The 72,089-nt window shown below is 47.5% G+C and overlaps 1 protein-coding gene across 1 annotated transcript; it reads right to left on the minus strand.

Annotated features, from left to right (window-relative positions):
* Positions 1-46,501: 46,501 nt before the first annotated feature.
* LOC141041197 (uncharacterized) lies at positions 46,502-53,118 on the minus strand. The gene is made up of 5 exons (XM_073507315.1): positions 51,703-53,118; positions 50,465-51,384; positions 50,175-50,371; positions 46,881-46,941; positions 46,502-46,790 (listed from the first exon to the last, which is right to left on the minus strand). Exons 1-5 carry the CDS (start codon positions 53,116-53,118, stop codon positions 46,502-46,504), a joined length of 2,883 nt encoding a protein of 960 aa, XP_073363416.1.
* Positions 53,119-72,089: the final 18,971 nt, after the last annotated feature.

The raw sequence follows: 72,089 nt of genomic DNA on the forward strand, positions 1-72,089 counted from the left end.
CGCTCTGTGTGGGGAGCTAGTGTACGATTTTTGACACACGCGCCACATCAATGTTGTGTATTCAAACATGCATGCACGCATCACCTCCATACATATGCATGTAGTGGTTGCCTTCGAACGATACACTCCCCCGCGTGGTTATCGGCGACAAGCCTATATATTCGTGGGCCCGCGTGGACATCCATGATCACCTTGACCAACAACAAGATAGGTTACCATGGCGGATTCTTCATTTGGTTCGTGTTATCGTAGTATAGGTCATGGTGAGATTCAGACCTAATTAAGTTTGAGCGCATATACTATGCACGCATGCATGCATGAATCCCCGTCGTTGGCTTGAAGTGTGGTGTAACATACATATGCATCATCAACCTAACCCTCACTCAGTGTGGGGATTTCTAGTTCAAAATCACGGTGCCACATCAAAGTTGTTCCATTGTTACTCAAAAACACACCTCTCCATACATATGTTTGGGCCACACGCATGCAGTGGTTGTCTTCGGGGACTAGCTACTTGCGTGATTATTGGCAAGCTAGCCCATCTCCGGGGTCGCATGGACGGCCATCACTTTGACCAACAACAAGAGAGAGGTTGTACGACCAAGGTGGATTATTCTAGCTTGGTCCGTTTTACGATCCATCTTGGTGAGATATATGCCTCTTTGGCCCGCCGACTGAAAGTGTGTGTTCGTGTGTGTGTGTGTGGGGGGGGGGGTGATACGTCTCCAACGTATCTGTAATTTTTTATTGTTCCATGCTATTATATTATCCTTCTAGGATGTTTATGCATTTATATGCTATTTTATATGATTTTTGGGACTAACCTATTAACCTAGAGCCCAGTGCCAGTTTCTGTTTTTTCCTTGTTTTCTAGTATCGCAGAAAAGGAAAACCAAACGGAGTCCAATTGACCTGAAAATTGACGAAAATTATTTTTGGACCAGAAGATGCCCACGGAGTATCGGAGATGGGCCAGAAGAGTCCCGAGGCACCCACGAGGGTGGGAGGCGTGCCCTACCCCCCTGGGCGCGCCCCCTACCTCGTGGCCGCCTCGAAGACCCCCCTGACTTGTTCCTGACACCAACACCTCTTATATATACCCAAACTTCCAGAAAGAAACCCAGATCGGGAGTTCCGACGCCGCAAGCCTCTGTAGCCACCAAAAACCAATCGGGGCCCTGTTCCGGCACCCTGCCAGAGGGGGGATCCCTCACCGGTGGCCATCTTCATCATCTCGGCGCTCTCCATGACGAGGAGGGAGTAGTTTACCCTCGGGGCTGAGGGTATGTACCAGTAGCTATGTGTTTGATCTCTCTCTCATGTTCTTGATTCGGCATGATCTTGATGTCTCGCGAGCTTTGCTATTATAGTTGGATCTTATGATATTTCTCCCCCTCTACTCTCTTGTAATGGACTGAGTTTTCCCTTTGAAGTTATCTTATCGGATTGAGTCTTTAAGGATTTGAGAACACTTGATGTATGTCTTGCATGGGATACCCGTGGTGACAATGGGGTATTCTATTGATTCACTTGATGTATGTTTTGGTGATCAACTTGTGGGTTCCCTGACCATGGCAATCTATGCACAGGTGTTGAGGATATAAACCTTAGAGTCACCCGCCCGGTGGGGCCGGGTTACACATAAGGGTCATCACCTGAAGCCCGGCACCAAGCTTGAAGACGGTGGGCCAAAGATGGGCTTAAGACCCGGAGATGGCTTGAGGACCGTAGTTACAACCGTCATTATGAGCCGGCCGGGACTCTCAGAGCTGCTGGGCGTCAACCTCTCTATATAAAGGGACGACCTGGCAGTGGTTTAGGGGTAAGAAAGATCTCGTCGAGAGCCAGGCACAGCAGTTAAGCTCCCTGGTCATCGAAACCCTAATCAATACCACCTCAACTGGACTTAGGCTTTTACCTTCACCGTAAGGGGCCGAACCAGTATAAACCCTCGTGTTCCTTGTCCCGTTGGCGCCCACCGTGGGGCAAGCGCACGGTGGATTTGAGTTCTTGAAGGGCAGCTTCGAAGGGCTCAAGGGATACGCTGTGGGCCGGATGACCAAGAGTCGTCGCGGCAAGCTCTACATCGACGATGCAAACTGGGGCCCCGACGCCGGCTCAATTGAGTACAGATACCGGGTCCCCTTCGGCAGAATTCATGTTTTCATTGGCAAGATTGGTGAGCCGGGCCCGGAGCCGGATCTCTGCGCCGATCTCATCGAGACGGCTCAGCGCGCACGACCCGCCCGGGCCCTGCCTGCTTTGAAGCATGCTTTTGTGGGATGTATCCATGGAGGGCTCTCGGATGGATCTGGATCTGGTGATGAGACAGCCGCCGGCTCTGACGGCGAGTCGTCCACAGATGAGTCAAACTCGTTATATCAACTTCAAGATGGCAGGCTCATGGGTTGTTCCGATGGTGACAGTATTCCGGACCCGTTTGAGCCGCCGAGCCGGGTTGGAATCTTCATGGCCGGTGCGCAGCCTGTTCAGAACCCTGCTGCTGGGGCGGGAAACCCGGTGCCCTCGCCGGCTCAGGTGCTGATGGATCTCACGGACAAGATGACGGCCCTGTTAACCGCCGCGGTTGACCCGGCGGATCAAGCTCAGCATGACGCGGAGGTGGCACAGTTAAAATTAGATCTAGTGAAAGCCAAGGAGGATCTGGCAGCGGAAGGGATCAGGATGGCTGCGGAGAGGGCGGCTCTCGACGCCCAAACTCAGTTGATTCAGGCGCAGTCCTTCCGGCTCACGATGGATCAGAACGCGTCCAATGAGGTCATGAGAAGGAGGCATCAAAAAGCCCAATCTCGACTCCCTCCGGTCTACGATCCTCGAAACCTCTTCAATACGCCAGGTGCAGGGTCTAGTAACCCGCCAGGGATCATAGTGCCCGGGTCTGGGACCCCTGTTCAGCCACAAGTGATGGAGCCTCCCCGAGTGAACCCTGCCCCGCCTCAGTATGTGCCAATACCACCGGGTCATTATGCTAACCCGCTGGAGAACATGGTCGCCGCAGCAGCACGGCTGGCGGCCCTCCCAATTGACGGCGACTCTCCAACGGCTATTGAAACCCGCCGGGTCAGAGAACTCCTTCAGACAGCGCTAGCGCAGCAAGAGGCATACTCTTACAGCCGGGACAGGATCCACTCGACCCCTCGTCCAGGCCGGAGCCCGAGTTATAGCAGACACATGGTCTCAGCGACCGGCTCAAGTAATGCCCGACGCCATGACCCGCCCCCTGGCCATGGCCCGGCTCATAACGGAGCCTTTCACGCAGCAGACCAAGACAGAGCACGGCAAGAGGCGGAGCAGGTGCCTCAGTTGACGGCTTACCAGACTCCCCCGGCTAATCCGACGACTTCCGTCGACGTGGGTATCCCTACGAGGACTGGAGGTGTCCCTTGTCTAGTGTCAGCCCTCCGCAATGAACGACTACCCAAGGACTTCAAAGGCCCTAGGAAGGTGCCTAATTACACGGCTGACTTACAACCCGGAGCCTGGATCGAAAGTTACGAGATGGCCATGGAACTGCTGGAGGTCAGTGAAGCGGTGATGGCCAAGTACTTCACCATGATGCTAGATGGGACTGCCCGCACTTGGTTGAAAGGGCTACCGCCGAATTCCATCGGATCTTGGGCTGAGCTGAAGGCCCGGTTCATACAAAACTTCAGAGACACCTGTAGGCAGTCTATGTCAATAGTGGATTTGACTAACTGTAAACAACAGGAGGGTGAGTCTATGACACATTGGGTTCGCCGGGTCAAAGAGATCATACATTCATCAGATAAGATGGATGCCGGCTCTGCAGTCTTAATGTTGGAGCAAAATTGTCGTTTTCTGCCCCTGAAGATGAAACTCGGGCGGCTTAAGCGCGACTGCAATGATATGGGTACGCTGATGGCAGCTCTCATCAAGTATGCCGATTTTCTGATAGTACCAAGGACCCCGCTTCAGATGATGAAAGGACAGGGAAGGGAAAGAAGAACGGCAATGGCAAGTGTCCTCAGCATAACCCGGGGAACCAAGGAGGTGGCAAGCGTAAGGCCGGCGGTAGCCTAGAGTTCGTGGCCAATGCCAGTTCACAGGGTAATAGCCAGAGACGCAAGGCGAGGCCCCCTCCCCGAGCCGGCGGGTCAGGCCCGACGCTGGAGCAGCTGTTGAATGAGCCCTGTCCAAGGCATGGCTCTAGAGAGAAGCCAGCTACTCATCTATGGAAGGATTGTGCAATCATGAAGGCCTTTAAGAATTCCAACGCCTTTAACGGCAACAATGGCCCGGGCGGTGGCTCAGGCGCCGGCGGCTTTCATGGCCCGGGCGGCGGCTCAAATTCTAATCCTCAGAACGGTCAAGGGGGCTTTAATCAGCAGTCTGGCCAGGGTCATCAACAGCAGCAGGGGGGTTATCAGACCAATCCAAAGCAGCTTAGCGCTGGACAGTATCATGTATTTACCACCAGTCTGTGTAAGTGAGATCAGAAGCTTCATAAGAGGGCTGTGAATGCTGTTGAGCCGGTGGTTCCACGCTATTTACGATGGTCTGAGCAGCCTATAGTGTGGAGTAGGGAGTATCACCCTCCCCGGGTGGATAATCCGGGTCACTTGGCCTTAGTGGTGGCTCCTCAGGTGGGAGGATATAAGTTCACTAAGGTGCTCATGGATGGAGGCAGCAGCATCAACATCCTCTATTATGAGACTTCCCGTCGTATGGGGTTGATTGATAAGAACCTCAGCCTGTCAAACACTATTTTCCATGGTGTAGTACCTGGTAAGTCGGCTTATCCAGTCGGCAAGATCGAGTTGGAAGTAGCCTTTGGAGACGAGCACAACTACAGGGTGGAAAAATTGACCTTTGAGGTGGTCAAGATAAGAAGCCCGTATCATGCCATATTTGGGCGGCCGGCTTACGCCAAGTTCATGGCACGGCCGTGTTACGTGTATTTACAGCTCAAGATGCCGGGTCTCAATGGGACCATTACGGTTCATGGCAGCCGAAAGGTGGCCTTTGAGTGTGAGGAAGGCGATGCAGCTTATGCAGAATCTGTTTGTGCAACAGAGGAGTTAAAATTTTACAAGGACAATGTTGACCCAACAGATATGACCTCTCTGAAAGAGCCGACTACGGAGCATGAGCCGGCAATGAAATTTAAGTCGGCTGATGAGACTAAACTTGTTGATTTCGTTCCAGGTGATTCATCTCAGCAGTTCAGCATCGATGACAATCTAGATCTAAAATAGGAAAGCGCGCTCATCGAGTTCATCCGTGAGAATAGGGACATTTTTGCATGGAAACCTTCTGACATGCCAGGTGTACCTAGAGAACTCGCTGAGCACACTCTCAATGTTGATCCAAAATTTAAGCCGGTCAGGCAATTCCTTCGGCGGTTTAATGAAGAGAGGCGGAAAGCTATTGGTGAAGAGGTGGCCCGGCTCTTGGCGGCCGGGTTTATTGTTGAAGTCTTTCACCCAGAGTGGTTAGCTAACCCGGTGCTCGTGCTCAAGAAGAACGGCACCTAGCGGATGTGTGTGGACTACACGGACTTAAACAAGGCGTGTCCGGCTGATCCTTTTGCCCTTCCCCGTATTGATCAAATCATTGATGCTACGGCGGGTTGTGGGCGCTTAAGTTTCTTGGATGCTTATTCTGGATATCATCAGATTAAAAGGGCAGTTAAGGACCAGGAGAAGACGGCGTTCATCACTCCCTTTGGAGCCTTCTGCTATGTGTCTATGCCCTTTGGACTCAAGAGTGCACGGGCGACTTATCAGCGTTGCGTGCAGAACTGTCTTCATAACCAGCTTGGGCGCAATGTTCATGCTTATGTGGATGATATTGTGGTTAAATCCAGGAAGGAGGAAACCTTGATAGATGATCTGAGGGAAACCTTTGATAATCTTCGGGTCTACAAGATGATGCTTAACCCGGCCAAGTGTGTTTTTGGTGTTCCTGCAGGCAAGCTCTTGGGTTTCTTGGTTTCTAACAGAGGCATTCAAGCTAACCCGGAGAAGATCAAGGCCATCACCTCCCTGGCTAAGCCGGCGTGTATAAACGACGTCCAGCGCTTGGCGGGTCGTATCGCTGCTTTAAGCCGGTTTATAACCCGTTTGGGGGAGAAGGCCATGCCATTATATCAGTTGATGAAGAAAACTGATGACTTTGTCTGGAATGATGCAGCTAATACTGCTTTTGAGGATTTGAAGAGGCAGCTGGCAGAGCCCCCAGTCCTTGCCGCTCCGGTTGACAAGGAGCCTTTATTGATGTATGTGGCTGCTAACACACGAGCCGTCAATGTGGCTGTGGTCGTGGAGCGCAAGAAAGAGGGTAAGGAGCATCCGGTTCAGCGGCCGGTTTATTATGTCAGCGAAGTACTCATTGAGTCCAAACAGCGGTATCCACATTGGCAGAAGCTTGTTTATGGTGTGTTGATGGCAAGCCGGAAGCTTAAGCATTATTTCCAGGGTCACCCCATCACTGTGGTCAGTTCTGCCCCCCTTGGAGATAACATTCAAAACAGAGAGGCCACAGGGAGAGTGGCTAAGTGGGCTATAGAGCTCGGACCTCATGGTCTGAAATACGTACCACGCACTGCTGTTAAATCTCAGGCCTTGGTGGATTTCATCAATGATTGGATAGAGCTACAAGTGCCCGAACAAAAGCCGGATAACACATATTGGACTATTCACTTCGATGGGTCCAGGCAATTGGAGGGCTCAGGGGCTGGAGTCGTATTGGCTTCCCCTAAGGGTGACAAGTTCCATTATGTGCTACAATTGATGTTTCCTTGCACTAACAATGCAGCTGAGTATGAGGCCTTGCTCCACGGTCTTCGGATGGCTAAGGAGATGAGCTTGAGCCGGGTAAGGTGCTTCAGCGACTCAGACTTGGTGGCTCAACAAGTATCAGGAAAGTGGGACTCCAAGGACCCTCTCATGGCGGCATATCGCCGTGAAGTTGATGCCATTGCTGGGCATTTCCAAGGTTATCAAGTAGAGCACATCGATCGCGGGAAAAACGAGGCGGCGGATGTTTTAAGCCGGCTGGGCTCTCAGCGAAAACCGGTGCCGCCTAATATTTTCCTGGACGTCCTGCATAACCCTTCAGTTAAGTTGCCTACAGAGGAAGACTTGGCTATCCCTGACCCGGAGGCACGACTGGTGGCGGCTCTCCACATCATCCCGGACTGGACAGTGCCCTATCTGGCTTACATGACCCGGGGAGATTTGCCTGAGGATGAAACTTTGGCCAGACAAATAACCCGGCGGTCTAAGTCAATGGTTGTTATCAATGGTGAGTTGCATCGCCGCAGTGTTACGGGAGTGTTCCAACGTTGTGTCTCCCCTGAGGAAGGTCAAGAGATCTTGCGTGAGATTCATGAAGGGGATTGTGGCCATCATGCCGGCTCAAAGTCCCTTGTGGCCAAGGCTTTTCGTCATGGTTTTTATTGGCTGACGGCTCATGCTGATGCGGAGGACTTGGTCAGTAAATGTGATGGTTGCCAAAGGTTCTCGCGACGGGCTCATGTGCCGGCTTAGGAGCTGAGGATGATCCCAATTACTTGGCCCTTTGCGGTCTGGGGGCTTGATATGGTTGGGCCTTTTAAAAGGTCCAAGGATAAGAAGACCACCTCTTGGTGGCAGTTGACAAATTCACCAAGTGGGTTGAAGCGGAGCCAGTTAGCAGGTGTGACGCAGCCATGGCGGTTCAGTTCATGAAAAGGGTGATCTTTCGTTTTGGCTTTCCACATAGCATTATAACTGACAATGGTACCAATCTATCCAAAGGCGCCATGGAGGAGTTTTGTCAACGAGAGCATATTCGACTTGATGTTTCATCAGTGGCTCACCCTCAATCCAATGGTCAAGCTGAGAGGGCTAATCAGGAGATTCTGAAAGGCATCAAGCCCCGGCTTTTGGTCCCTTTACAACGGACGCCGGGTTGTTGGGTGGAGGAGTTACCCTCCGTGTTGTGGAGCATCAACACTACTCCTAACAGGTCTACAGGTTTCACGCCTTTCTTCATGGTTTATGGAGCGGAAGCAGTCCTCCCCAGTGACATCCGTCATGACTCGCCTCGAGTGGCGGCTTATGTTGAGGCGGATAATGAACAGGCGCGCCAAGAGGCTCTTGACTTGTTGGACGAACAACGTGATGTGGCAGCAGCTCGCTCAGCGATTTACCAACAAGACCTGCGCCGTTATCACAGTCGCCGGGTTAAATCCTGGGTCTTCCAGGAAGGCGATCTGGTGCTCCGGCACATCCAAGATCAAGCAGATGCGCACAAGCTATCCCCGCCTTGGGAAGGGCCCTTTGTCTTCAGCAAGAATTTGCACAACGGGTAATATTACCTCATTGGCATTCGGGAACACAAAGATTCACGTAAGTCGGAGGAAGAGACCCGTCGGCCGTGGAACATAGCTCAGCTTTGGCCTTATTAGACTTAATCCACCGGCTCTCATAATGTACATATTTCTCTAAAGCCATGTACATATTATGATAAGCAATAAAGCAGGACCTCTGTCCTTTTTTCTCCTCCAAAGGTGAACGTGTTGTTTTCATTGCAAGACCACATGATAACTTGAAGGAGGATGCGGCTTATGATCGTATTCAAATTTAGCCATACGCAATATAATCACTTGGGGGCTTGCTGTTCAAACATAGGTCGTATTCGAACCAAAGAGAACATAGCTGTCGATACCCATTTGATTGGCAAAGTGCCGAGCTCATTGGGGAGTTTTCTTTGATCATATTTGAATCATAGTTTAACCCCTTTGGGAACCGACGTGGATCGTATTCGAATCAGCGTCGTTAAACAACTCCTAAGGTCATTTGGGGGCTTCCTGTTCAAACATGGGTCGTATTCGAACCAAAGAGAACATAGCTGTCGGTACCCTCTTGATTGGCATCGCCACACCCACTGGGGGCTATATGATCGCATTCGAATCTTAGCATCACCCCTTTGGGACGGGTCTCTGGTCGTATTCGAACCGGAAGCCCCTAAGTTGTTCTGATTTGCAATGAATTCTTCTGATTGTTTCAAGTGTGCATGGCGGGTCTCACTTTGCCGGCTTGACTTTGATTCATAGTACTAGTCGAACACAATCGGCGTTATTAAGACTGGTAAACCGGAATTGAGGTACCAACCTTATTACCCGGGTTATATAAACCGGAAGTGTGTTTGAAGGCCGGTAAGTGTGTTATTACGGTTATATCAAGGACATAACTGAGGACCAGTCTTTTGTGACTTAGATTCATATTCCGGGTTATATGTATGAGACTACGATTCTCAGTGCGGTAAGCCTCCTAGAGACTTGTGATTTGTTTTCTATGCAGGATAGTTAAAAACAACTATTTGAGCTTAAAGAAAATGAATGATCAATTATGACCCGGAGGAATATAAGGAAGTAACTTCAATGGAATTCAGCATTCAACGCGTGCGCGATGGCACGACAAAGTTAAAATGTTGGTCCTATTCTATTACAAGGCTCCCCGAGTCCAAAAAGGGTGAAGCATTGTTTAATAAGCCGCCTGAAGAGTCAAGATGCTGGCCGGGTCAAAGCTTCCGGCTCATCCCTCTCCGCTCCTCCGGCTGTTCCTATGACCTGGAAGGTTGACGATTTCCAATCAATGCCGCTCAGAGCTTCAAATTGCGCCTCCTCGTCAATTAACCCGGCCGGGTCAATGTCTGGGGCAAAGGTGTGCTTACGAGTCGGCGGGACTAAGTTGATGGCTTCATAACGCGGAGTGGGGATCCTCTGATTCTCTGCGTCGTAGCCCGGCTGGTACTTGGTCAGATCGGTGTCGTTCCCAATCAGGGTGGCCACCGGGCGAACGATCTTCACACAGGCAGCAAAGTCCTTTTGGTCGAAGGGGGTGCCGTCTTCCTTCAAGCTGGGATAACCAAGTGCAATGTACGCCGGGTCTAGCTCTGGAAGGAAAGCCTTGGCCCGGCTCAGAACAGCTATGGCTCCGGCTCTTGCAGAGGCCCGTCGCAGCTCTTGGACACGCTGAGGAAGAACGGCAAGCCGGCGAAGAACTTCCGCCAGGTGAGTCGGCACCTCATTGGATAGGGCCACCACGGCCAAGGCACGCTGTGACCCGGTGTAGAGTTGCTCCACCAGAGTGTACACGACCTTCAACTTGGTCAGCACACTTTGGTTGAGGTTGGCGCTTCTTGGACCTGTTTGACAGAGTAAGATAAGCCGCTGGCAATGATGGGAGTTACGAGACATAAAGATTATAAACTTGATGAAAGCCGGTGGAATAACTTACCGAAGATGGCGGCGACCATCTGTGACACGTGGTGCTTTAAGCCGGAGAGTTCGGCGGTTCTCTCCGTCAGAGCCTTCTCCGCCTGTTCGGCCCGGCTCACCAGAGTAGCCTTCTCTTCGGCCCAAGTTTTCCGTTCAGCTTCAAAGTCCTTTTTCAGCTTCTCTTGAGCAGCAATACTGGACACAAATTTGGCGTTGGCCTTCCGGGTCTCAGTTTCTTGCGTCCTCAAGCGGGTCTTCAGATCGGAGATGTCAGCCTCAAACTTCTTGCAAGCAGCCTGCACAATTTCCGGGTTATAGTATGAACAGTTATTATGCAATTTTAAAGTCCCAAGCACTTTCCAAGCAAAGACACTTGGCACTTGGGGGCTAATGCATGTCGAACATTTCTATTTACAAATTACCGGTTCATGGAAGTAAGCCAGAACTTAAGTCTACAACATATTCAATCATAAGTCATCGACTTGGGGGCTAGTATGGTAAAGATAACTATGCAGTAAGCAGTAGAGTGGTACCTCAGACTTCTGCTGTATCTGATTCACCATATTGATCTCCAAATCCCGGCTGTTGTGCACCTGACTCACATAGCCGGAGACGATCTCTCCGACGCTCAAGTTCGTATAGTTGGTGAGGTCCAGATTGGCCCGGCTGCGCTCTAGCAACTCTTCCTTGGCGGAGCGCTTGGCCAGCACAGTGGGTCTCCCCGGCTCAAGAAACTCCGTCCGGGTGATTACCACGTCCGGGTCATCGGTCGGCTGAGCCGGGCCGGAGATATCCGGGTTGGTGGAAGTCTCCATGGCTGGCTCGTCGGTGGGAGCGGTGGCTTCAGGAGCAGAGGCGGCTGGTGGCTCTTGAGCGGAAACTTCCGGTTCCGTCACAGCCGACTCCTCCGCCGGCTTATTCTTCTTTGCTCTTTTACTGAGCTTTGCTTGAGCACTGAAAGGACAAGAGGTTAGTACAAAAGTATGAGTAAAGGTAAAGTACAACAAGAGTATGAGTAAAGGTAAAGTACGGCAGATTCGACTGCATCGAGTCACCAGAGGAAGGAGACATTTCCTGACATTTTGAATCAGAAGAATTGAGAGGTTGACGTATAACACCCGCCAGAGGATGAAAAGGATATAGGTTGGAAATAACCTCGGTCCGGCGCTTCCTTGATGCCTCAGGTAAGCCGGAGGAGAGGTCAGCATCCTTGTTGGTCCGGGTGTGCCACCGGCTCTCATGAATCTGTTGCTTCAAAAGAAATTGAGGATCTTGATAAGCTAAAGGATGTGAAAATCTTACCTTCCGGGTTACCCTTCGGACTTTCAGCCTTGGCAAGGGCTCCGAGTCGGAGGAAAGTGTCATTACCTCTTCAACCACCGGGTTACTTGCTCCGGTGTCATCCTGTTGATGAACAATATTGATAAGGTGGACAGAAATAAACAAGAAATACAACAAGATCTTACAGGTTCAGGAGTTACCTTTGACTCGGAGCTGTCACTCAGTTGAAGCAGCTCTGAGGCAGTGGGCCTGCTTCCCTTCTTGCGGGGAGCGGCTCTCTTGGCGGCTTTCTTAGCCTTTCTGGCCTTCTTGGCCGCCTCATGGTTATATCTGACCTTCCAGAATTTGTCATCAGCCTGAAAAATACAATGACGATTTGTTAAGGTTCAGATGAAAGCTATCTACAGAAGAAAATAAGATGTTCAGATCAGCGGCTTAACACTGGGGCCAGGTTGGTCTTGCAGAAGGGGCTTAAGCCGGTCCTCCCGCAGTCTGCCAAGGTCTCGTTCAAGAGAGCCTTGGTCATGTCTCAGCAACGTCTTCGGGAAGATCATTGCAGCTGTGTCTCAGGGGGTCATCTTTCCGGCCCGTGTACTCACACATTAAGCCGGGGCGGCGGCTTAAGGGGATCACCCGCCATGAGATCCAGACTCGGACCAGATCAATGCCATTAAGGCCATTTCCTAGGAGAGTCTTGATTTTGTTGATGGTAGGGATCAGAGGTTGGCGCTCCGCCTGAGATAACTTGTCTGACAGAGGGTGAGTTGGTTCCAGACGCGAAGGACGAAAGCCGGGCAGCGGGCTCTCATCAGCCGGCGAAGTGTCTTGGCAGTAGAACCACGTCTGGTTCCAGTCCTTTGGGTGGCTTGGCGGCTCGACGTAAGCAAAAAGGCAGTCTCTCCGTCGCTGAATGGAGATTCCACCAAGTTCTAAGCTCGGCCCGTTGGCACACTCGTTCTGGCGGTTCAAATAGAACAGCTCTCTAAAGAGCAAAAGGCTGGGCTCCTCTCCAAGGTAGACCTTGCAGAATACTTGGAAGTTGCATATGTTTGACACCGAATTGGGGCCTACGTCTTGTGGCCGCAGGTCAAAGAAATTCAGTACATCTCTAAAGAACTTTGAGCCGAGCGGTGCGAAGCCCCGACTCATGTGATCCGCAAATATTACCACCTCCTCGTCCTTTGGCTGTGGTTTCTCCTCTGACGGATCAGGGGCGCGATAAGACATGACGTCCTTCTTGGGTAGGTAACCCGTCTTCACAAAATCAGCTAAGGTTTCGTCGGTGACGTTGGACCTCGTCCTGTTGCAAGTGATGGGTGCTTTGGGAGCTTTGGGAGGCATGGTGAAAGTCGGAAGCCTATGATAAAAGGAAATGTTCGGTTTAATTATAAGCCGAAGGGAATTTACAGTTCAATGTTTAAAGTGGCGGCTTATGAAGGGGCCTAATGACATATGGCTAAATGCATGGGGTTATCTAAGCCGCTGAAGGTAGTGAGAGTAATTCAAGTTGTCTACAGCTTTATCATAAATGAGCCGGCAAAATTTTTACGGCGTGTGGCTTCTTTTGAGCCGGAAAGTTTTACGGCGCGTGGCTTCTTTGAGCCGGAAATGTAAGCCGCCATAGCTCAGCAGATGCAGTTTTTTACTAAGTGTGCTGAAAACAAGTTTCACAGATAGTGGTGAAAATTTTGGATCAAAATGGTTGAATAAGAGGAAGTTCATAAGCTTGGACGGAGCCTGTATGCAGTAAGAAAGAATCTATGAACATTGGAATGGGCATGAAACAGCTACCGCAGCAGTCCTATGCAGTCAGAGATCAAGAAAGGTGGTAAAAATAAAATCTACCGAGAACTCGCGAGGAACGGCGAAGAACACGGGAAGAACAGCAGGAGCCTAATGTGGATCTACTCTACGGAGTGGCGAAAGCTTACAGGTGCTGGTGAGTCGCGGGGGTCGCCGCCGTTTTCTCTGGACGCAACAGGTTGATGCAGCGACCGGAGTCGGTGAGGACGAGAAGACCCGCGGTGGCAACGGCAACGGAGCTCGAGTGGAAGAACAGTGGCGCGAGGAGGAAGACGGGTGGCTGGAGGCTCATCGGGCCGGACTACTTATAAGGGCAAGCTCATAAGTGGGCGCGAGAAACGAGGAGGCCACGGCGCGGTTATCTCACCATAAAAATGCCTCGATTTTCGGGATGGCAGTAAAGATAAGATCCCTTGCGGATATGGTGGAGTAAAAAATGGACTTAATGGAAGATGACGTCACGGCGGATTACCCGGAATCCAGAGGATGACGTCACGCCCGGTTATGGCCTTCACACAATTGTAAGCTGGAGATTTTCTGTCGAAAGAATTGAAGATTGACATGAGCCGGCTCAAATCAATCTGGGGCCTAATGTTGAGGATATAAACCTTAGAGTCACCCGCCCGGTGGGGCCGGGTTACACATAAGGGTCATCACCTGAAGCCCGGCGCCAAGCTTGAAGACGGTGGGCCAAAGATGGGCTTAAGACCCAGAGGTGGCTTGAGGCCCGTAGTTACAACCGTCATTATGGTAGAACTTGTAGTGTAAGGCAAGAATAGTTGAGAGTCCAAGCCGGGCACTCTTATGAGCCGGCCGGGACTCTCAGAGCTGCTGGGCGTCAACCTCTCTATATAAAGGGATGACCCGGCAGAGGTTTAGGGGTAAGAAAGATCTCGTCGAGAGCCAGGCACAGCAGTTAAGCTCCCTGGTCATCGAAACCCTAATCAATACCACCTCAACTGGATGTAGGCTTTTACCTTCACCGTAAGGGGCCGAACCAGTATAAACCCTCGTGTTCCTTGTCCCGTTTAACCCCTTCAAGCTTCCTAGCGGCGATGGCTCCACGACTAAGTCCTAGCTTGAGGACATCTGCCGTGACAATTCCACGACAACAGGGGTTGGCACACGTTTTCGTCTTGACTCTTCGGTAGAAACTTTGGGGCACTCTTTGAAGTTCTTTGTGTTGGTTGCATAGATGAATCTGAGATTGTGTGATGCATATCGTATAATCATACCCGTGGATACTTGAGGTGACGTTGGAGTATCTAGGTGACATTAGGGTTTTGGTTGATTTGTGTCTTAAGGTGTTATTCTAGTACGAACTCTATGATTGATCGAACGGAAAGAATAGCTTCGTGTTATTTTACTACAGACTCTTGAATAGATCGATCAGAAAGGATAACTTTGAGGTGGTTTCATACCCTACAATAATCTCTTCGTTTGTTCTCCGCTATTAGTAACTTTGCAGTGATTCTTTGTTGCATGTTGAGGGATAGTTATATGATCCAATTATGGTATTATTGTTGAGACAACTTGCACTAGTGAAAGTATGAACCCTAGGCCTTGTTCCCTAGCATTGCAATACCGTTTATGCTCACTTTTATCGCTTGCTACCTTGCTGTTTTTATATTTTCATATTACAAAAACCTATATCTACCATCCATATTGCACTTGTATCACCATCTCTTCGCTGAACTAGTGCACCTATACAATTTACCATTGTATTGGGTGTGTTGGGGACACAAGAGACTCCTTGTTATTTGGTTGCGGGGTTGCTTGAGAGAGACCATCTTCATCCTACGCCTTCCACGGATTGATAAACCTTAGAGCACCCACTTGAGGGAAATTTGCTACTCTCCTAAAAACCTCTGCACTTGGTGGCCCAACAACGTCTACAGGAAGAAGGTTGCGTAGTAGACACGAAACAATTTCTGGCACCGTTGCCGGGGAGGTGAGTGCTTAAAGGTATATCTTTAGATCTTGCAATTGAATCTTTTAGTTTCTTGTTTTATCACTATTAGTTTATAAAAGAAAACTACAAAAAATGGAATTGAGGGTGCCTCATATGCTTCATCTTTTTAATATCTTTCATGAAAATAAGGATTCCGATAATTGTGCCAAAATGTTAGAAGAAGAATGCATTAAAAAATTTGGCACTAAATCTTTGAATGACAAGCATGATTGCAATGTTTTTAGTATGAACCCTTTGAATATCCATAGTACTAGTCATGATGAAAATGTCTCTTATAAGCATGTCAATTTTTGTGGAGTGCATAGAGTTTACAAGACACACCAAATAGGGAAGATAGATTTTGCAAGAGGCATAAGTATTTAGAAACCAAATGGTTGCAAGAAAGGCTAGATGTTTGTGCTGAAATTTAAAGTTTCTTAGTCATCCTTGTGAACTTCGCAATGAATGTGTTCATTTAAATATCCAATGCAAATTGTTTCATGATTGTATCGTGTCCAAAAATTGTGATGACTTGATTTCCCTTGCGCATCATAATGAACTTAGTTTTCTTGTGGGTTATGAAGAAATGAAACGTATAACTAAGGATATGCTAGAATTTGTCCTTGATAAAGTTCTTGATTTTGATCTAGAGGAAATTTATATGTATTGTGTGGTGAATTGCATTGAAAATCCTTATATTGCCAATTACATAAAGGCAAGAAAACAAATAGAAGATTAAGATAATACTAATGAAAGGGAAGAGATTTCCCAATATCGTCCTATTATTTCTTATGATGAATTAGGTAACGAGGAGGAGCCTTCTATTCAAGCAATCTCATTAATAAGGAGCTCCAAAGAGAGGATTAAACCCACACATGATCCGAAGAAGAAAAAGAAACGACGGAGAAGCAAAGGTAAAAAGGTATCCCTCCCAAATGATGTTGCTCCTATTACTCATTGTGATGATGATAATTGCTATACTATTGGTGCTATCCATACTATTAAGGATGAGAGTGATTATGCTTATGATATGAAAAGGCCCAAGCTTGGGGATGCTATGTTTGATGAGAATGACATGTTTGAGAATTTATTTTCTGCAATTAACGTTTGTCCCAAGCTTGGGGATGCTATGTGTAATGAAGATGATATTTTTAGCCTCCCAAGTTTTGATGAGCCAATTTATTATGATGATAGCATGCCTCCTATTTATGATGATTATTGTGATGACACTTATGCTATAAAAGGTAGTGATGATTATATTTATAAAACTTGTCATGATTATGATTACCCTTTTTCTGAACATTACTCTTTTAATGTGGAAATTTATTTATAGTATTCGGGTCTCTTATGATACTCCCACTATTTCGAATGAGAAGAAATTTTCTTATGTGGAGAGTAATAAAAATTATATGCTTGTAGATCATGAAAAGAATGCTTTATGTGATGGTTATATTTTTGGATTCATTCATGATGCTACTGAAAATTATTATGAGGGAGGAATATGTGCTAGTAGGAATTGCAATAATATCAAGTTTCCTCTCTATGTGTTAAAAGTTTTGAAGTTATGCCTGTTTTGCCTTCCTATGCTAGTTGATTATTGTTCCCATAAGTTGTTTTATCACAAAATCCCTATGAATAGGAAGTGGGTTAGACTTAAATGTGCTAGTCATATTCTTCATGATGCTCCCGTTATATTTCAATTCTTATCTTTTATACGAGCATCATTGAAACCATCATGCCTAGCTAAAAAGGCATTAAAGAAAAGCGCTTGTTGGGAGACAACCCAATATTTACCCTTACTGTTTTTGTGTCTTCACATGATTAAGACACTGTAGTAATCATGTTTTATAGCTTTTGTTTCAATAAAGTGCCAAGTAAGACCTTTAGGATAGCTTATGGTGATAGTTGTGTTGATCCTGCTGAAAATCAGAAACTTTTGCGCCCAGTAAATTAGTTTTGATAATTCACAGAAACGTGCTTTTGATCTGATTCTTTTTTCTCTGGATTGGTACACAAATTTCTCAGACTTTCCTAATTTGGTAGGATATTTGGAGTTCATAAGTATTCGAACAAATTAGATTACTACAGACTGTACTGTTTTTGACAGATTGTGTTTTCTATGTGTTGTTTGCTTATTTTGATGAATTTATGAGTAGTATCGGAGGGTATGAACCATAGATAAGTTGGAATACAGTATATATTACACCAATATGAATTTAGAATGAGTTCACAACAGTACCTAAGTGGTGGTTTTATTTTATTATACTAACGGAGTTTTCTGTTGAGTTTTGTGTTGTGAAGTTTTCATGTTTTGGGTAAAGATTCGATGGACTATGGAATAAGGAGTGGCAAGAGCCTAAGCTTGGGGATACCCAAGGCACCCCAAGGTAATATTCAACGACAACCAAGAGCCTAAGCTTGGGGATGCCCCGGAAGGCATCCCCTCTTTCATCTTCGTTCATCGGTAACTTTACTTGGAGCTATATTTTTATTCACCACATGATATGTGTTTTGCTTGGAGCGTCATTTTATTTTATTTTGCCTTGCTTGCTGTTTGAATAATATCTCAAGATCTGAAATTCTTAAATGTTAGAGAGTCTTCACATATTTACATAATCATTCGACTACTCATTGATCTTCACTCATATCTTTTGGAGTAGTTTGTCATTTGCTCTAGTGCTTCACTTATACCTTTTTAGAGCACGACGGTGGTTTTACTTTGAAGAAATAGAAGAACTCTCATGCTTCACTTATATTATTTTGAGAGTCTTAAACAGCATGGTAATTGCTTTGGTTATGAATTTAGTCCTAATATGATGGGCATCCAAGAAGGATATAACAAAAACTTTCATATAAAGTGCATTGAATACTATGAGAAGTTTGATTCCTTATGATTGTTTTGAGATATGAAGATGGTGATATTAGAGTCATGCTAGTTCAGTAGTTGTGAATTTTGAGAGATACTTGTGTTAAAGTTTGTGATTCCCGTAGCATGCACGTATGGTGAACCGTTATGTGATGAAGTCGGAGCATGATTTATTTATTGATTGTCTTCCTTATGAGTGGCGGTCGGGGACGAGCGATGGTCTTTTCCTACCAATCTATCCCCCTAGGAGCATGCGCGTAGTACTTTGTTTTGATAACTAATCGACTTTTGCAATAAGTATGTGAGTTCATTATGACTAATGTTGAGTCCATGGGTTATACGCACTCTCACCCTTCCACCATTGCTAGCCTCTCTAGTACCGCACAACTTTCGCCGGTACCATAAACCCACCATTTACCTTCCTCAAAACAGCCACCATACCTACCTATTATGGCATTTCCATAGCCGTTTATTATGACACGCTCCATTATTGTCATATTGCTTTGCATGATCATGTAGTTGACATCGTATTTGTGGCAAAGCCACCATTCATAATTATTTCATACATGTCACTTTTGATTCATTGCACATCCCGGTACACCGCCGGAGGCATTCATATAGAGTCATATTTTGTTCTAAGTCTCGAGTTGTAATTCTTGAGTTGTAAGTAAATAAAAGTGTGATGATCTTCATTATTAGAGCATTGTCCCATTGAGGAAAGGATGATGGAGACTATGATTCCCCCACAATCGGGATGAGACTCTGGACGAAAAATAAAAAAAAGGAGAGAAAAAAGAGGCCATAAAAAAAGGCCCAACAAACAAAAAAAATGAGAGAAAAAGAGAGAAGGGACAATGCTACTATCCTTTTACCACACTTGTGCTTCAAAGTAGCACCATGATCTTCATGATAGAGAGTCTCCTATGTTGTCACTTTCATATACTAGTGGGAATTTTTCATTATAGAACTTGGCTTGTATATTCCAACAATGGGCTTCCTCAAATGCCCTAGGTCTTCACGAGCAAGCAAGTTGGATGCACACCCACTTAGTTTCTTTTGTTGAGCTTTCATACATTTATAGCTCTAGTGCATCCGTTGCATGGCAATCCCTACTCCTCGCATTGACATCAATTGATGGGCATCTCCATATCCCATTGATTAGCCGCGTTGATGTGAGACTTTCTCCTTTTTTGTCTTCTCCACACAACCTCCATCATCATATTCTATTCCACCCATAGTGATATGTCCATGGCTCACGCTCATGTATTGTGTGAAGACTGAAAAGGTTTGAGAACATCAAAAGTATGAAACAATTGCTTGGCTTGTCATCGGGGTTGTGCATGATTTAAATATTTTGTGTGATGAAGATAGAGCATAGCCAGACTATATGATTTTGTAGGGATAACTTGCTTTGGCCATGTTATTTTGACAAGACATGATTGCTTTGTTAGTATGCTTGAAGTATTATTGTTTTCATGTCAATATTAAACTTTTGTTTTGAATCTTATGGATCTGAATATTCTTGCCACAATAAAGAGAATTACATGGATAAATATGTTAGGTAGCATTCCACATCAAAAATTCTGTTTTTATCATTTACCTACTCGAGGACGAGCAGGAATTAAGCTTGGGGATGCTTGATACGTCTCCAACGTATCTATAATTTTTGACTGTTCCATGCTATTATATTATCCTTCTAGGATGTTTTATATGCTATTTTATATGATTTTTGGGACTAACCTGTTAACCTAGAGCGCAGTGCCAGTTTTTTTCCCTTGTTTTTGAGTATCACAGAAAAGGAAAACCAAACGGAGTCCAATTGACCTGAAAATTGACGGAGATTATTTTTGGACCAGAAGAAGCCCACGGAGTATCGGAGATGGGCCAGAAGAGTCCCGAGGCACCCACGAGGGTGGTGTGTGCGCCCTACCCCTTGACTTGTTCCCGATGCCAACACCTCTTATATATACCCAAACTTCCAGAAAGAAACCTAGATCGGGAGTTCTGCCACCGCAAGCCTCTGTAGCCACTGAAAACCAATCGGGACCCTGATTCCGGCACCCTGCCGGAGGGGGGATCCCTCACCGATGGCCATCTTCATCATCCCGACGCTCTCCATGACGAGGAGGGAGTAGTTCACCCTCGGGGCTGGGGGTATGTACCAGTAGTTATGTGTTTGACCTCTCTCTCTCTCTCTCTCTCGTGTTCTTGATTCGACACGATCTTGATGTATCGCGAGCTTTGCTATTATAGTTGGATCTTATAATGTTTCTCCCCCTCTACTCTCTTGTAATGGATTGAGTTTTCCCCTTGAAGTTATCTTAGCGGATTGAGTCATTAAGGATTTGAGAACACTTGATGTATTCCTTGCGTGGGATACCCGTGGTGACAATGGGTGTTGGGAATCGTAGCATAATTTAAAAAAAAATTCCTACGTTCACCAAGATGCATCTATGGAGTATACTAGCAATGAGGGGAAGGGAGTGCATCTACATACCATTGTAGATCGCGAGCGGAAGCGTTCCAATGAACGTGGATGACGGAGTCGTACTCGCCGTGATCCAAATCACCGATGACCCAGTGCCGAACGGACGGCACCTCCGCGTTCAACACACGTACGGTGCAGCGACGTCTCCTCCTTCTTGATCCAGCAAGGGGGAAGGAGAGGTTGATGGAGATCCAGCAGCACGACGGCGTGGTGGTGGATGTAGCGGGTCTCCGCAGGGCTACGCCGAGCTTCTGCGAGAGAGAGAGAGGTGTTGCAGGGGAGGAGGGAGGCGCCCAAGGCTGTTGTGTGCTGCCCTCCCTCCCCCCTTTATATAGGCCCCCTGGGGGGGCGCCGGCCCAGGAGATCAGATCCAAAGGAGGGGGCGGCGGCCAAGTGGGGGGAAAGGGTGCCTTGCCCCCCAAGGCAAGGGGGAACTCCCCCCTAGGGTTCCCAACCCTAGGCGCATGGGGGGAGGCCCAAGGGGGGCGCCCCAGCCCACTAAGGGCTGGTTCCCTTCCACTTTCAGCCCATGGGGCCCTGCGGGATAGGTGGCCCCACCCGGTGGACCCCCGGGACCCTTCCGGTGGTCCCAGTACAATACCGGTAACCCCCGAAACTTTCCCGGTGGCCGAAACTGCCTATATATAATTTTTCACCTCCGGACCATTCCGGAACCTCTCGTGACGTCCGGGATCTCATCCGGGGCTCCGAACAACTTTCGGGTTTCCGCATACATATATCTCTACAACCCTAGCGTCACCGGACCTTAAGTGTGTAGACCCTACGGGTTCGGGAGACATGCAGACATGACCGAGACGCCTCTCCGGTCAATAACCAACAGCGGGATCTGGATACCCATGTTGGCTCCCACATGTTCCACGATGATCTCATCGGATGAACCATGGTGTCAAGGATTCAATCAATCCCGTATGCAATTCCCTTTGTCAATCGGTATGTTACTTGCCCGAGATTCGATCGTCGGTATCCCAATACCTTGTTCAATCTCGTTGATCAACGAGCTAGTCAACTAGAGGCTTACTAGGGACACTTTGTGGTCTATGTATTCACACATGTATTACGATTTCCGGACAATACAATTATAGCATGAATAATAGACTATTATCATGAACAAAGAAATATAATAATAACCATTTATTATTGCCTCTAGGGCATATTTCCAACAGTCTCCCACTTGCACTAGAGTCAATAATCTAGTTACATTGTGATGAATCGAACACCCATTGCGTCCTGGTGTTGATCATGTTTTTCCCTAGGGAGAGGGTTAGTCAACGGATCTTCTACATTCAGGTCCGTGTGTACTTTACAAATATCTATGTATCCATTTTGAACACTTTCACGAATGGAGTTGAAGCGACGCTTGATATGCCTGGTCTTCCTGTGAAACCTGGGCCCCTTCGCAAGGGCAATAGCTCCAGTGTTGTCACAGAAGAGAGTCATTGGGCCCGACGCATTGGGAATCACCCCTAGGTCGGTAATGAACTCCTTCATCCAGACTGCTTCCTGTGCTGCCTCCGAGGCTGCCATGTATTCCGCTTCACATGTAGATCCCGCCACGACGCTTTGCTTGCAACTGCACCAGCTTACTGCTCCTCCATTCAAAAAATACACGTATCCGGTCTGTGACTTCGAGTCATCCAGATCTGTGTCGAAGCTAGCGTCGACGTAACCCTTTACGACGAGCTCTTCGTCACCTCCATAAACGAGAAACATATCCTTAGTCCTCTTCAGGTACTTCAGGATATTCTTGACCGCTGTCCAGTGTTCCTTGCCGGGATTACTTTGGTACCTTCCTACCAAACTTACGGCAAGGTTTACATCAGGTCTGGTACACAGCATGGCATACATAATAGACCCTATGGCCGAGGCATAGGGGATGTCACTCATCTCTTCTATATCTTCTGCCGTGGTCGGGCATTGAGCCGTGCTCAATTGCACACCTTGCAATACAGGCAAGAACCCCTTCTTGGACTGATCCATATTGAACTTCTTCAATATCTTGTCAAGGTATGTACTCTGTGAAAGACCAATGAGGCGTCTTGTTCTATCCCTATAGATCTTGATGCCTAATATATAAGCAGCTTCTCCAAGGTCCTTCATTGAAAAACACTTATTCAAATAGGCCTTTATACTTTCCAAGAATTCTATATCATTTCCCATCAATAGTATGTCATCCACATATAATATGAGAAATGCTACAGAGCTCCCACTCACTTTCTTGTAAACACAGGCTTCTCCATAAGTCTGTGTAAACCCAAACGCTTTGATCATCTCATCAAAGCGAATGTTCCAACTCCGAGATGCTTGCACCAGCCCATAGATTGAGCGCTGGAGCTTGCATACTTTGTTAGCATTCTTAGGATCGACAAAACCTTCCGGCTGCATCATATACAACTCTTCCTTAAGGAAGCCGTTAAGGAATGCCGTTTTGACGTCCATCTGCCATATCTCATAGTATGCGGCAATTGCTAACATGATTCGGACGGACTTCAGCTTCGCTACGGGTGAGAAAGTCTCATCGTAGTCAACCCCTTGAACTTGTCGATAACCCTTAGCGACAAGTCGAGCTTTGTAGATGGTCACATTACCATCTGCGTCCGTCTTCTTCTTAAAGATCCATTTGTTTTCTATGGCTCGCCGCTCATCGGGCAAGTCAGTCAAAGTCCATACTTTGTTTTCATACATGGATTCTATCTCGGATTTCATGGCTTCTAGCCATTTGTCGGAATCCGGGCCCGCCATCGCTTCTTCATAGTTCGAAGGTTCACCGTTGTTTAACAACATGATTTCCAGGACAGGGTTGCCGTACCACTCTGGTGCGGAACGTGTCCTTGTGGACCTACGAAGTTCAGTAGCTTGATCTGAAGTTTCATGATCATCATCATTAACTTCCTCCCCAGTCGGTGTAGGCACCACAGGAACATTTTCCCGCGCTGCGCTACTTTCTGGTTCGGAAGGGGTGACTATCACCTCATCAAGTTCCACTTTCCTCCCACTCAATTCTTTCGAGAGAAACTCCTTCTCTAGAAAGGACCCGTTCTTGGCAACGAAGATCTTGCCTTCGGATCTGAGGTAGAAGGTGTACCCAATAGTTTCCTTAGGGTATCCTATGAAGACGCATTTTTCCGATTTGGGTTCGAGCTTTTCAGGTTGAAGTTTCTGGACATAAGCATCGCATCCCCAAACTTTTAGAAACGACAGCTTAGGTTTCTTCCCAAACCATAATTCATACGGTGTCGTCTCAACGGATTTAGACGGTGCCCTATTTAAAGTGAATGCGGCAGTCTCTAAAGCATAACCCCAAAATGAGAGCGGTAAATCGGTAAGAGACATCATAGATCGCACCATATCCAATAGAGTGTGATTATGACGTTCGGACAGACCATTTCTCTGAGGTGTTCCAGGCGGCGTGAGTTGTGAAACTATTCCACATTTCCTTAAGTGTGCACCAAACTCGTGACTTAAATATTCTCCACCACGATCTGATCGTAAGAATTTTATTTTTCTGTCACGTTGATTCTCAACTTCACTCTGAAATTCCTTGAACTTTTCAAAGGTTTCAGACTTGTGTTTCATTAGGTAGACATACCCATATCTACTTAAATCATCAGTGAGAGTGAGAACATAACGATATCCTTCGCGAGCCTCAACACTCATTGGACCACACACATCGGTATGTATGATTTCCAATAAGTTTGTTGCTCGCTCCATTGTTCCGAAGAACGGAGTCTTGGTCATCTTACCCATGAGGCATGGTTCGCACGTGTCAAATGATTCGTAATCAAGAGACTCCAAAAGTCCATCTGCATGGAGCTTCTTCATGCGCTTGACACCAATGTGACCAAGGCGGCAGTGCCACAAGTATGTGGGACTATCGTTATCAACTTTACATCTTTTGGTATTCACACTATGAACATGTGTAACATCACGTTCGAGATTCATCAAAAATAAACCATTGACCAGCGGGGCATGACCATAAAACATATCTCTCAAATAAATAGAACAACCATTATTCTCAGATTTAAATGAGTAGCCATCTCGAATTAAACGAGATCCAGATACAATGTTCATGCTCAAAGCTGGCACTAAATAACAATTATTGAGGTTTAAAACTAATCCCGTAGGGAGATGCAGAGGTAGCGTGCCGACGCCGATCACATCGACCTTGGAACCATTCCCGACGCGCATCGTCACCTCGTCCTTCGCCAGTCTCCGTTTATTCCGTAGTTCCTGTTTTGAGTTACAAATATGAGCAACCGCACCGGTATCAAATACCCAGGAGCTACTACGAGTACTGGTAAGGTACACATCAATTACTTGTATATCACATATACCTTGGGTGTTGCCGGCCTTCTTCTTGTCCGCTAAATATTTGGGGCAGTTCCGCTTCCAGTGACCACTTCCCTTGCAATAAAAGCACTCAGTCTCGGGCTTGGGTCCATTCTTTGACTTCTTCCCGGTAACTGGCTTACCGGGGGCGGCAACTCCCTTGCCGTCCTTCTTGAAGTTCTTCTTACCCTTGCCCTTCTTGAACTTAGTGGTTTTATTCACCATCAACACTTGATGTTCTTTTCTGATCTCCCCTTCCGCTGATTTCAGCATTGAATATACCTCGGGAATGGTCTTTTCCATCCCCTGCATATTGTAGTTCATCACAAAGCTCTTGTAGCTTGGTGGAAGTGACTGGAGGATTCTGTCAATGACCGCGTCATCCGGGATATTAACTCCCAGCTGAGACAAGCGGTTGTGCAACCCAGACATTCTGAGTATGTGCTCACTAACAGAACTGTTCTCCTCCATTTTAGAGCTGAAGAACTTGTCGGAGACTTCATATCTCTCGACCCGGGCATGAGCTTGAAAAACCAATTTTAGCTCCTCGAACATCTCATATGCTCCATGTTTCTCAAAACGCTTTTGGAGACCCGGTTCTAAGCTGTAAAGCATGCCGCACTGAACAAGGGAGTAATCATCAGCATGCTGCTGCCAAGCGTTCATAACGTCTTGGTTCTCTGGGATTGGTGCTTCACCTAGCGGTGCTTCTAAGACATAATCTTTCTTGGCTACTATGAGGATGAGCCTCAGGTTCCGGACCCAGTCCGTATAGTTGCTGCCATCATCTTTCAGCTTGGTTTTCTCTAGGAACGCGTTGAAATTGAGGACAATGTTGGCCATTTGATCTACAGTACATAGTGTAAAGATTTTAGACTAAGTTCATGATAATTAAGTTCATATAATCAAATTATTTAATGAACTCCCACTCAGATAGACATCCCTCTAGTCATCTAAGTGAAACATGATCCGAATTCGACTAGGCCATGTCCGATCTTCACGTGAGACGGACTAGTCAAGATCGGTGAACATCTCCATGTTGATCGTATCTTCTATACGACTCATGCTCGACCTTTCGGTCCTCCGTGTTCCGAGGCCATGTCTGTACATGCTAGGCTCATCAAGTCAACCTAAGTGTATTGCGTGTGTTCCGAGGCCATGTCTGTACATGCTAGGCTCGTCAACACCCGTTGTATTCGAACGTTAGAATCTATCACACCCGATCATCACGTGGTGCTTCGAAACAACGAACCTTCGCAACGGTGCACAGTTAGGGTGAACACTTTCTTGAAATTATTATAAGGGATCATCCTACTTGCTACCATCGTTCTAAGCAAATAAGATGCAAAAACATGATAAACATCACATGCAATCAAATAGTGACATGATATGGCCAATATCATCATGCTCCTTTGATCTCCATCTTCGGGGCACCATGATCATCTTTGTCACCGGCATGACACCATGATCTCCATCATTGTGTCTTCATGAAGTCGTCACGCCAACGATTACTTCTACTTTTATGGCTAACGCGTTTAGCAACAAAGTAAAGTAAATTACATGGCGTTATTCAATGACACGCAGGTCATGCAAAATAATAAAGACAACTCCTATGGCTCCTGCCAGTTGTCATACTCATCGACATGCAAGTCGTGATTCCTATTACAAGAATATGATCAATCTCATACATCACATATATTATTCATCACATCTTCTGGCCATATCACATCACATAGCACTTGCTGCAAAAACAAGTTAGACGTCCTCTAATTGTTGTTGCAAGTTTTTACGTGGTTTGTAGGTTTCTAGCAAGAACGATTTCTTACCTACGTATGACCACAACGTGATTTGCCAATTTCTATTTACCCTTCATAAGGACCCTTTTCATCGAATCTGTTCCGACTAAAGTAGGAGAGACAGACACCCGCTAGCCACCTTATGCAACTAGTGCATGTCAGTCGGTGGAACCTGTCTCACGTAAGCGTACGTGTAAGGTCGGTCCGGGCCGCTTCATCCTACAATGCCGCCGAAACAAGAAACGACTAGTAGCGGCAAGAAGAATTGGCAAACTCAACGCCCACAACTGCTTTGTGTTCTACTCGTGCATAGTAACTACGCATAGGCCTGGCTCATGATGCCACTGTTGGGAATCGTAGCATAATTTTAAAAAAAATTCCTACGTTCACCAAGATGCATCTATGGAGTATACTAGCAACGAGGGGAAGGGAGTGCATCTACATACCCTTGTAGATCGCGAGCGGAAGCGTTCCAATGAACGTGTTTGACGGAGTCGTACTCGCCGTGATCCAAATCACCGATGACCCAGTGCCGAACGGACGGCACCTCCGCGTTCAACACACGTACGGTGCAGCGACGTCTCCTCCTTCTTGATCCAGCAAGGGGGAAGGAGAGGTTGATGGAGATCCAGCAGAACGACGGCGTGGTGGTGGATGTAGCGGGTCTCCGCAGGGCTACGCCGAGCTTCTACGAGAGAGAGAGAGGTGTTGCAGGGGAGGAGGGAGGCGCCCAAGGCTGTTGTGTGCTGCCCTCCCTCCCCCCTTTATATAGCCCCCCTGGGGGGCGCCGGCCCTGGAGATAAGATCCAAAGGGGGGGCGGCGGCCAAGTGGGGGGAAAGGGTGCCTTGCCCCCCAAGGCAAGGGGGAACTCCCCCCCCCAGGGTTCCCAACCCTAGGCGCATGGGGGGAGGCCCAAGGGGGGCGCCCCAGCCCACTAAGGGCTGGTTCCCTTCCACTTTCAGCCCACGGGGCCCTGCGGGATTGGTGGCCCCACCCGGTGGACCCCCGGGACCCTTCCGGTGGTCCCGGTACAATACCGGTAACCCCCGAAACTTTCCCGGTGGCCGAAACTGGACTTCCTATATATAATTCTTCACCTCCGGACCATTCCGGAACCTCTCGTGACATCCGGGATCTCATCCGGGACTCCGAACAACTTTCGGGTTTCCGCATACATATATCTCTACAACCCTAGCGTCACCGGACCTTAAGTGTGTAGACCCTACGGGTTCGGGAGACATGCAGACATGACCGAGACGCCTCTCCGGTCAATAACCAACAGCGGGATCTGGATACCCATGTTGGCTCCCACATGTTCCACGATGATCTCATCGGATGAACCATGGTGTCGAGGATTCAATCAATCCCGTATGCAATTCCCTTTGTCAATCGGTATGTTACTTGCCCGAGATTCGATCGTCGGTATCCCAATACCTTGTTCAATCCCGTTACCGGCAAGTCTCTTTACTCGTACCGCAATGCATGATCCCGTGACTAACGCCTTAGTCACATTGAGCTCATTATGATGATGCATTACCGAGGGCCCAGAGATACCTCTCCGTCACACAGAGTGACAAATCCCAGTCTCGATCCGTGCCAACCCAACAGACACTTTCGGAGATACCCGTAGTGCACCTTTATAGTCACCCAGTTACGTTGTGACGTTTGGCACACCCAAAGCACTCCTACGGTATCCGGGAGTTGCACGATCTCATGGTCTAAGGAAAAGATACTTGACATTGGAAAAGCTCTAGCAAACGAAAATACACGATCTTTTATGCTATGCTTAGGATTGGGTCTTGTCCATCACATCATTCTCCTAATGATGTGATCCCGTTATCAATGACATCCAATGTCCATAGTCAGGAAACCATGACTATCTGTTGATCAACGAGCTAGTCAACTAGAGGCTTACTAGGGACACTTTGTGGTCTATGTATTCACACATGTATTACGATTTCCGGACAATACAATTATAGCATGAATAATAGACTATTATCATGAACAAAGAAATATAATAATAACCATTTATTATTGCCTCTAGGGCATATTTCCAACAATGGGGTATTCTATTGATTCACTTGATGTATGTTTTGGTGATCAACTTGCGGGTTCCGTGACCTTTGGAATCTATGCATAGGGGTTGGCACACGTTTTCATCTTGACTCTCTCGTAGAAACTTTGGGGCACTCTTTGAAGTTCTTTGTGTTGGTTGAATAGATGAATCTGAGATTGTGTGATGCATTTCGTATAATCATACCCGTGAATACTTGAGTTGACATTGGAGTATCTAGGTGACATTACGGTTTTGGTTGATTTGTGTCTTAAGGTGTTATTCTAGCACGAACTCTATGATAGATCGAACGAAAAGAATACATTCGTGTTATTTTACTACGGACTCTTGAATAGATCGATCAGAAAGGATAACTTTGAGGTGGTTTCGTACCCTACAATAATCTCTTTGTTTGTTCTTCGCTATTAGTGACTTTGCAGTGACTCTTTGTTGCATGTTGAGGGATAGTTATATGATCCAATTATGTTATTATTGTCGAGAGAACTTGCACTAGTGAAAGTATGAACCCTAGGCCTTGTTTCCTAGCATTGCAATACCATTTATGCTCACTTTTTTTGCTTGCTACCTTGCTGTTTTTATATTTTCATATTACAAAAACCTATATCTACCATCCATATTGCACTTGTATCACCATCTCTTCGCCGAACTAGTGGAACTATACAATTTACCATTGTATTGGGTGTGTTGGGGACACAAGAGACTCCTTGTTATTTGGTTGCAGGGTTGCTTGAGAGACACCATCTTCATCCTACGCCTCCCACGAATTGATAAACCTTAGGTCATCCACTTGAGGGATATTTGCTACTGTCCTACAAACCTCTGCACTTGGAGGTCCAACAACGTCTACAAGAAGAAGGTTGCGTAGTAGACACCAGGGGGGTTTGCTACTTCGCACTTTGCTTGGTGAACCTTAGTTGGGGGGCATGCATTCATAGCTTAGGATTCCCTTCGTGGCGACACGAGGGGGTGGGCGGCTGCTAGCTACTTCGCACTTTGCTAGGTGAACCTCGGTTGGGGGGAGGGGGGCATGCATATTCATAACTTAGGATTCCCTTCGTGCCGACACGAGGGGGGTGTCGTGGTTTTGTCATGGCAGACGTCCTAGTGTGAGGACTTAGTTGTGGAGCCATCACGACGGGTTAGCTTAAAGGGGTTAAAGCGGGATAAAGGACGCAAGGAGTTTATACTGGTTCGGCCCCTTGCGGTGAAGGTAAAAGCCTAATCCAGTTGAGGTGGAATTGCTAGGGTTTCGATGACCAGGGAGCGAATACGCTTTGCCTGGCTCTCGATCTGTTGTTTCTTGTCCCTAAACCGTCGCCGGGTCGTCCCTTTATATAAACAAGTTGACGCCCGACGGTTTACAGAATCCCGGCCGGCTCATAAACGTGTCCGGCTCGGTTTCTACCCTTTCCTACCTTACAACACAAGTTACACATCATATGGCGGTTTATGTTTACGGGCCCTAATCCACCTTTGGGCCTTCGTGTTAGATCTCTTCTGTCAAGAGCCAGTCTTCGTGGGCTTCAATATGAATAACTTATAATGAGTATAACCCGGCCCCTCCTGAGCGGTTTATACTTAGTAATTATATCCCCAACATTAGGCCCCAGATTGATTTGAACTTGTTCATGTCAATCTTCAGTACTTTGGAGAATTCCTTTGTCAACACCTTCGTGAAAATCTTGTAACTCGCCGTAACGTCATCTTCAAAGATCATGATAATCCGCCATGACGTCATCTGCATTTAACTTGATATAGAACCCAAATCTTTTAATACTTCTCCTTTAATGAATCTCCGAAAACTGAGGCGTCTATATATCTACAGATCCATTTTTCGACCTCCTCGATTCCCGCGCCTGCCACTTATCCATTCTCCTTATAAATAGGACCGGGGGTCATTTTTACTTTTCCCCCTCATGCCTCTTCACTTCATCTTCTTCCTCGCATCGACCTAGCGCTCAAGCTCTGCCGCCACCGCCAAGTCTTCGTCCTCGACCTCAACTCCAGCCGCTGCATCACCCTGATCATACCAGAGAATCGCGGCGCCACTCCACTATTCGTTTAGCATCAGTAAGTCTTCTGTCTTTCCGCCATAGATCTGCTATTAGGGTTTTAGTGTTCATCGGTGTTCGTCGGTGTTCATTGCTGCGCAATAGCTCTTGACTCAAACCTTGACTTTTACCCCGTACAGCAATACCCGTAGCCCTTCTTTCCATTAGTGCATCTCATTTAAGTAGAAAAATCCCATCTGGATCCTTCAACTGTTCAAGTACCAGAATATTTAACCCTGAATATTTTTTCATTTTCTGACGCGCGGTAGATCCAGATTTGTAATACCAACTTGTGAAACATGTTTTTCCATCACTTAGTTATTTCAGATCTGTACCTTCAATACTAACCGTAGGCGGTTTAACTTTTAAAGAATGATAACCCGCCAGGTACCATTAGTCCCCTCATAAACCGCCAACCGCTTGTCATTATAATTCTGATAACATCACCCACCGGTTTAAAAAACTTGCATGCTTCAACTACTGTCTCTTAACCTGTAACACTTTATGCTTGCCGATCATGAATCTTAAACCGGCACAATCCTTCCTTCAGGTTTGTCGAACAAATGGCCAAGTCTTTTTATGCTTGCAACTGTGTTCCTTCCCGGGTTACTGAAGAACAACTGAACGGGTGTGTTGCAACTGGCGCCTTAGCAAAAAAGGAAGTCATGCACTGGAGAGCCCCTGGTCCAGAAAATCCTCCTGAGCCCAAGGATGGAGAAGTGATTGTATTCGTTGATCACCTGGGTCGAGGGTTCAGCCCTCCTGGATCAAAACAATTCCGCGATGTGCTTGCTAGCTTCCAACTCCACCCTCAAGATATTGGACCTAACTCTGTGTCCAATATTTGTAATTTTCAAGTGTTCTGCAAGGCTTATCTGCAGGAAGAACCCATTGTTGAACTATTCAGAGACTTCTTCTATTTGAACCACCGTACTAAATTTACAGATGGGCCCAATACTGAACTTGGCGGGGTTTCAATTCAGAAGAGGAAAGATGTCAGTTTCCCTCACGCCAAACATCATAGTCACCCCAAAGATTGGAATCAGACTTGGTTCTATTGCCGAGATACGTCTCCAGCTGAAGAAAATCCTCTGCCGGGTTATCGCGCTCACCAGCTTACCAGTACACATCCATTCCCCCCAATGACTGAGCACAAAGGAACGAGCCAAGTATGCACCACAGCTTTCGAAGCTCCGAGCCTTGGTGGCAAACGGTTTAACAGGCGTCGACTTTGTCCGTTGCTGGGTTTCTTGGAGTATCTTGCCTCTAAGCCATCGCCCCAGTTTAATGTGTGAATACACAGGGAATTTAAAAGACCCTCAATGCCATATTGATATCCAGCTATCTGATGCTGAAATTACTGAAGCTGTTAAGAAAATGCTGGATGAACCGGTGGCCGAATGCAGTAAAACAGGGCTTAGTCCTTTTTGTGTTTCCAATAAACCGCCAGCTATAAGAATTTCAAAACTCTTATTTTAATCCGGCCCTTTTAACTATGCCCTTATAACTTTTGCCGATCTTTGACAGGTTGATGATCCGTTCTGGAAGAAGAAGCTGCCGGATAAATCGGCAAAAACCCCTCGTGTCAAGACCAAGGTCACCGAGAAGCCTGCCAAAAAGAAAACCGCTGACTCCACCGATTTAAACTTTGATGATGATGATGAAAATCATGAGTCAGAGGTAGAACTTGATTCACTTGGTTCCTTCTTCATACATCTTATTGATAATGATTATTATCAGGAGGACGCACAGGCTAGTCAAGCTAGTGACGTAGAGGTAATTATTATTTCCTCCAGCTCAGAACCTCTGCCAACTCTGAAAACCCGTCAAGCAAACCCGAAAGTAAGATTTTCTCACCCTCTAGCTCACATGGATCCAAACTTTCTTTTGAAGAAACAACAAAATGAAGCTCGCCGCACAACCCGGCATAGCGGCCATTAGGTAACTTCGTCCAGTTTACCGAACACGCCGGTTCATAAATGTCGCCCAAAGGTCTCTTATACTTATGACCCATGTTATCCTAAGGCGGGTTATTTCCGGCAACCTCTTACTCCGTCTGATTCAAATTAGCAGGGAACTTCCCATTCCTCTTCTGGCGAATCAATAGAGACGCAACTGTCAACCCTCAAAACGGTTCCTGGGTAAGCATGTTTAAACTAACCCTTCACACTTTATATTCACTCACTGTACCAACCTTTGTGTTTGTTCCTTTCAGTGCCAAGCCCAGACCCGGCAAAAAGGCCATGTTGAATAAACCGGCTGATGATAACCCGGCCACTGAACCGGAGAAGATCCCAGAACAATTTGAGCCAAATGTTGATGCTATTCCTGATGATCCGCCACCACAAGATCATGAAACCTTTGTGGAACAGGTGGAAAATGATCCGACGGGCCTTGCTGTTGATCCGCCAAGCCCGGCTAAAGCTGCTGATAAGCCGTCAAGCCCAGTCAAAGCTGCTGATAACAAAGCGGATGATGTGGTAGTTACTGGCTTTGTCTACACAACTCCTAGCAACCCCATCGCTTTACCAAAACATAGTGCCAAGGAAGAATTTGCTGCTATGGATAAGGGCAAGTGGAAAACAGATTTGGAAAGCTATGCCCACCTCAGCACCCAAGATATCCACTCTGGGTTTTTAAACCGCTTGTACACAAGCCGCGATTATGAAGCCGGTTTAGTGAACATGATGAAAGAGCGATATGAGGTAAATACTGTTAACTCTGCATAATTATTCCTCCCTTATGTCTAATGTCACCTCCAGTAGCCCCCAAGGGTAGGTTTATAATGCCAATATGAACCGGGACTTTTGTAATGCTTGAACTTTTGCCTGCATAGCCCCCAAGGGCCGGTTTATCTTTTCAAGATAAAACGGGACTTTAGAATTTTAATACTTCAATTTCACCTGTGTAGCCCCCAAGGGTTGGTTTATCTTTTGAAGATGAACCGGGACTTTTATCTTGAGAAACTCAAAATTGTTGTTGAACATCTTGGTAAACCGATTAACCACCCTGCTGACTGAACAAATATACATTAGCCCCCAAGTGCCAAGAATAATATTGGAATTAGGCTTGGGACTTGCAATAAATTTTGATAAGAAGCAATAGGCATTAGCCCCCAAGTGCCAAGTGTATAACTTGTTATGTGCTTGGTACTTCAAATATGTACTGTTAAATCATAACATGTATGTCTCTTACAGGCTGAGCTAAGAAAAAAGGAATCCCAAACCGCTGATCTTCAAGAAAATATCAAGTCCCAACAAGCAGAAACCTCCAAGGCCAAAGACGAGCTAACCAGTGCCTTAGCAGCCATGGAGAAACTGAAGGAGAACTTTAAAAGCGATCGGGCTGTCTGGGATGCAGAGAAAGCAACTCTGCTGAAGAGGGTTGAGGACGCTGAAGCAGCTCTTAACCCGGTAACAGAAGAGCTGACTGGCTTGAAGCGCCAAATAAACGCCATGAATTCCGCTGTTTTTGGTAAAGAAGCTCTTCCTAAGCTTAAATATGTATTATCCCATAAACTGCCGGTTTACCCATGTTAGTGATGATGTAGGATCTCGCATTACTCATCTTGGCTCCGACATGCAGAAGAAATTAAAGGCTGCATATACTCTTATAGAGCAATTATATACCGGTGCACAACGAATCATCTGTACCGCCTCTCATAACAAACCGCCCCCAACCTTGATCAAGGAAACATTAGAGAGGCTGTCAATGCTACCCGCCTGGTTTGAAGAGTTAAAAAGATCAGCTGCAAGGGTAGGTGCTCTGACCGCACTACCCCGGGCTAAAGCGTGGATACCAGATCTTGACCCGGCTGATGTGGGAAACGGCTATCCAAGTATAAAGGAGGACGGGTCAGATTTTGAGAATGATGATCTCCGAGCTTTGATGAAGGAAATGCGCCCATTAGCGAGCAAATTGGCTGAAGAGACTGATCTTTCTCATTACCAGTCGATTTATGATGCCGACAATAAACGGGTGAATGCCCCAACTTATGATGTCACTACAGGAAACAGCTACTTTGCCGTCTGCCACGGCGGACGGCAAAGGCTCGAACGGCGGACGGCAAAGACCTTTGCCGTCAGCCGTGGACGGCAAAAGGCTCCGGCAAAGAAGGCTACGGTAAACAGCTGCTTTGCCGTCTGCTTCCTGGCGGCTGACGGCAAAGGCCCTTTGCCGTCTGCCGCGGACCGCAAAGAGAGCGGACGGCAATAATTGCACTGTCAGTCCGTTAAGTGGCTAACGGCAGGCCTTTGCCGTCCGCCCCTGACGGCAAAATTTCTATGGTCTTTGCCGTCCGTCGTATGATGTCATCTACACGTCACTAGATGGCAGGTTCTTTGCCGTCTGCCGCTGATGGCAAAGTGCAGGTTCTTTGCCGTCTGCCACTGATGGCAAAGTCTTTGCCGTCTGCCACTGTAGGCAAACTGACCAAATGGGTCAGCTCCCAGGAAGCACAGTTGGCTGCCACGTGGCTTCTTTGCCGTCCGCGGCAGACGGCAAAGAGGCCGTTGCCGTCTGTGGCAAACGGCAAAGAGCCTGCATATTGGGGTTTTTTTTTCTGTTTTTTATTAAATCCCACAATTTTCACAGAAAATATATATGACATATAGATATATTTCACAGGCATTCATAAGCAAGTTCATGTATTTCACAGGCATTCATAAGCAAGTCCATAAGCAAGTTCCATCCGTACATATTACATAAGCAAGTTCCATCCATCATTTCATACATAAACAAGTTCCATCCATACATAAACAAGCACTCCATAGCTAAGGTGACTAGAATGAGAAGACAAGAACAAGAAGAGTAGAACAAGCACTCCATCCAGCACACAATGAAATCTGCAAAATGGCAAAATAAGAAAGTTAGAAATAGGTGACTAGAATAAGAAGACTAGAACAAGAAGAGTAGAACAAGAAGAAGACTAGAACAAGAAGAGTAGAACAGGAAGAAGACTAGAACAAGAAGAGTATGTCATTTATGAGCTAACTTACGTGAAATGGATCATATATGAGCTAACTAAGTTGAAATGGGTCGTTTATGAGCTAGCTAAGGTGAAATGGATCGTTTTTGAGGTAACTAAGGTGAAATGGATCGTTTTTTAGCTCACTTAAGTCAAATGGATCGTTTTTGAGCTAACTTAGTTGAAATGGACCGTTTTTGAGCTAACTTTGTTGAAATGGATCATTTTTGAGCTAATTTAGTTGAAATGGATCGTTTTTGAGCTAAGTTAGGTGAAATGGATCATTTATGAGCTAATTTAGTTGAAATGGATCTTTTTGAGCTAACTTAGGTGAAATGGATCATTTAAGAGCTAATTTAGGTGAAATGGATCGTTTTTTAGCTCACTTAGGTCAAATGGATCGTTTATGAGCTAAATTAGTTCAAATGGATCGTTTATGAGATAACCTAGGTAAGATGGGTCATTTTGGAGTTAACCTAGGTGAAATGGGCCATTTTAAAGCTAACGTAGGTAAAATGGATCATTTAGGAGCTAATCTAGGTAAAATGGGTCATTTTTGAGCTAACTTGGATGAACTGCATCATTTATAAGCTAACCTAGGTAAAATGGGTCATTTTGGAGGAAAAGAAGCTAACTCTAGGTCATTATGGTAAGCATATTGGAGGAAATAAAGCTAAGTCTAGGTCTTTATGCATTTGTTAAGCAAAACACTAGAGAAACTTACCGTGATCAGGGAGGTGTAGGAGCGGGGTGGCTAGTGCCGCTACCTGGAGAAGGATCGTGCGATGCGTTTCTGGAGTTAAGCTGCACCAAAGATCATTTCCAATGTCTCGTTAGCATTACGACACTCAAATGTTAAGACTAGCAAGTAATGTCCATTCAAATTAAACTCACCGTGCTCCTAGGAGCAATCACTGGCATCGGCGGAGCGGGCTGACCGGACTTCTCGCACACAGACTGCACATTTGGTTTTCAGAACAGAGTCATACTAGTTAGTAATGAGACTCAAATGTTAAGACTAGCAAGTAATCTGCAGAAGAAACTTACCACAAGGAGCTCGTACATGGCCCTTGCCTGCATGTCATTCCGTGCCCTCTCCTCCTCCATCATCTTTCTCGTCCTCTCCTCCATCTCCCGCTGCCTCTCCGCCGCCTCCGCCAGAAGTTTCTCTGTTCTATCTCTCTCAGTCTGTATAGCAGCCTGCAACACCACTCACATGACCATTTGTAATCATTGATGGAAGCGCACACAATGTAATGGAGAAAGATAACTGAGTACGTATCACTAACCTTGATGGCGAGTTGCACTGGCCGTTCACGAGGCCTTATCTCAGGAGCGGAGCTCGACTGGCGCGCTTTGATCTCCGGAAGAGTGCTAGGACAACGGATAAGTCCATCTCCAATGGCTATGGAGCCATGGGACCTCCCGCCACCAGATATCATCACCAGCTCTGGATCAATGGGACCCTGGCTCGGGTTAAAGTCCTCCCCTTTCCTCGCCTTCCCCTCATCTCTATATCTCACGAGCTTGTTGTGGGAGGAGATGTTGGTGAAGTTGTTTGCATCATCGAGGTCAGACTGAGAGAAAGCCTTGACTTTCTTGAAAGAGCCAGTGTGGGCCATGGCATACAGGTCGTACACCTCTGGCACCTTATCCGCCTTATTGTAGCGTGCCTGAAAGAGAGAAACAATGAAAATTAGTAATTAAAGGGCTCAAGCTAGCATGATGAATGAATTGCATGAATCATGAAGCAAACCACATACCCAGTTGCGCCCGAACTGATATAAGTTGGAGTTGCCTTGATGGTGTGGCACACCTTCCATTTGGGCACGTTTGTCCTTGGCCTGGTTGTGGAGGGCTAGCCATTCTTTTGAGCACCACTCATCGACCAACACCTCCCAACAATCCATCCGATCCGCACACCATCTCGGAGGCGCCTAAGTTAGCAAATAGAAACTTGAGCGCTACGGCTAAGAATTGCTAAATGAAGGAACTTAAGTAGAAGGCCTTAAGAATTACCTTCATGTACTGCTCCTTACTCAGGAACTTATCGCGGCACGCCGGGTTGGTCTTCTTGATACCACGCAAGGCGTAGTAGTCTCAAACAGCCTGCACCCGAGCCTCGTGCCGTAAGTTCTGGAGTAGGCGCTTGCAGACGTTCTGGATAACATTTGCCGCGTCCTCCTCGTATCCCTCCTCACACCTGTAGAATGTCTGCAATCAAATGAGACAATATTGATTAGTACAATTAATAACTAGCTAGTTGAAGATTTTGAAATGTGTAAAGGAGAAATTACCCAGAACGTCTTGATCACCATGTCTGCCCTCGTGTCGCACACGACACCGTCGATAATGACATCCGGCGGGGCCGGGGCAGCCACGTAGTGCTCCCGGTTCAACCCAAGCTCTGGAAGCCGACCCTCACCAGGCAACGTGACAAACCCCAGGAAGTTTTGCTGGCAAAGAACTCCAAGGACAGAGTTGGGCCGGCGGACACTATGATGGTGGTCCCAACCCCTGCAGCATGACAAGGCCAACGCATTAGTTATTTGAAGAAACGTGAATGCAGAAGGTACAAAAATATTAAATGCACTTACGTACCTCTCCCCATCAGGGAAGATCAACCACCTCTGCTCGCGGGTCGCCGCCACGGACGGGAGCCGTGTAGCACCACGCTGGTACACGGTGCCACCCTCCTCCTCAAGATCAGTCGGCTCCCCGCCATTATCAGCATGGCCACTCGGCTCCTCGGGCTGATCCGGCCAGGTACCCCATCCGGACGTGTGCTCCTCCGGGGTCTCGTGGGCCGAACTCTCGTGGGCCGAAGGCCACTCGACCCGAGGCTCGTGGGCCCAAGACCCGTGGACCGGAGGCTCGTGGACCGGAGTCCGTGTAGCCTCCTCCTCGGACGAGTCCACCCTAGCAGTCATGTGGTCGGGTGAAACAGCTGGGGGTGGCGGCGAGGAAGGCGCCGTAGCAGTCACCCTACCTCCTCTCCCGCGACCACGTGCCCCACCTCCTCTCTTCCTACCTCGTCCCCTGCTGGGCACCACGGTCGACGAAGAAGGGCCCGGCGGTGTGGACATACTGTCCAGCAACGCTCGGCGGAGAGGTGCGTCTGGAATCGAAGACCTCAGACCACGCACCGACGAAGAAGGGGCCTTGGCGCGCTCCCGACCAGCGCCCACCATCTTTCAACACCTGCCATGACAAACAGTAAACGAAATTAGTAAAACATAAAAAAAAGACCGACATGAATAATAATATGTGTATCACTTAAGTGTATCATCATCAAGTACAACATTACAAAATTTAATACCTGACACTACTAATAATCTCGATCAGTATCATCAATAAATGCATAATCATCATCATCACTATAATCAATGACGGGCTCATAGGGTTCAGTGGCATCAACATGTGCAAGGCCACCTTGACGTAATCGGTCAAGCAATGACATGTCATCCGCAGCAGTAACCTCTTCTTGTTCCGGCTCTTCTTGTTCCTCCTCTGGGGTGATGTCGGATTCACTGTCGCTGTCTACTTCAATGTTTTGGGGTGAAGTATAGCGGTTCTTGAAACGCTTTTTGGAAAGACGTGTCTCTTGGAAGAATTCTCCTTCATATGTGTCTGGGTTAATGTGAGGTTCATAATCCTCTTCCTTTGGGGGAGATAGTCTAGCACGTGGCGGCACTTCATAAACGACATCCCAACCTTTCAGATTTGGATTAGTTTGGTAGGCCCACGATAGATAGAATACTTGGGTCGCCTGTTGAGCCGTAATATAGACATCAGGAACATCTAAATGGGTGCTTTGGTTGATTTCAACTAGCCCTATATGTTCATGAGTCCTTCTAGTCTCCTTCGGCTGAAAACAATAACATTTGAAGACTACGACATTCGGTGGGTTTTCACCATAGTATAGAAGTTCATAAATTGCTTCAACTCTCCCATAATACTCGGTACCTCCTTCGCCGATAGAAGATACACAACAATTTGTAGACTTTCTGTCGGCCATAGATAGCTCTTTGCCATAGGTACGAAAGCGATACCCGTTGATGTCATATTTGTCAAATGAACGGACCTTATAGTCAAAACCATTAGCGACTTGTCTCAATTCGGCGTCCATAGACTCTGAATTAGCCTACAAGTTTAATATGAAAGGATTGTTGCATTACGCACAAATTAGTGAATGAAACCGGGATAGCCGCCTACAAATTAGCCTACAAGTCTAGTAGAAATTACCGTTTGTTTAAACCAAGAGATGAAACCGGGATAGCCGCCTCCTTGCTTTGCAAGAAGCTCATACTCTTCGACAGAATCCTTTTGGATCACCGCTCCATACGAGAATAAGGCGACGTATCGACTGTATTAAATTTCCAGGAATAAGAGCAGTTCAAAGGAAATAGAAGTTGCGAAACTATGTACCGAGAACTTACTCGATGTACGGCCGCACTTCTATCAGGTTGTTGAAGATATACAACGAAATGGTCCGCCATTGTTCGTTATCCAAAGATACTGGATTTGAAACACTGGCTGGTGCGAGATTCCCTTTGAATAGGCTGAGGTTGGATCCACCCTTTTTAGGGTCGTCAGCATTGTACCGAGGCTTCAGATTATGCAAATGACGATTTTTGGCTTCGTAGTGTGCTGTCACGAAGTTTGCCGCCTCCTCAGTGATGAATGCCTCAGCCATCGATGCTTCAATTCTACGTTTATTTTTAAATTTTTGTCGAAGCGTCTTCTGCATCCTCTCAGTTGGGTAGCACCAACGATTTTGCACGGGCCCCCCCCAATCTTGCCTCGGTCGGGAGATGCAAAATCAAATGTTGCATTGGATTAAAGAAGCCCGGTGGAAAGCTCTTCTCTAACTTGCAGATCAACTCCGGCGCCAACTCTTCCATTTCTTCTAGCACGCCAGGCGATAGTTCTTTCGCACAAAGAACACGGAAGAAATAGCTGAGTTCTGCCAGTACTAGCCATTCATCCTCAGCGATGAAGCCACGCAACATCACCGGCATTACCCGCTCAATCCATATGTGCCAGTCATGACTCTTGAGACCAAATATCTTCAATTTATCAAGACTGGCTCCCCTCTGTAGATTCGCTGCATACCCATCGGGGAACATCAACTGCATTTTCACCCACAAGATAATTTCCCTCATAGCTGGCCTTCCAAGATTGAACCATGCCTTTGGCTTCGTCCAGTTCTGCTTTCCTTTCGATTCTTTCATGTTTTGTAACGGCCTATCACATAGCGCCTCCAGATCGACTCTAGCCTTAGTATTATCCTTTGACTTCCCATCTATGCCGAACAATGTACCAAAAAGTGCCTCGGCGATATTCTTCTCAGTGTGCATCACATCGATGTTGTGTGGGCAAAGGAGGTCTTTGAAGTAAGGCAGATCCCATAAGCATGTTTTGTGAGTCCATGCGTGCTTAGAATTATACCCCTTGAAGTACCCTGGACGCTCTGGATCTGGCTCGAGAGCGTTTAACTGATCCAGGGTCTGTGGCCTGTCAATGTAGGTGGTGCAGAGTTTTTGACAACTCTACCTCTGATGAAGTTCTTCTTGTCTTTCCTGAACTTATGGCGAGGATTCAGGAACTGTCTATGCATGTCGGGGTGCCGTGTCGGGGTCGGGGTCTCGGGGTCGGGGTCTCGGGTCGGGGTGCCGGGTCGGGGTCGGGGTGCCGTGTCGGTGTCGGGTCAGGCTCGGGGTCGGAGTGTCGGGTCAGGCTCGGGGTCGGGGTCGGGGTCTCGGGGTCGGGGTGCCAGGTCGGGGTGCCGGGTCGGGGTCGGGGTGCCGTGTCGGTGTCGGGGTCGGGGTGTCGGGTCAGGCTCGGGGTCTCGGGGTCGGGGTCAGGGTCTTGGGGTCGGGGTGTCGGGTCGGGGTCGGGGTGCCGTGTTGGTGTCGGGGTCGGGGTGTCGGGTCAGGCTCGGGGTCGAGGTCTCGGGGTCGGGGTCGGGGTCGGGGTCTCGGGGTCGGGGTGCCGGGTCGGGGTCGGGGTGCCGTGTCGCTGTCGGGGTTGGGGTGTCGGGTCAGGCTCGGGGTCGGGGTCTCGGGGTCGGGGTGTCGGGTCGGGGTGCCGGGTCGGGGTCGGGGTGCCGTGTCGGTGTCGGGGTAAGGGTGGGTGTGGTGTCAGGGTGTCGGTGTCGGGGTCGGGGTGTCGTGTCGTGTCGGGGTGTCGTGTCGTGTCCTGTCGGGGTGTCGTGCCGGGGTGTCGTGTCGGGGTGGGGGTGTCGCGTCGGGGTGGGGGTGTCGGTCGTCGAGGTCGGGGTGTCGGTGGTCGGGGTGTCAGGTGTCGGGGTGTCGGTGGTCGGGGTCGGGGTGTCGGTGGTCTTCTTCTTCTCCTCCTCTCCTCTAGCTTTCGCCTCCTCATCCTCCTCCTCCTCCTCTCCTCTTTCTTCTTCTTCTTCTTCTTCTTCTTCTTCTTCTTCTTCTTCTTTCTTCTCCTCCTCCTCCTCCTCCTCCTCTCCTCTTTCTTCTTCTTCTTCTTCTTCTTCTTCTTCTTCTTCTTCTTCTTCTTCTTCTTCTTCTTCTTCTTCTTCTTCTTCTTCTTCTTCTTCTTCTTCTTCTTCTTCTTCTTCTTTCTTCTCCTCCTCCTCCTCCTCGTCTTCTTCTTCTTCTTCTTCTTCTTCTTCTCCTTTTTCCACTTCTTAAACCTACCACTAAGTAACCTAAAACAAAACTAAAAGTAATCTAAAACTAAAAATCTAAAACTAAAAAACTAAACTAAACTAAAAAAGAAAAAACAGAAAAAAAAGGAGAAGAGGGGTGGGGCTCACCTGCGACAGGGGTGGGGCGCTCGCCGTCGGAGGGGTGTCGGAGGGGCGCTCGCCGACGGAGGGGCGGCTGGGTGGCGCTGGCCGGGCGGAGGGGTGGGGGGTCGACGGGGCGGAGGGGTGGGGGGCGACGGGGCGGAGGGGTGGGGGGCGACGGGGCGGAGTGGGTGACGGGGCGGCGCCGGGCGGCGGGTGGGGGGCGGAGGGGGCGACGGGGCGGAGGGGTGGGGGGCGGAGGGGTGGGGGGGCGGCGGGTGGCGGGGCGACGGGGCGGTGGCGGGCGGCGGCGGCGGGCGGGCGGGATGTGCACGGTGGCGGGGCGCGTCGGGGAGGAGAGAGAGGAGAGAACAGAGAGTAACGGGCGGGGGGGTACGGGCCGTTAGGTAATCGGCTCTTTGCCGTCCGCCTTTTTGCCTCTTTGCCGTCCGCTGGCGGACGGCAAAGAGGTGGGGCGTTAAGTTTTTTTCAAACGGGCGGGGGGTGGGGGCCACCTCCCTCTTTGCCGTCCGCCAGCGGACGGCAAAGATTCTTTGCCGTCTGCTAGCAGACGGCAAAGAGCTGGTAGATGGCAAAGAGCTTCTTTGCCGTCTGCCATTTCTTTGCCGTCCGCTTTTTGGTAGCTGATGGCAAAGAGCTTCTTTGTCGTCAGCTAGCAGACGGCAAAGAGCTGGCAGATGGCAAATTAGCTGATTCCAGTAGTGTGTGCAAAATCTTATCCCGCCAATCCGTAAGCATACCTACGCCCCTGATGTTGAACCCTCCACACTTATAAGCGATGAAGCTGTATTCAAGGCCCTAACTGGAATCGATTGGGCAACCATTGACTTCCAGCCGCTGGGTGGAGAGGAGGAGGATGAACCAGCGCAGGATGATCCACAGCCGTCAAGTCAGCCTGGCGAAGAGTCATGATCCGGAGGCCGGTTTAGCTTTCTGCATACTGCAACACTTGTTGAAAACAATGATCCTTTTGGGCATCAAAGCGCCTTGTAATAGGCTAGTTTAAACTCTTGGTCTGCTATGCCATCATGCATATTCACTTTGCATGACACTGTTAATCCGCCATGATGCTATGTCTGCTTATAATCCTTAGCAATTTATTCAATCTGTTCCTGCATAAAACAAGTTGATGTGTCCTAGCAGTTTACCACTGGACGGGTCATAATGCCCAACATAAAGCCAGGGTTTATAACTAAGGTTGTATTTAAGAATACTCAAATATGACATATATCATACCTGTGATATTGAATCACGTCATTGGTTTACCAAATTATTGTAGTAAGGGTGATAACCCAAATCATGAGTATTGATAATTCCTCCTATATTTGCCGGTTTATAGCGAAGCCACACCGGGTTTGATAAACATCGGATTATCCTTATATCATATTGCGACTTGTAGTCGAAAGCCAGACCGGGTGATTAAACACCGGATTGTAGCTGATCGTATGCTGACGACTTATAGTCGAAAACCAAGCCGGGTCAATAAACACCAGACTGTAGAATCTTCATCAATATAAACTTCAAAAAGAAGGATTTCAAAAGAATACATGCAAGAAGCAAGGCTTTTCATGGGCTGCCAGGCCCAAAACGAGGCTTTTCATGGGCTGCCAGGCCACTGAGTTTAACCATTTTGTACAAACCTTATAAGATGGACCTCACATTAACCAATCATCATTTTAACTAAGACAAGTTCAGGGTCTGTATAAGATTGACTTGTCAAACATTCGACGGGTCTTACCAGGATTACCTGGATGGAGTGGCTTACTTAAGAAGGTAGGATAATCTGGGGGTCCCGACTCGTAAGTCGTGATCACCGAATGCACGTGTATAGTGATCCTAGAGATCAATGCTCACTGAACACACAGAAGCTGGATAACAAGAGTCTTACATCCATACATACCATCTTACACAAATTATGACCATTACGGTCAAGTCTTACATGGATAAAGCCATAAGGTCCGAGTACCAAATAAACTTAAGCAGCGGAAATCTTCGTCGATAAGTAGAACCCATGCCATCTGCCTTAACCCTACAGGCATTCTGACTGGGAAACGTCCTAGTTCGCATGTTTGTCTCCAAAGAACTCTTCTTCGAACTCCTGTTCTTCCATGCCTGGCCAATTAAATAACCAGTGGCAAGCCAATGAGTACTTTGAATGTACTCGCAAGCAACCCATGATTGGGACAGGGCACAATAATGCAATGATACAACACTAAGTAGGTAGTTTGCAGAAAGCTAGTTTTGAGTGCAATGACGTGATCTATCAACATGTAAAGTATGCATCACGAGAGTACAGGTATCCGTATGAACAAGTTATATTTATCAACATAAGCGGAGTTGGACACCAATCCAACTTGATCATCGTGTCAAGCCATCTAACTTAACCCAATTAGTTTTATCAACACACACACACGCAGTTTGAAAACTCTGGACGTAGTTTAAGCAGCACCGCCCAACTGTCCTTGGCCGTGGACACAACTATTCGAATAGTTTTACACTCTGCAGAGGTTGCACACTTTACCCACAAGATCCGGGGAACTTCCGTGTCATCCACGACCCGCGGTACCTCAAGTACCCGGGGTAAGCACCCGATCACTATCTTTCCCTAGACGACACTAACATAGAGTCCACTCGATTGGTACTAACCCCTGTGCCCAACATTTCACATTTTAAAATTGTGGAGCCTTGCTCCCATATTCATCACATACCACAAGCACGGGGTACCAACGGTGTGTCAGGTGCCCTTTGAAAACAGTCATGGCCGCCCTACCTGGCACGAGCCCATCCCGAGAGAGCGCAACAACGACTCTCCCGTCACTAGTAATGCGGGCTCCAAGCTAGTATCAGCCTAGGTAATCAATAATGCCCTTTCCCATATAAGGGTAGAGTGGTTGCGCATGTAAGGTTGGGACAGTCGACAAATCTTAAATCTAATCCGTTTTCGAAAACAACACACGCACTTTCCTCGGTACACCACTTCGTCATCAAGTGGTTACCCATCTCATTATCTCCCTCGGTCATAAGTGGCACCCGACGGGGTTTTCGAAAAAGTCTTTTGAAAATACTTTGTCTCCATCACCATGCATATTCCCGTCCCTTTTTGCGTAGCAACTACTCTAGCATCCTATCTACTCCCACCGGCATAACCCTCATAAGGAGGTAGGGTCATGCACCATGCAAGTATCAACGAGGAAGTAACGGTGGCAAACCACCCCATGTGGTCACCTCATCATCATGTCTCCGATCCAAGCAATAAAAGTGCTATATGACATGCATAGAAAAGGGTTTCATAGACATGGTCAAAGGGCTGCTTGCCTTGGTTGGCTTGGTCTTCAAAGTCTTCAAGTCCTTCTCCTTCTTCTTCTCCAACTACCTCGTCAAACACGGGATCTATTCGTCGCAACAAAACAACGGGAAAAAATAAGGCAATAATAAAACAGAAAAACCAAAATGCTCAGAAAAATGTCAACTCATTTTTGTTAAATACTAGGGTGAAAACTAAGGAGGGGAAAATTCCTAGTTTTGGATTTTGAGCTGAAGGGACAGAGCAATGGATTTTTAAACAAGGATTTAATTGCTCAAATTTGAATTTGAATTTGAGCAGTACAGAAAAGTTGGTTGGGAATGTATGAAAACTACACCATTAAATAGGTGGGATTTTTACAAGATTTTAGGAACTGGAATTATTGCATTTGGATTAATATTTAATCCAGTGGAATTTTTGGAAAAGGGACAGAAAAAGAAAAAGAGAAAGGGCACTATGCCCGCTGGGCCAGAACAGCTGCAGTGCAGCAGGCCCATAGGGGAAAAGGCCCAGGCGAGGCAGCGCGCGCGCGCCAGGTTTTCAAACCTGACGGGCGGGCTCGAGCGTCAGCGAGAGAGAGAGGGGCGAGGGAGAGGTGAGGATGATAGGCAGGGCCCGCCTGTCATCTCCAACCTCGCGACCAGAGGGGTCGGCGAGCTCACCGGCGACGCTACAGGGCACGGCAGGTCGAGCAGGTGGCACCGTTGGACTTAGGGGGATGTCGCCGTTCTGGTGGTGGTGGAGGTGGTCGCCGGAGCAGCCTGGTTTTCCGGCGACGAGGTCACGTGGCAGAGGTGCTTCGGCCATCGGTGGTTCCGGCCGTTTCCGGCTGCAGAAAGAATGGTGGAAGACAGGGGAAGGGTCAGTGATGCCGCGCGGTTCCAAATCGAGAGAGAACGGGGGCGGAGGAGGCCTGTACCGTGCGAACGCCGACGAGCCGAGGCGGCGGATCTCGAGCTCGATCTCGAGCTCGAGCGGCTCTGGAGACAAATGGGTGGTGCGGGAGGTTGACTAGGAGTATGGGGGAGCGACAGGGAACGAGAGAGAGGCTCGGGGTCGCCTTATATGGGCTGGCCGAGGTCCACCTTGGGCGCGTCCTACGGGTGCCCGCGGGATTGGCTCGGGTGGCCGTTAGAGAGGGAATGGAGGGCTCGGGGGTGTTCGTGGGAGTGGTCTAGGGTGCCAGGGAGAGAGAGAAGGAGCGGGACGAGCTGCGGGCGGGCCACAGGGGCGGCGCGAGCATTGGCCGAGCGGGGTGGCGTTCTGGCGTGAGCTGCAGGAGAGAGAGGAGGGCGCGGGAGCAAGTGGGCGGCCTGCTGGCGTGGAGCGGACGTCGAGGGGCATCGACGGGCGCGCGGGGGAGGCTCGAGGTGGCCGGGAGACGCGGCGTTAACGGTCGGGTGCCCTGCCAGGCGCTCCAGAGCGCGACTTTGGCCGGCATCCGCGGCTTTCCCGCGTCCGCGCGCGTCCACTTGCGTCTGGCAGCTGAAGGAGGCGTGGGCAAAAGCTGGGGAGAGCCTTGGATGCTCTGGAAAGCTGAGGGGAGAGAAGGAGGCTGAGAGAGAGGGAGGAATCCACTGTCCAGAGAAGAAAAATGGGGTCCCCCCCCTTCATCATTGCTTCCTCGGGCAGGAAAGCACACAGGTGCTAGAGGGGTACTAGGAGGGGTCGTGGTAGAAAGTTGAGCCTACAGAGATTAGTGGAAGAGGCAAAAAAATGGGATTTTGGTAAAGTGGCAGAAGGTGTTTGATGCTGGTTTGGGCAAGTAGATGATTTCCATTTGCCATGAGACTCCACAGGGTGAATTGTCACATATAATTAGGGCTTTCCACCAATTTTGAGCTCATTTGGGCAAAGTTGCCAATGCAACTTTTGTAAACCCTAGAAATTAGCAGAAATGAACTTCTGCAGATCTAGTTGAGCAAATCACTTCTCCTTGATGCACCACTTAGTGTAGTGGCCTTATTTGGTCATGTTAACATGATCACAAAAGTTGGGGTCAAGGAGAGAAAGTTGGTAGAACAAAGTTGTTCAAATTTGATTCTGGTAAGAGAGGGTTTTGGTGCATTTTGGTGAACCAAACTGACCTTAATTGAGATGAGGCTTTGCAAGGTGATCACAATATGCATTTGTGACTTGCTGGATTCTCCTTGGATTTTTATGAAAATAGTTCCTGTAGAAATATTTCAAATCCATGAAATAGGCATAAATGGTTTTGGGAGGTTTTGTCCAATATTTTGAACATGACCAGGTGTTGAAACTCACATATATGGACAATATATGTCCAATGAGCTTCCAAGAATTTTGTCAAATTTTTTTGGAATAATAAAATAATTTTTCCCTATAAAGACCATTTCTGGCCTTAAGAAAAAGCTTTTAAATAAAATAGGAAAATAACTTTTAAAATTATATTTTTGTGGTTTATGGAAATCCTATATCTAATAGGTTTCAAATATGCTCTTTGAAATATTTTTCGTACCCAAAATCAAGTACTTGTAGTGCAAACCTCAATTTAGGGGTTTTTGGAAAACTAATTTTTGAAAATACTTTTTGACCAAATTATTTTTGTAAGAAAATACTATATTGCACTATACACATGGCATGGTCATTGGGCAGAAGTTTGGGGCAGGGAGATGGAGTATATAAAGTGGAGTAGTTGACTTTAAAGAGCACTTGAAAATCACAGAGAGAAAACCAACTCCAAATAAAAGGCCAAATAATGCAAAAGTTTTTGTTGGTCCAAATTTTCATGCTTTATTAATGCTAATGACATGCTACAAAATGCAGGGTGTGACAGACCTACCCCCCTTACAAGAATCTCGTCCTCGAGATTCCTAAACTAGGCTTTAAAAGAGATCGGGAAACTCGGATCTAAGGTAGTCTTCACGTTCCCAGGTTGCTTCTGCTTCAGTGTGGTTGCTCCACTGGACCTTGAAGTACTTATTGGTGCGGCTTCGAGTGCGTCGTTCAGCCTCGTCCAAAATGTAGATGGGCCTCTCACGGTAGGTCAAATTAGGCTGAAGGTCAATGGCTTGGTGATCGACGTCCTTGTAAAGAGCAGGCTTGTCTGGAACTTGGAGGCACTTCCGGAGTTGTGACACGTGGAATACGTTGTGCACATCGGATAGTTCAGGTGGCAGTTCCAACTGGTAAGCCACTTCTCCGCGTCGTGCGGTGATCTCGAAGGGGCCGATAAATCTTGGTGCGAGCTTTCCCTTAACGTGGAAACGCTTGGTTCCCTTAAGAGGAGTTACACGCAGGTATACATGGTCTCTGACTTGGAGGTCTACTTGTCGGCGACGAGTGTCAGCATAGCTCTTCTGTCTTGACTTGGCGGTCTTCAGTCGCTCTCTGACTAGCTGAACTTGCTCTTCTGCTTCACGGAGGATATCGGGCCCAAATACTCGTCCTTCTCCGGTTTCTGACCAATTGAGGGGTGTTCGGCACTTCCGTCCGTATAACACCTCAAATGGTGCCATACGAAGGCTTTACTGATAACTGTTGTTATAGGAGAATTCTGCATAAGGGAGGCAATCTTCCCACTTAGCTCCATATGCTAAGACACAGGCTCGGAGCATGTCTTCGAGTATCTGATTCACTCGTTCTGTCTGACCTCCGGTCTGTGGGTGGAAAGCAGTGCTGAAGGACAACTTGGTTCCCATAGCCTCTTGGAACTTCTTCCAGAACCTTGAGGTAAACTGGGTCCCTCGATCTGACACAATCTCCTTGGGAACACCATGAAGGCTTACAATTCTGTTGATGTAAAGGGTTGCCAGCTGGTTGCCATCATAGGTAGTCTTGACAGGAATGAAATGGGCTACTTTGGTCAAATGATCGACTATGACCCAGATGGAGTCATGTCCCTTGTTTGACCTAGGTAGTCCAGTGATGAAATCCATTCCGACTTTATCCCATTTCCACTTGGGAACCTTGAGTGGTTGCAGCAATCTAGTAGGTCGCTAATATTCAGCCTTGACCCTTTGGCATACATCACACTTTGCAACATAGGTGGCAATCTCTCTTTTCATCCCGTGCCACCAAAATCTTTCCTTCAAGTCTTGATACATCTTGGTCCCTCCAGGATGGATGGAATACAGGGTGCCATGAGCTTCTTGCAAGATCAAGTTCTTGAGCTCAGCCTAGTTGGGTACGCAAATGTGATTCCTGAACCACAAAATTCCTTGCTCATCCTTTGAGAATCCTATGGCCTTACCTGCCTTGATCTTCCTCTTGATGCCTTCAATACTCTCGTGTCCCTTCTGAGCTTCCTTAACATCATCCATCAGGGTAGGCTTGACTTCGAGGTTGGCCAAGAATCCTGGTGCAACTAGTTCCAACCCGAAGCTTTCAAGTTCCTTATACAAGGCGGGTAGCTTTTCCTTAAGCATAGCATTCAAGGAACAAGCCTTTCTGCTTAATGCATCTGCTACCACATTAGCCTTTCCAGGGTGGTATTGAAAACTAAGATCATAATCCTTGATAAATTCTAGCCATCTTCTCTACCTCATGTTCAATTCCTTCTGAGGGAAAATATACTTCAGACTTTTGTGATCCGTGTATATCTCACACCGCTTCCCTAGCAGGTAATGCCGCCATGTTTTCAGGGCATGAACTATAGCTGCCAACTCGAGGTCATGAGTAGCGTAGTTCTCTTCGTGAGGACGTAGCTGTCTGGACAGATATGCTACGACTCTTCCTTCTTGCATAAGAACACCTCCAAGCCCGGCTCTTGATGCATCACAATATATCACAAATTCTTTGTGAATATCAGGTGTGGCTAGAACTGGGGCGGTGGTCAATCTCTCCTTCAGCTCCTGGAAGCTCTCTTCGCACTTCGGCGTCCATTCAAACTTCTTGTCCTTCTTCAAGAGCTGGGTCATGGGTCGGGCAATGCTTGAGAATCCTTCAACAAACTTGCGGTAATATCCCACGAGTCCGAGGAAGCTTCTGACTTCCTTCACATTGCTCGGGGTTTGCCATTCAGTCACGGCTTGGATCTTGCTGGGATCCACTGACAATCCTTCGGCAGTCAACTTATGACCCAAGAATCCAACCTCATGCAGCCAAAATTCGCACTTGCTGAACTTGGCGTACAGTTGGTGCTCACAAAGCTTGTCTAGGACCATCCTCAAGTGTTGCTCGTGCTCTTTTTCCGTCTTCGAGAAGACAAGAATGTCATCAATGAAGACAACGACAAACTTGTCCAAATATTCCATGAAGACCTTATTCATGAGATACATGAAGTAAGCTAGGGCATTGGTCAATCCAAAGGACATGACTGTGCACTCATACAGGCCATATCTGGTTACAAATGCCGTCTTCGGAATATCTTGGGGTCTGATTTTCAGCTGGTAGTACCTAGATCTGAGGTCGATCTTGGAGAACACCTTGGCACCATTGAGTTGATCAAACAGATCTTCAATCTTGGGAAGTGGATACTTGTTCTTGATTGTAACTTCATTGAGGGAGCGATAGTCAATGCACAAGCGGATGGTACCGTCCTTCTTTGCCACAAACAGAATAGGTGATCCCCAAGGGGAGGCACTAGGGCGGATAAATCCCTTCCTCAACTGCTCTTCCAGTTGCTTCTTCAACTCTGCTAACTCTTCCGATCCCATTCTATAAGGCTTATTATAGATGGGTCCTGCTCCGGGTATGAGCTCGATGATGAACTCAATGTCTCGGTCAGGAGGCATTCCCGGTAGCTCATCAGGAAAGACATCGGGGTATTCGCATACTACCGGCACTTGCTCCAATCCAACTTCAGTCAGACAGTTGACTTGGGTGGCTTGAGCAGAGGAGGGGTTGGAGGCAAATTTAACTTCGACTCCTTGGTCATTGGTCACAGTGACAGTTCGGTTGGCACAATCTAACAATCCTTGGTGCTTGATGAGGCAATCCATTCCTAAGATCACATCCAAGCCTGGCGATCTTAAGATGATAAGGTCTGCTAGGAAATCTACCCCGTTAATGACGATCCCGACTCCCTTACAGCCTATCTTGGCTCTCATCTCAGCTCCGGGGGTTTGTACCACCATAGGGTTATTCAGGGGTGTAGGGGTCATGCCACTTTTTAATGCAAACTCTTGGGTGACAAATGAATGCGTGGCTCCAGAATCAAACAAGACAGTTGCAGGTGCTGAGTTAACAAGGAACGTACCCAGCACGGCGTCCAGGTCTTCTTGGGCTTCTTCTGCAGTGACATGATTCACACGACCCTTGCCATTGTTGGGCGGGTTGCGGGGAGCTTGGTTCCTTGGTGGCATTCCGCAGCCTGGTACTGGGTTCTGCGCATTGGGGCGCGGGGCGTCGGGCTTCTTGTTGGAGCAATTCTTGGAGTAGTGTCCTGGCTGACCACATCCAAAGCAAGTGACTTGATTGGGGTTGCTGCTCTTGCCGGCATTGTTATTGGGGTTGTTGTAAGCTGGCCTGGGGTTGGCGTACTGCTGAGGCTGATAGTTGGTGCGGGGTGCAGGGGCTCTTGGCTGCTGATAGGTTGGCTTGACCGGGGCTGGGTGCCACGGGCGAGGCTTCTGGTTGCTGGAGCTGCCCTTGATGATCATCTTGCGCTTACGAGTATCATCCAAAGCACGTCGCTTGTCCTCGAGCATGAGTGCCTTGTTCACCAGATCAGGAAAGGTTGGGCAGTCACACACAACAAGTGAGTACTGCAGAGTCTGGTTAAGACCTTCCATGAAGCGCTCTCTTCTGGTAGCATCAGTGCTGACATCCTCAGGAGCATATCTTGACAGAACACTGAACTTCTGCATGTACTCCTTGACAGTGCTACTTCCTTGCTTCAGGGCTCGGAACTCACGCTTCTTGATGGCCATGATTCCAGAAGGAATATGGGCCTTGCGGAATTCTGTCTTGAAGTCATTCCAAGTGGTGTTTTGCCCAGCATGCATGACCTTGAATCCATCCCACCAAGCTCTGGCAGTTCCCCCGAGACAGTGGGCAGCATATGCCACCCTCTCGCGGTCTTCAGTGCAGCCGACTAGTTCCAACAGATCCTCAATGGTGCGGACCCAGTCGTCTGCATCCAGGAGTTCAGCAGTCTCGACGAAGGTGGGTGGTGCATGCTTCTTGAACTCTGCCAAGGTGGAACGTCCATTGCCGTTCCCCGCCGGCTGGCGGTTGACAGCCTGGGCAATCATCTGGAGGGCTGCAGTGTTGGCTTGGCGTTCCTCTCAGAAGGCTTGGAGAAGCTGAGCCATGTCCATGTTTGGAGGTGGTGGCGGTGGTGGAGCTTGTCCTTGGGTTTGGTCCTGACTGGCTCCTGCTCCGGCTTCTTGCTGCTGAGTAGAGGCACCAGTACGTGTTACAACAGGCATCCTGTTGGAGCGGTCAAGGTCTCATGATTGGGAAAGATGAGGGAAAGCAATATAGATGGGATGCCTAGTAAGCGGGTGGGCATGACACAATTTTAAGTTAAGCAAGGGCCTGAAGGGCCAAACTCATGCATTAAAACCAAATGGGTGATGTAGTCGTTTACAAGTTCCCGAAGGGAAAGTACGACTTCCATCAAACAAGTTGAAACCAAACACAACACAACATGGTTTCATTTGAACCATTACATGGACTCAACTTCGCACAAGGGGTACACGACCTATCCTACCTTAAGGGTATAGACTGGCCTATCCTAGTCCTGAACGGTGTCTAAGTGGTGGAATGCTCGGTCGCGTATTCCGGCTCCTCTGGGTCTTCCTCCTCATCTTCATCTGTCTCAGTTTCTTCGTCACTTGAGGGAGTGGGGGAGTGGAGGAGCTGAACACGGCACTGCTTCGCCGGTGGCACCATGAAGAGGTTGCGATATTCCTTCGCCGTCATACGGCGTGGCCGAGATGATCCCTTGGCATGCGTAGCCTGTGGGGGTCGCCCACCTTGATAGTTAACAATGGGCTGTCCAGGGGGTGCACCATCCTTCTTGATCCTGTCCGCCTTTGTCTGAGCTAGGCGGAGGAGTTCCTTGGTCTCATGGAGTTCCCTCCGAAGCTCCATCGACTCCGAGGCCAAGTGATGTGCAAGGCTGTCAGCACACAAGCTGTAGTAGGTCTGGAAACGGAGGGGAAGCCCCTCGTCTATGGGTGGAGCTGGTGCGCTGCTCTCGTCATCACCCTCCTTACGATAAGGCAGGTAACGAGTGGCTGGCTCTCTCGCCATCTCTGGCAGAAGATCCCGAAGGCGAGTCAGCGCCTTGAGTGCAGCAGTCTCAACGGCGAGGAGCAGGGTCACCATCTGGGTTCCTTCAAAGAACCAGCTTGTCGGAGAGTCGTTCGCCCTCATGACTACCTCCACGTGATACTCCTTCTTGGTGCTATTGATACAGTGCTTGTGATAGGAGAAGGTGGGGGCTCGAGTGAACTGGCACTTCTTGAGGTTGTCCTCAAGAAGCACGGGAAATCCAGTGGTCAGGAAGTCCTCGGGTACGACGGCCATCTACAAAAGTGGAAGGGGAAGGGTCAATAGAGGAGATATGACCCATGTTTGGGATATTTTTAGAAAATGTAGGTATATAGGTAATTTTGTAGATAGTCTCACTCTAACTAACGTCCATGCTAACTAAGGCTTCCTACAGTCAGGATGGCTCTGATACCAGCTCTGTGGGGACCCCGACTCGTAAGTCGTGATCACCGAATGCACGTGTACAGTGATCCTAGAGATCAATGCTCACTAAACACACAGAAGCTGGATAACAAGAGTCTTACATCCATACATACCGTCTTACACAAATTATGACCATTACGGTCAAGTCTTACATGGATAAAGCCATAAGGGCCGAGTACCAAATAAACTTAAGCAGCGGAAATCTTCGTCGATAAGTAGAACCCATGCCATCTGCCTTAACCCTACAGGCATTCTGACTGGGAAACGTCCTAGTTCGCATGTTCGTCTCCAAAGAACTATTCTTCGAACTCCTGTTCTTCCATGCCTGGCCAATTAAATAACCAGTGGCAAGCCAATGAGTACTTTGAATGTACTCGCAAGCAACCCATGATTGGCACAAGGCAAAATAATGCAATGATATAGCACTAAGTAGGTAGTTTGCAGAAAGCTAGTTTTGAGTGCAATGACATGCAACATGTAAAGTATGCATCACGAGAGTACAGGTATCCGTATGAACAAGTTACAGATATCAACATAAGCGGAGTTGGACACCAATCCAACTTGATCATCGTGTCAAGCCATCTAACTTAACCCAATTAGTTTTATCAACACATACACACGGTTTGAAAACTCTTGACGTAGTTTAAGCAGCACCGCCCAACTATCCTTGACTGTGGACACGGCTATTCGAATAGTTTTACACTCTGCAGAGGTTGCACACTTTACCCACAAGATCCGGGGAACTTCCGTGTCATCCACGACCCGCGGTACCTCAAGTACCCGGGGTAAGCACCCGATCACTCTCTTTCCCTAGACGACACTAACATAGAGTCCACTCGATTGGTAGTAACCCCCGTGCCCAACATTTCACATTTTAAAATTGTGGAGCCTTGCATCACATACCACAAGCACGGGGTACCAACGGTGTGTCCGGTGCCCTGTGAAAACATTCATGGCCGCCCTACCTGGCACGACCCCGTCCCGAGAGAGCGCAACAACGACTCTCCCGTCACTAGTAATGCGGGCTCCAAGCTAGTATCAGCCTAGGTAATCAATAATGCCCTTTCCCATATAAGGGTAGAGTGGTTGCGCATGTAAGGTTGGGACAGTCGACAAATCTTAAATCTAATCCGTTTTCGAAAACAACACACGCACTTGCCTCGGTACACCACTTCGTCATCAAGTGGTTACCCATCTCATTATCTCCCTCGGGCATAAGTGGCACCCGACGGGGTTTTCGAAAAAGTCTTTTGAAAATACTTTGTCTCCATCACCATGCATATTCCCGTCCCTTTTTGCGTAGCAACTACTCTAGCATCCTATCTACTCCCACCGGCATAACCCTCATAAGGAGGTAGGGTCATGCACCATGCAAGTATCAACGAGGAAGTAACGGTGACAAACCACCCCATGTGGTCACCTCATCATCATGTCTCCGATGCAAGAAATAAAAGTGCTATATGACATGCATAGAAAAGGGTTTCATAGACATGGTCAAAGGGCTGCTTGCCTTGGTTTGCTTGGTCTTCAAAGTCTTCAAGTCCTTCTCCTTCTTCTGCTCCAACTACCTCGTCAAACACGGGATCTATTTGTCGCAACAAAACAATGGGAAAAAATAAGGCAATAATAAAACAGAAAAACCAAAGTCCTCAGAAAAATGTCAACTCATTTTTGTTAAATACTAGGGTGAAAACTAAGGAGGGGAAAATTCTTAGTTTTGGATTTGGAGCTACAGGGACAGAGCAATGGATTTTTAAACAAGGATTTATTTGCTCAAATTTGAATTTGAATTTGAGCAGTACAGAAAAGTTGGTTGGGCATGTATGAAAACTACACCATTAAATAGGTGGGATTTTTACAAGATTTTAGGAACTGGAATTATTGCATTTGGATTAATATTTAATCATGTGGAATTTTTGGAAAAGGGACAGAAAAAGAAAAAGAGAAAGGGCACTATGCCCGCTGGGCCAAAACAGATGCAGTGCAGCAGGCCCAGAGGGGAAAAGGCCCAGGAGAGGCGGCGCGCGCGCGCCAGGTTTCCAAACCTGACGGGCGAGCCCGGGCGTCAGCGAGAGAGAGAGAGGGGCGAGGGAGAGGTGAGGATGACAGGCAGGGCCCGCCTGTCATCTCCAACCTCACGACCAGAGGGGTCGGCGAGCTCACCGGCGATGCTACAGGGCATGGCAGGTCGAGCGGGTGACACCGTTGGACTCAGGGGGATGTCGCCGTTCGGGTGGTGGTGGAGGTGGTCGCCGGAGCAGCCTGGTTCGCCGGGGATGAGGTCACGTGGCAGAGGTGCTTCGGGCGTCGGTGGTTCCAGCCGTTTCCGGCTGCAGAAAGAATGGGGGAAGAGAGGGGAAGGGTCAGTGATGCCGCGCGGTTCCAGATCGAGAGAGAACGGGGGCGGAGGAGGCCTGTACCGCGCGAACGCCGACGAGCCGAGGCGGCGGATCTCGAGCTCGAGCAGCTCTGGAGACAAATGGGTGGTGCGGGAGGTTGACTAGGAGTATGGGGGAGCGGCAGGGAGCGAGAGAGAGGCTCGGGGTCGCATTATATGGGCTGGCCGAGGTCCACCGTGGGTGCGGCCTACGGGTGCCCGCGGGATCGGCTCGGGTGGCCGTTAGAGAGGGAATGGAGGGCTCGCGGGTGTTCATGGGAGTGGTCTAGGGTGCCAGGGAGAGAGAGGAGGAGCGGGACGAGCTACGGGCGGGCCACAGGGGCGGCGTGAGCATTGGAGCGGACGTCGAGGGGCATTGACTGGCGCGCGCGGGGAGGCTCGAGGTGGTCGGGAGACGCGGCGTCAACGGTCGGGTGCCCTGCCAGGCGCTCCAGAGCGCCACTTTGTCCGGCATCCGCGGCTTTCCCGCGTCCGCGCGCGTCCACTTGCGTCTGGCAGCTGAAGGAGCCGTGGGCAAAAGCTGGGGAGAGCCTTGGATGCTCTGGAAAGCTGAGGGGAGAGAAGGAGGCTGAGAGAGAGGGAGGAATCCACTGTCCAGAGAAGAAAAATGGGGTTCTCCCCCCCCTTCATCATTGCTTCCTCGGGCAGCAAAGCACACAGGTCCTAGAGGGGGACCAGGAGGGATCATGGTAGAAATTTGAGCCTACGGAGATTAGTGGAAGAGGCCAAAAATGGGATTTTGGTAAAGTGGCAGAAGGTGTTTGATGCTGGTTTGGGCAAGTAGATGATTTCCATTTACCATGAGACTGCACAGGGTGAATTGTCACATATAATTAGGGCCTTCCACCAATTTTGAGCTCATTTGGGCAAAGTTGCCAATGCAACTTTTGTAAACCCTAGAAATTAGCAGAAATGAACTTCTACAGATCTAGTTGAGCAAATCACTTCTCCTTGATGCACCACTTAGTCTAGTGGCCTTATTTGGTCATGTTAGCATGATCACAAAAGTTGGAGTCAAGGAGAGAAAGTTGGTAGAACAAAGTTGTTCAAATTGATTCTGGTCAGAGAGGGTTTTGGTGCATTTTGGTGAACCAAACTGACCTTAATTGAGATGAGGCTTTGCAAGGTGATCACAATATGCATTTGTGACTTGCTGGATTTTCCTTGGATTTTTATGAAAATATTTCCTGTAGAAATATTTCAAATCCATGAAATGGGCAAAAATGGTTTTGGGAGGTTTTGTCCAATATTTTGAACATGACCATGTGTTGAAACTCACATATATGGACAATATATGTTCAATGAGCTTCCAAGAATTTTGTCAAATATTTTTGGAATAATAAAATAATTTTTCCCTATTAAAGACCATTTCTGGCCTTAAGAAAAAGCTTTTAAATAAAATAGGAAAATAACTTTTAAAATTATATTTTTGTGGTTTATGGAAATCCTATATCTAATAGGTTTCAAATATGCTCTTTGAAATATTTTTCATACCCCGAATCAAGTACTTGTAGTGCAAACCTCTATTCAGGGGTTTTTGGAAAACTAATTTTTGAAAATACTTTTTGGCCAAATTATTGTTGTAAGAAAATACTATATTGCACTATACACATGGCATGGTCATTGGGCAGAAGTTTGGGCCAGGGAGATGAAGTATATAAAGTGGATTAGTTGACTTTAAAGAGCACTTGAAAATCACAAAGAGAAAACCAACTCCAAATAAAAGCCCAAATAATGCAAAAGTTTTTGTTGGTCCAAATTTTCATGCTTTATTAATGCTAATGACATGCTACAAAATGCAGGGTGTGACAGATAACCCGGGGTTTTAGGTGAATACACCTGGCTTCCAAGCCTGGCTTTTATAGCCTATTACAGGGTTATAAACTCTATGTTCTTTTAGAACAAAGTGCCCCCAAGCAATATTTTTGTGCTGTGCGCAATGAGCGCCTATGTTTGAGTTGTGCTTTTTAACAGACTCTCTTTGGCCCCTGTTTACTTTGGGTAGCAAGCCCCCAAGTTTTGTTTTTGTTTTTTATATGTGGCCTATAAGCCGGATCAATGGGTAATCAGAACTCCGCTTTATAAACAGAAGCCCCCATGTAACCAAAAACTTTTAAAGAAGAACGGCAGAGGCCCCGCTTTAACAGGGATGCCGGTTTATTATATTGATCATAATATATACATTGTCAAGAATATGTACATAAGAGGAGCCTATGGCTCAGGTGTAGTAAGGCTGAAGATGAGCGATATTCCACGGCCGGTGGGTCTCCTCCTCCGATTTACGTGAGTCTTTGTGCTCTCGAACATCGATAAGGTAGTATGACCCGTTGTGCAGATTCTTGCTGACCACAAAAGGTCCTTCCCAAGGCGGGGATAATTTGTGCATATCAGTCTGATCCTGGATGAGCCGGAGCACCAGATCGCCTTCTTGAAAAGTTCTGGTTTTAACCCGGCGGCTGTGATAACGACGCAGATCTTGCTGGTAAATCGCCGAACGAGCCGCTGCAATATCACGCTCCTCATCTAATAGGTCAAGTGCTTCCTGACGTGCTTTCTCATTGTCATCTTCAACATAAGCCGCCACACGGGGCGAGTCATGACGGATTTCACTAGGGAGAACCGCCTCTGCTCCGTAAACCATGAAAAAAGGTGTGTAACCCCATAGATCTGTTAGGTGTGGTATTGTTACTCCATAACACAGAAGGTACCTCCTCCACCCAACAACCCGGCATCCTCTATAAAGGAACCATAAGCCGGGGCTTGATGCCTCTCAGGATCTCTTGATTAGCTCTCTCCGCTTGACCATTAGATTGGGGATGAGCCACTAATGAGACGTCAAGCCGGATGTGCTCACGTTGACAAAATTCTTTCATAGCACCCTTGGACAGATTAGTACCATTATCAGTTATGATGTTGTATGGAAAACCAAGCCTAAAAATCACCTTCTTGATGAATTGAACCGCCATGGCCGCATCACACTTACTGACTGGCTCTGCCTCCACCCACTTAGTAAACTTATCAACCGCCACCAAAAGGTGGGTCTTCTTATCCTTGGACCTCTTAAAGGGTCCAACCATATCCAGCCCCCAAGTTGCAAACGGCCAAGTGATTGGAATCATCCGCAATTCCTGAGCCGGGAGATGAGCGCGGCAGGAAAACTTCTGACAACCATCACACTTTTTGACCAAGTCTTCAGCATCAGCATGAGCCATCAGCCAATAGAAGCCGTGACGAAAAGCCTTGGCTACCAGGGATTTTGTGTTGGAGAACGTAGCAGAAATTCAAAATTTTCTACGCATCACCAAGATCAATCTATGGAGTAATCTAGCACCGAGGGAAGGGGAGTGCATCTACATACCATTGTAGATCGCGATGCGGAAGCGTTGAAAGAACGCGGATGAAGGAGTCGTACTCGTAGCGATTCAGATCGCGGTTGATTCCGATCTAAGCGCCGAACCACGGCGCCTCCGCGTTCAACACACGTGCAGCCCGGTGACGTCTCCCACGCCTTGATCCAGCAAGGAGAGAGGGAGAGGTTGGGGAAGACTCCGTCCAGCAGCAGCACAACGGCATGGTGGTGATGGAGGAGCGTGGCACTCCAGCAGGGCTTCGCCAAACACTGCGAGAGACGAGGAGGGAGAGGGGTAGGGCTGCGCCAAAGAGAGAGGAAGTCTCATGTGTATGGCAGCCCCAAAACCCCCACTATATATAGGGGAGGGGGAGGGGCTGCGCACCCATCTAGGGTTCCCCCCCCCCCCAAGGGGTGCGGCCAGCCCTAGATTCATCTAGGGGGGCGGCCAGAGGGGGAGAGAGGGGGGCGCACCCTAGGTGGGCCTTAGGCCCATCTGAGCCTAGGGTTTCCACCTTCCCCCTTCCCTGCGCCTTGGGCCTCTTGTGGGGGGGGGGCGCACCAGCTCACCTGGGGCTGGTCCCCTCCCACACTTGGCCCACGCAGCCCTCTGGGGCCGGTGGCCCCACCTGGTGGACCCCCGGGACCCTCCCGGTGGTCCCAGTACGTTGCCGATAGCACCTGAAACTTTTCCGGTGACCAAAACAGGACTTCCCATATATAAATCTTTACCTCTGGGCCATTCCGGTACTCCTCGTGACGTCCGGGATCTCATCCGGGACTCCGAACAACATTCGGTAACCACGTATATCTATTCCCTATAACCCTAGCGTCATCGAACCTTAAGTGTGTAGACCCTACGGGTTCGGGAACCATGCAGACATGACCGAGACGTTCTCCGGTGAATAACCAACAGCGGGATCTGGATACCCATGTTGGCTCCCACATGTTCCACGATGATCTCATCGGATGAACCACGATGTTGGGGATTCAATCAATCCCGTATACAATTCCCTTTGTCTAGCGGTATGGTACTTGCCCGAGATTCGATCGTCGGTATCCCGATACCTTGTTCAATCTCGTTACCGGCAAGTCCCTTTACTCGTTCTGTAACACATCATCCCGTGATCAACTCCTTGGTCACATTGTGCACATTATGATGATGTCCTACCGAGTGGGCCCAGAGATACCTCTCCGTTTACACGGAGTGACAGATCCCAGTCTCGATTCGTGCCAACCCAACAGACACTTTCGGAGATACCTGTAGTGCACCTTTATAGCCACCCAGTTACGTTGTGACGTTTGGTACACCCAAAGCATTCCTACGGTATCCAGGAGTTGCACAATCTCATGGTCTAAGGAAATGATACTTGAAATTAGAAAAGCTCTTAGCAAACGAACTACACGATCTTGTGCTAGGCTTAGGATTGGGTCTTGTCCATCACAGCATTCTCCTAATGATGTGATCCCGTTATCAACGACATCCAATGTCCATGGTCAGGAAACCGTAACCATCTATTGATCAACGAGCTAGTCAACTAGAGGCTTACTAGGGACATGGCGTTGTCTATGTATCCACACATGTATCTGAGTTTCCTATCAATACAATTTTAGCATGGATAATAAACGATTATCATGAATAAGGAAATATAATAATAACCAATTTATTATTGCCTCTAGGGCATATTTCTCACAGTCTCCCACTTGCAATAGAGTCAATAATCTAGTTCACATCACCATGTGATTAGTACCCAAGAGTTTACCGGAGTCAATAATCTAGTTCACATCACCATGTGATTGTAATGAATCCAACACCCATGGGGTTTGTTCATATCTCGCTTGTGAGAGAGGTTATTAGTCAACGGGTCTGAACATTTCAGATCCGTGTGTGCTTTACGAATATCTATGTCATCTTGTAGATGCAGCTACCACGCTTTACTTGGAGCCATTTCAAATAACTGCTCTACTATACGAATCCGGTTTACTACTCAGAGTCATCCGGATTAGTGTCAAAGTTTGCATCGACGTAACCCTTTACGACGAACTCCTTTTCACCTCCATAATCGAGAAAATTCCTTAATCCACTAGATACTAAGGATAAGTTCGACCGCTGTCATGTGATCCATTCCCGGATCACTATTGTACCCCCTTGACTAACTCATGGCACGACACACTTCATGTGCGGTACACAGCATAGCATACTGTAGAGCCTACGTCTAAAGCATAGGGGACGACCTTCGTCCTTTCTCTCTCTTCTGCTGTGGTCAGGTCTTGAGTCTTACTCAATACTCACACCTTGTAACACAGCCAAGAACTCCTTCTTTGCTGGTCTATTTTGAACTCCTTCAAAATCTTGTCACGGTATGTATTCATTTTTTAAAGTACTATTAAGCGTTTTTGATCTATCCTTATAGATCTTGATGCTCAATGTTCAAGTAGCTTAATCCTGGTTTCCATTGAAAAACACCTTTCAAATAACCCTGTATGCTTTCCAGAAATTCTACATCATTTCTGATCAACAATATGTCAACAACATATACTCATCAGAAATTCTATAGTGCTCCCACTCACTTCTTTGGAAATACAAGTTTCTCATAAACTTTGTATAAACCCAAAATCTTTGATCATCTCATCAAAGCGTACATTCCAACTCCGAGATGCTTACTCCAGTCCTTAGAAGGATTGCTGGAGCTTTGCATACTTGTTAGCATCTTTCAGGATTGACAAAACCTTCTGGTTGTATCACATACAACCTTTCCTCAAGAAAATCGTCGAGGAAACAATGTTTTTGACATCCTGTCTGCAAGATTTCATAAATAATGCAGTAACTGCTAATACAATTCCAACAGACTCTTAGCATCGCTACAAGTGAGAAAGTCTCATCGTAGTCAACTCCTTGAACTTGTCGGAAAACATCTTAACGACAAGCCGAGCTTTCTTAATGGTGACACTTACCATCATTGTCTGTCTTCCTTTTAAAATCCATCTGGACCCAACAGCCTTACGACCATCAAGTATTTCTTCCAAAGTCTACACTTTGCTTTTATACATGGATCCTCTCTCGGATTTCATGGCCTCGAGCCATTCATCGGAATCTGGGCCCACCATCGCTTCTCCATAGCTCGTAGGTTCATTGTTGTCTAGCAACATGACTTCCAAGACATGATTACGTACCACTCTAAAGTAGTACGCATCCTTATCGACCTACGAGGTTTGGTAGTGACTTGATCCAAAGTTTCATGATCACTATCATAAGCTTCCACTTCAATTGGTCTAGGTGCCACAGGAACAACTTCCTGTGCCCTGCTACACACTAGTTGAAGTCATGGTTCAATAACCTCATCAAGTCTCCACAATCCTCCCACTCAATTCTTTCGAGAGAAACTTTTCCTCGAGAAAGGACCCGTTTCTAGAAGCAATTACTTTTGCTTCCAGATCTGAAATAGGAGGTATACCCAACTGTTTTGGGTATTCTATGAAGATGCATTTATCCGCTTTGGGTTCGAGCTTATCAGCCTGAAACTTTTTCACATAAGCATCGCAGCCCCAAACTTTTAAGAAATGACAACTTAGGTTTCTCTAAACGGTGTCGTCTCAACGGAATTGCGTGGTGCCCTTTTTAAAGTGAATGCGGTTGTCTCTAATGCCTAACCCATAAACGATAGTGGTAAAGAGACATCATGGTATGCACCATATCCAATAGGGTGCAGTTATGATGTTCGGACACACCATCACATTGTGGTGTTCCAGGCGGTATTAATTGTGGAACACTTTCCACAATGTCTTAATTGTGTGCCAAACTCGTAACTCAGATATCTCTATGATCATATCATAGACATTTTATCCTCTTGTCACGACGATCTTCAACTTCACTCTGAAATTACTTGAACCTTTCAATAATTCAGACTTGTGTTTCATCAAGTAAATATTCTCAGCATCTACTCAAATCATCTGTGAAGTAAGAACATATCGATATCCATTGCGTGCCTCAGCACTCATTGGACTGCACACATCAAATGTATTACTTCCAACAAGTTGCTCTCTTGTTCCATCTTACTGAAAACAAGGCCTTTCAGTCATCTTGCCCATGTGGTATGATTTGCATGTCTCAAGTGATTCAAAATCAAGTGAGTCCAAACGATCCATCTGCATGGAGTTTCTTCATGCATATATACCAATAGACATGGTTCGCATGTCCCAATCTTTTCAAAAACGAGTGAGTCCAAGGATCCATCTACATGGAGCTTCTTCATGCATTCTATACCAATATGACTCAAATGGCAGTGCCACAAGTATGTGGTACTATTTTATATCTTTTGGCACGAACATGTGTATCACTGCGATCGAGATTCATTTTCAGTGCAAGACCATTGAAGGTATTATTCAAATAAACAGAGTAACCATTATTCTCCTTAAATGAATAACTGTATTGCGATAAACATAATCCAATCATGTTTATGCTCAACGCAAACACCAAATAACAATTATTTAGGTTTAACACCAATCTCGATGGTAGAGGGAGCATGCAATGCTTGATCACATCAACCTTGGAAACACTTCCAACACATATCGTCATCTCACCTTTAGCTAGTCTCCGTTTATTCCGCAGCTTTTATTTCGAGTTACTAACACTTAGCAACCGAACCGGTATCTAATACCCTGGTGCTGCTAGGAGTACTAGTAAAGCACACATTCATATAATGTATATCCAATATACTTCTGTCGACCTTGCCTGCCTTCTCATCTACCAAGTATCTAGGGTAGTTCTGCTTCAGTGACCGTTTCCCTCATTACAGAAGCACTTAGTCTCGGGTTTGGGTTCAACCTTGGGATTCTTCACTAGAGCAGCAAATGATTTGCTGTTTCATGAAGTATCCCTTTTGCCCTTGCCCTTCTAGAAACTAGTGGTTTTACTAACCATCAACAATTGATGCTCCTTCTTGATTTCTACTTTCGCGGTGTCAAACATCGCGAGTTGCTCAAGGATCATCATGTCTATCCCTGATATGTTATAGTTCATCACGAAGCTCTAATAGCTTGGTGGCAGTGACTATGGAGAACCATCACTATCTCATCTGGAAGATTAACTCCCACTCGATTCAAGCGATTGTGGTACTCAGACAATCTGAGCACATGGTCAACGATTGAGCTTTTCTCCCTTAGTCTGCAGGCTTAAGAAACTTGTCAGAGGTCTCATACCTCTTGACGTGGGCACTAGTCTGAAATCTCAATTTCAGTCTTCGGAACATCTCATATGTTCTGTGACGTTTCAAAAACGTCTTTGGTGCCACAATTATAAACCGTTAGCATCACACACTGAACTATCACGTAGTAATCAAAACGTGTATGTCAGATGTTTCGTAACATCTACAGACGACGCTCGAGGTTCAGCACACCGAGCGGTGCATTAAGGACATAAGCCTTCTGTGCAGCAATGAGGACAATCCTTAGTTTACGGACCTAGTCCGCATAATTGCTACTATCAACTTTCAACTAAATTTTCTCTAGGAACATATCTTAAACAGTAGAACTAAAGCGTAAGCTATGACATAATTTGCAAAGACCTTTTGACTATGTTCATGATGATTAAGTTCATATGATTATTTAATGAACTCCCACTCAAATAGTCATCCCTCTAATCATCTAAGTGATACATGATCCGAGTCAAACTAGGCCGTGTCCGATCATCACGTGAGACGGACTAGTAATTATTGCTGAACATCTCCATGTTGATCGCATCTACTATACGACTCATGTTCAACCTTTCGATCTCTTGTGTTCCGAGGCCATGTCTGTACATGCTAGGCTCATCAAGTCAACCTAAGTGTTTCGCATGTGTTCCGAGGCCATGTCTGTACATGCTAGGCTCGTCAACACCCGTTGTATGCGAACGTTAGAATCTATCACACCCGATCATCACGTGGTGCTTCGAAACAACGAACCTTCGCAACGGTGCATAGTTAGGGGGAACACGTCTCTTGAAATTTTAGTGAGGGATCATCTTATTTATGCTACCGTCGTTCTAAGCAAATAAGATGTAAACATGACAAACATCACATGCAAATCATAAAGTGACATGATATGGCCAATATCATCTTGCGCCTTTTGATCTCCATCTTCGAGGCGCGGCATGATCACCTTCGTCACCGGCATGACACCATGATCTCCATCATCATGATCTCCATCATCGTGTCTTCATGAAGTTGTCTCGCCAACTATTACTTCTACTACAATGGCTAACGGTTAGCAATACAGTAAAGTAATTACATGGCGTTTTCATTTGACACGCAGGTCATACAATAAATTAAGACAACTCCTATGGCTCCTGCCGGTTGTCATACTCATCGACATGCAAGTCGTGATTCCTATTACAAGAACATGATCAAGCTCATACATCACATATATCATTCATCACATCCTTTTGGCCATATCACATCACATAGCATACCCTGCAAAAACAAGTTAGACGTCCTCTAATTGTTGTTGCATGTGTTTACGTGGATGCTATGGGATTCTAGCAAGAACGTTTCTTACCTACGCAAAAACCACAACGTGATATGCCAATTTCTATTACCCTTCATAAGGACCCTTTTCATCGAATCCGATCCGACTAAAGTGGGAGAGACAGACACCCGCTAGCCACCTTATGCAACTAGTACATGTCAGTCGGTGGAACCTGTCTCACGTAAGTGTACGTGTAAGGTCGGTCCGGGCCGCTTCATCCCACGATGCCGCCGAATCAAGATAAGACTAGTAACGGCAAGTAAATTGACAACATCGACGCCCACAACTACTTTGTGTTCTACTCGTGCATAGAAACTACGGATAGACCTAGCTCATGATGCCACTGTTGGAGAACGTAGCAGAAATTCAAAATTTTCTACGCATCACCAAGATCAATCTATGGAGTAATCTAGCACCGAGGGAAGGGGAGTGCATCTACATACCATTGTAGATCGCGATGCGGAAGCATTGCAAGAACGTGGATGAAGGAGTCGTACTCGTAGCGATTCAGATCGCGGTTGATTCCGATCTAAGCGCCGAACGACGGCGCCTCCGCGTTCAACACACGTGCAGCCCGGTGACGTCACCCACGCCTTGATCCAGCAAGGAGAGAGGGAGAGGTTGGGGAAGACTCCGTCCAGCAGCAGCACAACGGCATGGTGGTGATGGAGGAGCGTGGCACTCCAGCAGGGCTTCGCCAAACACTGCGAGAGACGAGGAGGGAGAGGAGTAGGGCTGCGCTAAAGAGAGAGGAAGTCTCATGTGTATGGCAGCCCCAAAACCCCCACTATATATAGGGGAGGGGGAGGGGCTGCGCCCCCATTTAGGGTTCCCCCCCAAGGGGTGCGGCCAGCCCTAGATGCATCTAGGGGGGCGGCCAGAGGGGGAGAGAGGGGGGGCGCACCCTAGGTGGGCCTTAGGCCCATCTCAGCCTAGGGTTTCCCCCTTCCCCCTTCCCTGCGCCTTGGGCCTCTTGTGGGGGGGGGAGCGCACCAGCTCACCTGGGGCTGGTCCCCTCCCACACTTGGCCCATGCAGCCCTCTGGGGCCGGTGGCCCCACCTGGTGGACTCCCGGGACCCTCCCGGTGGTCCCGGTACATTACCGATTGCACCCGAAACTTTTCCGGTGACCAAAACAGGACTTCCCATATATAAATCTTTACCTCCGGACCATTCCGGAACTCCTTGTGACGTCCGGGATCTCATTCGGGACTCCGAACAACATTCGGTAACCACGTGTATCTATTCCCTATAACCCTAGCGTCATCGAACCTTAAGTGTGTAGACCCTACGGGTTCGGGAACCATGCAGACATGACCGAGACGTTCTCCGGTCAATAACCAACAACGGGATCTTGATACCCATGTTGGCTCCCACATGTTCCACGATGATCTCATCGGATGAACCACGATGTCGGGGATTCAATCAATCCCGTATACAATTCCCTTTGTCTAGCGGTATGGTACTTGCCCGATACTCGATCGTCGGTATCCCGATACCTTGTTCAATCTCGTTGCCGGCAAGTCTCTTTACTCGTTCCGTAACACAACATCCCATGATAAACTCCTTGGTCACATTGTGGACATTATGATGATGTCCTACCGAGTGGGCCCAGAGATACCTCTCCGTTTACACGGAGTGACAAATCCCAGTCTCGATTCGTGCCAACCCAACAGACACTTTCGGAGATACCTATAGTGCACCTTTATAGCCGCCCAGTTACGTTGTGACGTTTGGTACACCCAAAGAATTCCTACGGTATCCGGGAGTTGCACAATCTCATGGTCTAAGGAAATGATACTTGACATTAGAAAAGCTCTTAGCAAACGAACTACACGATCTTGTGCTAGGCTTAGGATTGGGTCTTGTCCATCACATCATTCTCCTAATGATGTGATCCCGTTATCAACGACATCCAATGTCCATGGTTAGGAAACCGTAACCATCTATTGATCAACGAGCTAGTCAACTAGAGGCTTACTAGGGACATGGAGTTGTCTATGTATCCACACATGTATCTGAGTTTCCTATCAATACAATTTTAGCATGGATAATAAACGATTATCATGAATAAGGAAATATAATAATAACCAATTTATTATTGCCTCTAGGGCATATTTCTAACATTTTGAACCAGTGTGGTGACCACAATCTCCTTCATGTATCTCACGCAAAATCTCACAGCCTTCTTCAGGAGATACGCAACGCTGAAACGCCCTTGTTACACTACAATGATGCAATTCTCCGTTGACAATAGTCATTGACTTGGATCGCCGGACTATCTGCCTGGCCAAAGTTTCATCCTCACGTAACTCGCCCCGATTCATATACGCCAAATATGGGACTGTCCAATCTGGGACAACATGAAGAGCCGCCACCAACTGAGCCTCCGGGTCAGGAATAGCCAAATCCTCCTCTGTAGGTAGCTTGACCGACGAGTTATGCAAGATATCCAGAAAAACATTGGGCGGCACCGGTTTACATTGGGAACCCAAACGGCCTAAAGCGTCCGCCGCTTCGTTCTTTCACTAGTCCACATGGTCAACCTGATAACCCTTGAAGTGACCAGCAACAATATCCACCTCTCTTCGATACGCTGCCATGAGCGGATCCTTGGAATCCCAAGTACCCGACACTTGTTGAGCTACCAGGTCCGAGTCACCAAAGCACTTAACTCGGCTTAAATTCATCTCCTTAGCCATTCGAATACCATGGAGTAAGGCCTCATATTCAGCTGCATTGATAGTGCAAGGGAACATTAAACGGAGAACATAACAAAACTTATCACCTCGTGGGGAAGTTAACACGACTCCAGCCCCCGAGCCCTCCAATTGCCTGGACCCATCAAAATGAATAGTCCAATAAGTGTTATCTAGCTTTTCTTCCGGCGCTTGCAACTCTGTCCAGTCATTGATGAAATCCACAAGCACTTGGGACTTGATGGCCGTACGAGGCATATATTTTAACCCGTGAGGTCCAAGCTCAATGGCCCACTTGGCAACCCGGCCCGTTGCTTCCCAGTTTTGGATTATATCACCCAAAGGGGCATAACTTACCACTGTGATGGGATGACCTTGAAAATACTGCTTAAGCTTCCGGCTTGCCATGAAAACTCCATACACCGGCTTCTGCCAATGTGGGTACCTCTGCTTGGACTCAATAAGCACCTCACTGATATAGTAAACCGGCCGTTGAACCAGATATTCCTTGCCAGCCTCGTTACGTTCCACCACAATGGCCACACTGACAGCCCGGGCATTGGTAGCCACATATAACAACAGCGGCTCTTTATCGACCGGAGCAACAATGACAGGTGGCTCAGCTAACTGCTTCTTCAAGTCCTCAAACGCCGCATTAGCAGCATCACTCCAGACAAAATTATCTGTCTTTTTCATCATCTGATATAGAGGGATAGCTTTCTCTCCCAATCGGCTGATAAACCGGCTCAGTGCTACAATACGACCCGCCAGACGTTGAACATCGTTGATACACGCCGGTTTAGCCAAAGACGTAATAGCTTTGATCTTTTTCGGATTAGCTTCAATGCCCCTGTTAGACACCAGAAAACCCAAGAGCTTGCCTGCCGGTACACCAAAGACACACTTGGCCGGATTAAGCATCATCTTATAAACCCGGAGATTATCAAAAGTTTCCTTCAAATCATCTATTCACGTCTCGTCTTTCCTGGACTTCACCACAATATCATCCACATAAGCATGAAAATTGCACCCAATCTGATTATGAAGACAATTCTGCACACAACGCTGATAAGTCGCCTGGGCACTTTTGAGCCCAAAAGGCATAGACACATAGCAGAAGGCTCCAAAGGGAGTTATAAAAGCTGTCTTCTCCTGGTCCTTAACTGCCATCTTGATCTGATATTAACCAGAATAAGCATCCAGAAAGCTCAGACGCTCACAACCCGCCGTCGCATCAATAATCTGATCAATATGAGGAAGAGCCGAAGGATCAGCCGGACAAGCCTTGTTTAAATCCGTGTAGTCCACACACATGCGCCAGGTGCCATTCTTCTTAAGTACCAGCATCGGGTTAGCCAACCACTCAGGATGAAACACTTCAATGATAAACCCAGCCGCCAAGAGCTGGGCTACCTCCTCACCAATAGCTTTACGCCTTTCTTCATTGAAGTGGCGGAGAAACTGCTTGACCGGTTTAAACTTGGGATCGATGTTAAGAGTGTGCTCAGCGAGTTCCCTCGGTACACCTGGCATGTCAGAAGGTTTCCATGCGAAGATGTCCCGGTTCTCATGGATGAACTCGATGAGCGCGCCTTCCTATTTCGGATCCAGATTAGCACTGATGCTGAACTGCTTGGATGAATCGCCAGGAACGAAGTCAACTAGCTTAGTCTCATCAGCCGATTTAAACTTCAAGGCTGGATCATGCTTTGTAGTTGGCTTTTTCAAAGAAGTCATATCCGCCGGATCAACATTGTCCTTATAGAACTTTAACTCCTCTGTCACACAAACCGACTCAGCATAAGCCGCATCACCTTCCTCACATTCCAAAGCAATCATATAGCTCCCATGTACCGTGATGGTCCCCTTATGACCCGGCATCTTGAGCTGCAGATAAACATAACAGGGCCTTGCCATGAACTTAGCATAAGCCGGCCGTCCAAACAGGGCATGATAAGGGCTCTTGATTTTCACCACTTCAAAGGTCAATGTCTCTGATCTAGAGTCATGATCATCTCCAAAAGTAACCTCTAGGGCTATCTTACCGACCAGATACGCCGACTTACCAGGCACCACACCATGAAAAACAGTGTTCGATGGTTTAAGATTTTTATCTGTCAACCCCATGCGACGGAAGGTTTCATAATAGAGAATGTTGATGCTGCTCCCCCCGTCCATGAGTACCTTGGTGAACTTATACCCTCCAACCTGAGGCGCCACCACCAGTGCCAGGTGACCTGGATTATCAACCCGGGGCGGGTGATCTTCCCGACTCCATACGATGGGCTGCTCAAACCAGCGCAAATAACGGGGAATAGCCGGTTCAACGGAGTTCACTGCTCTCTTATGAAGCTTCTGGTCGCGCTTGCATAGGCTAGTGGTGAAGACATGATACTGCCCACTATTCAACTGCTACGGGTTGCTCTGATAACCCGACTGTTGCTGCTGTTGACTCCCCAGATGATGTTGCTGATTATAACCGCCTTGGTTGCCTTGATTGCCTTGAAATCCTGAGCCAGAACCGCCTCCACCGTAACCCGGCCCATGAAAACCAGGTCCTGAACCGCCACC

The sequence above is a fragment of the Aegilops tauschii genome, chromosome 2 (assembly GCF_002575655.3).
Source record: "Aegilops tauschii subsp. strangulata cultivar AL8/78 chromosome 2, Aet v6.0, whole genome shotgun sequence".
Taxonomy (NCBI): Eukaryota; Viridiplantae; Streptophyta; class Magnoliopsida; order Poales; family Poaceae; genus Aegilops; species Aegilops tauschii.

Excerpts from the sequence above, each read along its gene's own strand:
- LOC141041197 (XM_073507315.1), bottom strand. The coding sequence starts at position 53,118 with ATGATTGCCCAGGCTGTCAACCGCCAGCCGGCGGGGAACGGCAATGGA. Across the intron at positions 46,942-50,174 it reads CAAGAGGAAGATCAAGGCAG|AGCCGCTCGAGCTCGAGATC; the intron begins GTAAGGCCATAG and ends ATTTGTCTCCAG. Across the intron at positions 46,791-46,880 it reads GGCTCGTCGGCGTTCGCACG|CCGGAAACGGCCGGAACCAC; the intron begins GTACAGGCCTCC and ends TTCTTTCTGCAG.